Genomic DNA, 52,091 nt, shown 5'->3' on the forward strand with positions numbered 1-52,091 from the left:
TAGTAAGCTAACGATTGATAAGACGATGTCAGAGTAATTGGTGCGCAAATTATCATCACTCACCAATCAGTGCTGTCGCTCTCCATACACAGTTTGCACGATTGCAAAGTGAAAGCAAAAAACAAGCGCAAATTCAAACGCGATTTCAATATGTCACATATTGACAGTGGCTCACTGATGCCAATGACATAATTACCCAGCTACATTTCCGAAAGAATGCAAAAGCATTGACATATGTTTTTCCTTCCTACAATAGCCCGAAGGGCAGGGCAGAGATAGATTTTGGTAGCCCGACTGGAAAAATCGCTAGCCCCGGGACGTCGGGCTAGCGATTTTGCAAGCCCTGTATCTGATTGAGGAATCACTCATCTTTGGAAAAGAGAGTTTATTACAGAGAAATGTCTCTTTCCAAAATAAAAGCTATACTATACGCTTCTTCTGGGCTATATTCTCAGCAGCATATTGTAGCGGGTCAGGGCTGTTCCGGGTTCTGTTTGTACAGTTATGTTTTGTTTATGTTGCCATAGTGACGGGTGACGCCCTCTCGCTGCAACGGTGTGTCCTTCCGGGGTCAGAGGGCGCCCTGTGTGTTGTTGTTGTTGTTGCTGTGCGGTTGCTGCGCTGAGCAGTTAGCTAGCGGCAGTGTTCTTCTGCAGATGTCAATAAACGGCTGTGCTCCCTGGCTAGCTCACGGGAAGCAAGACCAAACGACACCTCTGTCTCCTCGTTGTCTGAGCTCGCCACATTGGTGTCAGAAGTGGGATGATGGTGGCACCCCATGTTCTGACCCGAGTGACTTTTCCCCCGCTGGTCGTGATCGGCCGGTGCGCCAAAAGAAGGCACCTGGACATTTGCAAAGTGAAAGCAAAAAACAAGCGCAAATTCAAACGCGATTTCAATATGTCACATATTGACAGTGGCTCACCGATGCCAATGACATAATTACCCAGCTACATTTCCGAAAGAATGCAAAAGCATTGACATATATTTTTCCTTCCTACAATAGCCCGACGGGCAGGGCAGAGATAGATTTTGGTAGTACGACTGGAAAAATCGCTAGCCCCGGGATGTCGGGCTAGCGATTTTGCAAGCCCTGTGTTACAGGCATGGCCCTTTAAGGATGAAGCCTGATGGGAAATGTATTCGGGATGTGTGTAGCGGGACTGCCTGGTGTGTGTGTGAAGAGAGAGAGCGGAGAAGGGGAAAAAGTAACGGTTAGCTACAGAAGAGACGAAAAGAAAATAAATAAAAGGAATATAATAACTCCATCGACAGCCAGAGTTGTGTCGGCGATGCTCGCTGTGAGTAAACTGTTTCAGCCCACTGTACGCGGTGTTCGTGCCTTAGAGAAGAAATAAAGTTCGGTGAAGCAGTTTCCTACGCCTCCTTCGATCTTTTTGCTAGCGGAGTTGACCTGTATAGTAAGCTGTTGCCGGCTACGAGTCAGTTACGGAACCTTCAAGTAACTGCCAGAGGTTTCCTTACTACGGTTCGGGGCCGCGGATCTGGCGCGGTAACACCTGTATCTGATTGAGGAATCACTCATCTTTGGAAAAGAGAGTTTATTACAGAGAAATGGCTCTTTCCAAAATAAAAGCTATACTATACGCTTCTTCTGGGCTATATTCTCAGCAGCATATTGTAGCGGGTCAGGGCTGTTCGGGGTTCTGTTTGTACAGTTATGTTTTGTTTATGTTGCCATAGTGACGGGTGACGCCCTCTCGCTGCGACGGTGTGTCCTTCCGGGGTCAGAGGGCGCCTTGTGTGTTGTTGTTGTTGCCACGCTGAGCAGTTAGCTAGCGGCAGTGTTCTTCTGCAGATGTCAATAAACGGCTGTGCTCCCTGGCTAGCTCACGGGAAGCAAGACCAAACGACACCTCCGTCTCCTCGTTGTCTGAGCTCGCCACATTGGTGTCAGAAGTGGGATGATGGTGGCACCCCATGTTCTGACCCGAGTGACTTTTCCCCCGCTGGTCGTGACCGGCCGGTGCGCCAAAAGAAGGCACCTGGACATTTGCAGGACTTTGTGTGGGGTAATGGGGTCGTCGGGGACGACTGACCCCTTAGGTGGGGGCTATGTAGCGGGTCAGGGCTGTTCGGGGTTCTGTTTGTACAGTTATGTTTTGTTTATGTTGCCATAGTGACGGGTGACGCCTTCTCGCTGCGACGGTGTGTCCTTCCGGGGTCAGAGGGCGCTCTGTGTGTTGTTGTCGCTGTGCGGTTGCCGCGCTGAGCAGTTAGCTAGCCGCAGTGTTCTTCTGCTGATGTCAATAAATGGCTGTGCTCCCTGGCTAGCTCACGGGAAGCAAGACCAAACGATACCTCCGTCTCCTCCCTGTCTGAGCTCGCCACAATATTAAACATATCAGGTCCCCATAAGGAGAATCATGTGCTAACGGCTGTCTAAATGACTCGGGTAAAGTTTGTAGCATGCATGCTTGTTGTTTTTGTCTGCTTCCACTTGTCTTTGCACTAGGATGATGTCAACGTAAATGTGCAGTCATATTCGTTGTGTTCCCACTAGTGCTGTCAACGTTAATCTCGTTGAAATGACGTTAACGCCACAACACGGCAAATCTCCGTTAACGAGCTACCCCTGTGTGGGGCTAGACGGCCAACACGTTAACGAGCTAACTGCGCTAACACACTAGTTCCCACCCATGTAATTGAGCATTGCATGGCACATCCAACATACTGTTTTACTTTAGTCCATGACGCGCTTACCTTCAGGGTCATACCTCACATGAAAACCAAAATAATTCCAAACGCCAGATCTGAATGAGGGTGGGGGAGGTTCAATTTGCCATGCTGCAAGGAGAGCTTAACTTCTGTCTCGCTAGCTTGCCCTGCACTCTTCCTTCTGATGATGCTGTCTGTGTTGAACGCTCAGTGGATCTGCACTCGACAGTGCAGCCTAGGCGGAGTAGTCGAACGCAGATTCACTGAGCGCTCAACACAGACAGCATCGTCAGAAGGAAAGTTGATAAAATAAATTACAAATTTTGTATTGTTCGATACATATGCGTACCGAACCGAAAGCACTGTATCGAACGGTTCAATATCGATACGAGTATCGTTGCACCCCTAATATCTATCTATCTATCTATCTACACTGAGTGCACCTTCACTGATCTAATAAGTACTTCAAGGCTGGTAGCTGCTATAATGTAGGTAAATATTTGTGTAGAACCTAAGCCGGAGTAATTTCTATGATTTATACACTGTCATTCCACTTTCAGTAATATTGTGTTGAATTACCACTCCAAAAGAACTTCTGTCATCTTATAACTGAACTCCTGTCACCATCTAGATCTCAGATTTACCATAAACATAACCTACAGGCTAAAAAAAAAAGCCCTCTTGCATAAGTTTTTCTTTTTTATGTAATTACAAGAAGGAAATGATGTATGAGTTTGTCACAGACTAGGGAGTTTCCGGCTCTCTCTCATACACTGCCGCAAATATGACAGCTTATCAGCCAAAGCTGACACTCCACGGTAACAGAAATGTAAATGATCATAACTTTCACTCACACAGTCGGCTTTACTTTAGGAGAGGAAATGGGTCTGCCCCATTTCATTAGCAGCAGTCCTTTAATTCATAAATATAAATTATCCCGGATGTGGCTGTTTTAAAAAGATAAAAAGGTGAAAGCTCCAATTTCTCCACTTATTTTAAAATGCAGAGATCGTGTGAACATGCAATAAATACACAGCGCCTTCAAAAACTGCCACTAGTTCCCAGAAAAACCTTTTTAACAGGTGACACTGTTTACTGTTTAGAACTTCATTGCCAGTTTGCATAATTTTAACTCTAATGTCTGTAAAGACAATGTAAAGACAAAACAATCAGTGTTCCATGGAGGTAGACGAGTATGCACATGCATCTTATTATGGATTAGGCTAAATATTATTCCATAATTAATCTGTAACAGCTGCCCCAGGCTGTGACCCAGTTGTTTTTAGAACTCTGACATTATGATCCCCAGCATCTGCAGCCCAATATGCACTACTGTTCTCTCCAGGAGAATCATTCACTCATTGGTGAAGTGCTGAAAATAAACTAACCAATAGGCTGCTCAACATTTAAAAAAGAGTATCATGGTAAACCATTCCTTAACAAATAATCCTTATGGTTTAATTAAACAATTAGTTTAAAGACATGAGTGTGCAGTTGTAGTTTTTAATTTACTGTAATATGTTAAAAACTAAAAAGTTAAAAACTATGACCACATTAACCAATTCGCTTTACATAATATAAATATATTATTAAAAAAAGATTTGATTTAGGTTAAAGTTTTAAAAGTATAACAAAAACGTTTCACTCTTGCTATGGCAATTTGTATCTTTCTCATTTCTTCTGACACAAGAAAATCAATTATATTGGGTTCACTTTTTTCCTATAAAATATTTAGTTGTAAATGTTTTAAATTTGTGGCTGTATAATAAAATTATACGTTAGCTACTTTCCATTGTGATTTATATCCTAAGTCTAGTTTCTTCAGGAACTACATTTCCCAGAAACGCTCGCAAGCATATCGAAGGCCTACGTCACGTGTGTTTCCAGTTTCCGGTTGAAGTGTAAATGGATACATGACACAGTTGTTTGGGGGGAAAAGCTATCTTCAGGAAAACCGTTAACGTCCACAAATTCGTCAGCGGGATTTTGACATCGCACCGACTGAGAGCTCCGTGTAGATTCGGCCGCGATGGAGGCGGTCCCCCGGATGCCGATGATCTGGCTGGATCTGAAAGAGGCTGGGGAGTTCCAGTTCAGCCCGTCCGTGAGGCAGGTGAGCTGGGTGGGGAGTGGAGCAACAGGGCTGAGGTCGAAAGTCAATTAAACAGGATTATGAACGAAGGGATAACCTTGTCAAGTGGATACCGCTAGCCATAACTCAAAGCAACAGTTGTCGCTACCTGTCGAGGGTAAAAGATTTTTCCAGAACGGGTAGCTGACGTGCTAGCAAAGGTCTGTGTCAGGCAAACCCCTCCTGCTCACTGCCTTTGTTTGCTAACGTTAGCAAGCTGCTTGCTAGCTGGTAATAAGCTAAAAACTCAAGTTGATATTTAGCTTTCAGCTAAGTGGCTAGCTTTGTAGGAATCGATCAAAAATACTGCCAACGCGAAAGGCATATGTGAGTATTTCTAGGACTCCTACGCCTCGAGTCAGCCTTCCGACATGAGAATAATAAACAATGATCTCATTGTCACATGCACCTGAGCGAGCGGAGCAGTTTGTACTATTCAAACTATCAGCCTGCTTAATATTAAACACGGGTTTACATAAGCTTCTATAACGAAATACACAGGGAAAGTTGTCACTACACCTGTGACGCTACTTCTTACCTTAACCGTAAGAAAGGTGGGCTATCCTGTTATGTAGCGCATGTTAAAAACAAATAAAGGCATTTAAAAACAGAAACAAACAAAATTGTAGAGGACAAATATGGAAGATAATAACTCTTTAAAAAATGGGAAAAAAGAAAGAGTTTCGGGCCCTTTTTTTGGTGCTTTCAAATCCATTCTGAGAGAAAACCTTGTTTATGTGAGCGTCCAAGTCCAAGCTTTGTTTTTCCTATTGGGCGTTAGAAGAGCCTATTCCTGTATGGTGTCAAAAAGGGATTTCGCTCTTAACTTGAAAAAAAGAAAATTAAATATTAACGGATTTTTTTTTTTAGGCCTGCTGCTTCCAAAACTCATCTCGGATATTTAAACTCCAGATCATTTGACTGCCTATTAAAGCTGGTATCATCTTTATCTGGTGACTCATTTGTCTTCCCAAACTTCTTCCTCATGCACGTAAAAGGACTTTGTCCTCATGACTAAATACAATAATCAGAGGGGTTATGTGGTTGGTTTGGTTTGTTTGTTAGCAAATGGTTATGGCACAGAGAACAAAATTGCACTTGTGGGATCATAGTTTCACAAATGTATTTCAGATTTATCTAAGCAAATTCGAGATGTTTCCACAAAAATGTCACAAACTGATCTGGATCCAGACATCCTTTTAGGTCCAAGGATTCAGTTCATACATGGTGTGGAGTATATTTTTAGCCACTGTGGAGGTGGAGATGCAGTTTCAGACTTTCTTATTAGTAATTCTTTTTGGTAATAGGAAGATTTATTTTGATTTAATTTAACGACAGAGTGTTTTCTTAAAAAATACTAAGAATGATTATTTTATTATTTTTATTGGCCTTAAAAGTGTAGCCTTTAAATAAGGGGTAGTCGATCAGAACAACATTATTTAAAAATGTATCTAAAATACCAACATTTTCTCTGTTTACCCCAAACTAATGCACAACAGCACATATTTGGCCTGAAGGAGTAACAACGTGACTGTGCCCGTCTTCTTGCTTTGTCATTGTGACCTTTCCATGATTGAATTAAAAATGAAACAAAAGCACTAGTAGAAGAATGAGTATCTGCAGGGCTGTTTACCTCCTGACCTGACAATTACGGTAGTAGCTTAAAGCTTATTGTAGTGCTTATGGGGGACAAGTGTGAGTCCTGGCAAAGCATGATGGGAAGTCTTGAAGCTCCAAGAGTCTAAATGCTTGGCTTATGCTCAAGACTAAAGATTAACATAATGAGTTATGAGCCCCAGTTCAAAGACATTTGAATTTTTTTTCTAAACAATTTAACCCTCAGTATTAGAGATGATATTTTTATTTCTTTATTAGGATTTAACCCTTCATTTAATTTTGTTTTTACCTGAGTTTCAGCAGCACATTCACCTACTTCTTTCTTCTGCTTCTTTTTCTCTAGTTCATCTTGAAGAACTATGGAGAGAATCCGGACAACTACAACGAACAGCTGAAGAAACTGGAGACGCTGCGGCAGGTGAGCACTGTGTCAAAGTATTCTCAGTCAGATTTCTGTGACTCGGACTTGTCCATCGTTATGTGGGTTGCTATTGAATATAGTGGAATTCACTTTTAGGCATCTCCTTGTACCTGAAATTAAGTGTTCCCAGCTTCCAGGCATAGTTCACATACAGCTATGAGTCCTTACTGGGATATTGCCGGGGTTATAGTGTTTGTTGCAGGACGCCGTGTTCTGTTGACAGTTCTTCTTTCCCACCATTGCTAAGTGCTTCTTCACAGGGGATCTTTTGATTATTTGGATTCTCTCTCTAACACTGCAAGGTGTATACTTTTCACTATAAAGCACCTTGAAAGGACTGTGTAAATAAAATTGTGATGAATAAACTTGGTTATCACGTAAAGTCATTAATATTTAACCTTAACACTCACAATCCCAACCAGATAGTAAAAGAAACCTCCATCCAGTGCATCACAACTACAAACTGTCTGTTTTGTGATGAGGTTAAGATCATCATGTATAGTCATATGTGTGCAGTTTTACATTAATAGTAGTATTTCCATGTGGACAGGGATTTTCAATACAAAACATTCTGATACAAGTTATCAATCATATCATAATGAGGCCTTTTGAAGTGTTGCCAAGGAAAATGATAAATTCTGAGCATTAAGCACTGAAACCCATTGTTACATAATTCATCGCTGGGCTGGGTCAGAGCGTCTTTGCAAGAGTAATGATTTTTGTAGCTGATTAAACACAACAGAAACACAATGTTTGTGTCTGCTTCGCAGAGCGCAGTGAATGTGACGAGGGATTTCGAGGGATGCAGCACACTGAGGAAGTACTTTGGCCAGCTGCATTATCTGCAGAGCCGGGTGCCCATGGGAACCGGCCAGGAGGCTGCAGTACCCATCTCATGGTAATAACACACAGGAATCCACAGAAACTGTATGGAGTGTTTACACATACCCATCCAACTGCAGTCTGTACTGCTGAACACCAGAGAAGCTTATTTTAGAGACACACTCACTGCAGCTTGCTCGTAGAGAGCAGTGTCAGCACACTGGCTTAGTTGCTGAATGTTGGGATGTGGATAGAATGAATGAACTGACATTAGGCGTGCGAACCTGTACTGCTAAATTCTAATTTAGACTTAATTCAACTGCATTTAATTAATGCAGTCCTTCAGTGTTTTTTCTGTAGTGTCTATGAATACAGTGTCATTATAATACTATGGTTTAGAAATCAATAATATATGATATTGTTCAGGCATTTTATTCTCTTTAAAAATACTTTTCTATTTTCTTTGGAAAACAGGACTGAAATTTTCTCTGGAAAAACAGTCACCCATGATGACATCAGCTATGAGCAAGCCTGCATCCTGTACAATCTGGGTGAGTCACTTAGAGTCAATAATAGTAATAAACTGTAACAGTTAAACACATCTGAACATGTCAGTTTAAAAAAACAAAACAAAAAATGAAAAACATGAAAGCAGTTGATTGGAACTTCCGATGCTGTCTTGCTCAGTACTGTAGTATTTGTTAAATGATATTTTAATCAGATGGAGCTTCATCCATGAGGGTATTTGTTATTAAGGGAAAAGAAATCCAAAGCTACATGGCCCTGTGGGAAAAAGTGATTACCCCCAATACATAATAACTTAGCACCAACAACTACAATCTAGCGTTTGCAATAACTCACAATGAGTCTTTTACAACACTGTAGAGGCATCTTTGGAGAATTGTTGTAATTCAGACACATTGGAGGGTTTTCAAGCATGAAGCGCTTTTTCAATGTCGTGCCACAACATCACAGTCAGATTCAGGTCAGGACTTTGACTAGGCCACTCCAAAGTCTTCATTTTGTTTTTTCTTTCAAGTCATTCAGAGACAAACTTGCTGATATGCTTTGGATCATTGTCCTGCTGCAAAAGCCAAGTGCGCTTCAGCTTGAGGTCACAAACAGATGGCTTGACATTCTCCTTCAGGATTTTTTGGTAGACAGCAGAATTCATTATATTTTTTGTCTGCTCCACTTTGTCAGGCAGGGCCTACTTAAGTGATTTCTTGACTGAGAACAGGTGTGGCAGGCGAAACTCAGCTTTCCAAAGAGTTGGGAGTTCGCCTTGTAATCGGAAGGTTGCCGGTTGTGTTTACTTGTGTTAGCTTTGACTTGTGTTATTTCAGAATTCTATGGTTGACACAAACAATCGCTTTTTCTTCATGGTGTTGGAGATTTTCAGAAGTTAATGTTAAATATGTACATGAAACCCCTCAGTACCATATTGTATATGCTGTAGGGGCATGCCACTGTTGAGCATGTCACACAAATCACTTCCTTTAAAGAACAATGTGGAGAAATTCAGATAATTTTCAGCTTATATGCCAATTATTTATTGAATGTGAACAACAAAACCTACAAATTCCACCAAACTTATCTGTGGATTTCCTGCAGGGGCCTTGCACTCCATGTTGGGAGCCATGGACAACAGGGTATCTGAGGAGGTAAGAGAGACACATACATGGGCGCAGAGTAATTCTGGCCATTTTGTGTGCTCACACAGTCCCACTGACTCTTTCTGTTTCATTTTTAGGGGATGAAGGTGTCCTGCACTCATTTCCAGTGCTCAGCAGGAGCCTTCTCCTACCTGAGAGACCATTTCAGCCACAACTTCAGTGTGGATATGAGCCACCAGATTCTGAACCTCAACATCAACCTTATGCTGGTAGATTACACACCTACATGCACATGCATGGATTAAAATACACACACACACACACACACACACACACACACACACACAAAACAAATGAGTGTCCTTAACCTTGGTCCCTCTCGCAGGGCCAGGCTCAGGAATGTCTTCTGGAGAAGTCCATGTTGGACAACAGGAAGAGTTTCCTGGTTGCTCGCATCAGTGCTCAGGTTGACTTCTTACCATTAAATATGAATCATATAGTCATCATTAATTTTAATATTAAATGCTAATAACTGCGGCCCTGTTGCTACAGGTGGTGGATTACTACAAAGAAGCGTGCAGGGCTCTGGAGAACTCTGAGACGGCTTCCATGCTGGGAAAGATCCAGAAAGACTGGAAGAAACTGGTTCAGATGAAGATTTATTACTTTGCTTCTATCGCGCATGTGAGTGTTTATGGGGGAAATTAGTTCCCTACATGTATGCACTTGTTTGTGTGTGCTGAGTTTGGTCTCAGTAATTGCTTTCGCTTCTCTCAACAGCTTCATATGGGAAAACAGGCAGAGGAGCAGCAGAAGTATGGAGAACGGGTAGGACCAACACACAGATGCATTATTTATTTTCCACTGTCAGGGTGCTGTGGTTTATATTTGTGCAGTCATATTTTGCTGCATTGCTACTAATATGATTAAAAATCCCACCAGAGGATTTAGTGCTGATATAATTTTAAAATTTTCCCATTTTCTAATGTTATTAATACATTTAATTGTATAACAGTTCAACTAAAATAAAGACAAACAAGTATTTTTTCTTTAACTAGATTAGAAAGGGTATTTTTGTCTTATAATCTCTACTAATGCACATGTATTGCTCAAATTGAGGGTTTCCAGCTGATCATTTTCCTTACAGCCACATCAACATAGCGAGTCCGCTGTGGTCTGATCTTTGGCCTAAGTTGGTTTTTCCTGGTTAGCACATGTATGGAAGCCCACCTGGTGCTGCAGATCTTTGAGTGGCGAGCTGGTTCAGTGGTTAGCAATGTTGCCTGAACGCAGGAAGGTCCTGGGTTCAAATCAAACGGGGCTTTTTTGTGTGGTGTTTTCATGTTCACCATATGCCTGTATGAATTTCTTCTGAACACTGTGGCTTCCTCCCACATTCGACGAACTCTTATTTGGTTGTTGGTGATTTTAAAGTGGTTAAAGTGCACACAGCGCATAGTGCTTTGAGTGGCAAGCACTCTAAAAATGCCAGCTCGCCATCGCTTAAAAAACTATTGTTTTGCATTTCTTGAAATACACTCTTTGACCTTTTTTTTTTTTAACATGTCTGTATGCTGCGTATAAAGCTGGGTTAAGCTAGTATGCAGTTGAGCTAGCCTAACTGTAAAGACAGTGACGTGACATTTTTTCCACTGTTCTCAGGAGGTAATAGGATATTCTTTATCTTAATCTTAGTAAGAATGTGAAAATGAGAAAATATCACACTATTAACAAACCAATACCTATGACTAACATTTGGTTTGTGGGGGTTGGTGGCGGCACATTAGAGCACAGTGGTTATGTTACCTCATAGATTTATTTATGTTTAAAAACAAATATGTAAGAATGAAAACTCTTCCTGTCTTACTGGCATCCTGCCACCAGGAACTAGTGACATTAGTGACATGTACCCTTTCCTGACATCCAGGGAAACTGGAAAGAAACTCTTTCCTTCTTGGTACTAATAAGGGAATAGTTTCTTTTAATCTGAATTAAACATGACGTTTGAGTGTCACAATGGTTAATTTTATTTTAAATTTTAGAGGTAAAACTGTTTCAGTTAGTTTGACCAGTTTCTTAGTTAGTTTTGTTGAGTCATGTTTATTTTTCTGTCGGTTAAATGGCTTAAATGCTCATTTTCCCCCCACAGTTGGCTTACCTGCAGAGCTCCTTGGACAAACTCAATGAAGCCGTCAAACTAGCAAAGGTACTACTTCTCTCTACCTTCCCGGCAATCCATGCTTAGGTCGTTTTAGTGTAACTTGAACTTTCCTTGAACTGTTTTCACACTTGAACTTCAAATGTTTTTGGGAGAATCAAATTTTCTGAAGTTGTCTTTGCAGACATGCATCATACAGATGCATAGACTTCCTATTACTGGAAACACACTCTGTGATTTAGAAAAAAGATGTTCAATCACTCGTTCTGAATTCTCCTTTTATCCTACTACAACCAGGGACAACCTGACAGCGTGCAAGAGGCCCTGAAGTTCACCATGGATGTTATCGGTGGAAAGTGAGCAAAAACTCTTAGTTAACAGTTACGGCCACTTCATGATCATCAGCGGTTTTTGAGCTTTTTTTTTTCTTTGACCTTGCAGGTTTAACTCTGCCAAAAAGGACAATGATTTCATTTATCATGAGACTGTTCCGTCTCTGGAGACTCTAGCATCTGTAAAAGGTAACAGGAAACATCAGTATGTTTCGCTCAGTCAGTACATGCAAAGCTGGTTTTGCATATAGGGTGTTGCAAATATGTATACACTGTGTATGAATATGTTTTTGTATATCTTCCTTCATTTTTATCCTGGTGTCGTGCCTTTGTTTTCTGTTTTCCTTGGATATAATTATTTTAATCATCAAGTTTCACTAAGTAAAATTCATGGATTTTAATGTATATGTAGTTTCTAAAGTAGTTTTGCATGTCATGTTATGCTTGGCCAACAGTAATGCACAGTCAAAGCTAATATTAGCCAGTTTTTATATTTAAATGCAAAAGTTGACAACCATTTATTCTAGATTAGGCCCTTTTTGAGAAATAAGCCGAGGACAGAACATGATTCTCTGTTTTGAAACAGACCAGTGGCCAAGCAGTTTTTTCAAATTACGTTGGGGTATCAGTCTACTTTATTGACTGATTAAACTACTTTTTCTTGGTTGGTTAATTTTCCCATAACCAAAGTAAGTGATTTACTCTGTCATAATACTGCAGACATTCTTAAATATTCAGATTTGAGATGTTACCAAAGATTTTTTTTTTTGTGAATATTTTTATTTCATTAAGACAAACTTATGTTTGTTGAATCAAGTTGCCCGACGTTTGGGATGTAAGAGTAAAATTAGGTACAAGTGATGCTAAAAAGTAAAATGACAGTAGTCTCTTCTTTTGAATGCATTTGGTTACATGCTCTCCTTTTATGCTCATCTGCGCTTTTACATAAATGTTTTTTGTCTTTCTAGGTGCTCCTCTGGTGAAAGCTCTGCCGGTCAATCCCACCGACCCGACTGTCACTGGACCAGACCTTTTTGCCAAACTGGTGCCCATGGCTGCCCACGAAGCCTCTTCTTTGTACAGGTAGGCTCCCTCTGTGGATGTCAAGTTCATCCTAGAAATGGGAAAATATCCGCAATCATATTTTAGTACGTTATTCATCTTCATTTTTACATCTTATGTATTTTTTTTTTTTTTCAGTGAAGAAAAGGCCAAGCTGTTGAGGGATGTGATGGCTAAGATTGAAAGCAAGAATGAAACACTAGAGTGAGTATGATGTGTCATTAATTTTGCATTCAAGTGGTAAGCGAACTAAGGCTTACTCAATATCTCTCTTTCCCCCAGTTGAATTTTAAATAAGAACCAATCTTGGTACAGCAAAACTTTTAATCTATACCCACATTAAATACTAAAGTACTTAAAATACTAGGGTTTTGTTTTAAAGATTCTGTTGCAGTATTAGGTAACTGTTATTGCCTCCTCCTTCTACAGGCAGTTCATGGACTCTCTAGGCTTGGAGCCAGAGTCTGTAGACAACCTCGATATGTACAACCACCTTCCTCCAGTCCTGATGGAGAAGTGCGCTGCCCTCAGCGTCCGTCCTGACACCGTCAAGAGCCTCATTCAGTCCATGCAAGGTGAGTGCCACAGGCAAGCACAGCAGACCTAACAATTGCAGTTGCTATCTTTTATTATGAGAGTGCACAGAGGTTACACAGTGAAGAAGCGAAACCCTCGAATTTCAACAGCTGGAATTGTTTTTCCCAGCTACAGCAGCTGGTGCTCAATAATTTAATCAAACACTTTGATTTAGAAAAGCTACATTCTTATGAAACAGTTGTCTCCTAATTGAAGCAATTGAGTGAGTAGGTCATCTGATGACAAACAGCGAAATTGTGGGTCATTATTAATAATTTGCTGTCCCTACAGCAAATTATTTAAGTGAAAGCTCTTCATTAAATCCAAAGCTGAATTGAAGATTATTTCATGTCACAACATTAAAATATTGCTGACCTTTAACTGTCCTAGCGAGTGGTGTGTGTCCATAATAGTTTGCACAAATATGCATGTACAAAATTAAGCATGCATGATCTCTTGATAACTAAAAGCCACATTTTTCCCCCCAAATTTTTGCAATATTTTCATGACTATTCATGTCCTCTCCTGCACAGTGCTCTCTGGTGTCTTTACTGATGTGGAGTCTTCACTGAAAGAGATCAGAGATGTGCTAGAGGTGGATGAAGCAGGTGAGCGAGCCCTCCAGGAAGTTGGTGGCCCTGCTGTGGGTGAGTTGCACCCAGCTGCCCAGGGCCAGGCTCTGGCTGAAATCCGCAGAGACCTTGAGAAGTATATGGAGGCTCACGAGAAGGCCAGTTTTACCAACACGGAGCTCCACCGGGCCATGAACCTGCACATCAGCAATCTGCGTCTGTTGGGGGGGCCACTGGATAGTCTGAGAGAAGCCCTGCCACGGCCACAGCTGAGTGAAGGTGACGGCTTTTTGATAATGAGAAGTTACTGTAATTTTGCAAGGTTTAGTAGAGCAGATAAAGTCATTAGGGTCATTTAAAGTCACCCAAGATTTTCTGCTCTTCAAAGTTAAAAAGTTTAGATAATTACTATAAATATGAAACCTATTTGTAAATGTCCTTTCTTGTAGCATTGCAGTCAGGGCTGCGCATTAATGAATAATGGAAAGTCTTAAGATTTAGGTCAAATGACAAAATCCAGTATATGTTTTAATATGTTTTAGTAGCTAATTTTTTTTTTATTAGTTTAAATCAGTAAGCCAGCTGACTGTCCAGTGACTAAGGAATTATTTTCTCTTAAAAAAAAATGCTGGAAAATAGTGAGCAATGTCTTATTTGATACCCTACAGCTTAATTGTTTATTTTTTAACTGGTCAAACTGTGAATATGATTTTGTTTGAGTTGTAAATATAAACACATACATGCATCTGTGTCTGTGCAGAGGAAGTAGCAGGTCTGCAGTGCATGAAGCGGATCCTGGGAAAGGTGCAGGAGATGAGGGAACAGAGAAGCTCTTTGGAAAAACAGCTCCGTGACCTCATCCAGCAGGATGACATCACATCCACCCTCGTCACTACGGAGCGAGCAGACATGAAGGTGTTTGGCAAAACACATTTGCAACCACGTTACACTGTTATTTGTTTAAGTTGCTAAATAAATGCTGTCGTGAGAGACTTATTAACTTGTGTCTCTCCAGCACATATTTGAGGAGCAGCTGAAGAAGTACGAACAAGTAAAGGTATACATCGACCAGAACCTCGCAGCGCAGGAAAACATCTTGAAGGCTTTAACCGAAGCCAATGTTCAATACGCTTCTGTTCGGAAAAGCCTGACCCAGACTGAGCAGCAGTGGAACACAACTATCCAGGGACTGGTGGGCTCATATGAAGCCTACGAGGACCTGATGAAGAAATCACAGGAGGGAAAAGAGTTCTACGATGACCTGGAAGCTAAAGCATCACGTCTACTGGAGAGGGCAAAGGCCCTGTGTCAGACCAGGGCAGAGGAAAGGAAACCCATACTCGAAAAGTAAGGAAGACATTAGAATAATATTTTAAAGCTTTTTGAGTACTTTAATTATAGTCAACAAATCACTAGTACTTCATGTAGTAGTAACTTATAACTACTTGTAAAAGACAAATGCTATCCACATTTGTGATTTTTCATGCTGTCCTCTTTGTGTTGGCCGTTCCTCAGAGAGACCCAGAAAAAGCCACCAGCGAGGCCGACGGCAGCTAAGCCGTCCCTTAAGGCAAAGGATGTTGACTCCACCTCTTCTGGCCTAGAGGATCCAGAACTGGCCCAGATCAATGCGGCCATCTTGGCCTTGGGAGGTGACCTGCCTGAGGATCTCCGCAGCCTGCCTCCTGATATTCCTTCCCTCCCTCGCACTGCAGCACATCTGCCGGGTCCTGATGCCTACATGCAACCTGGTGCTAACTTGGGTGGCACCTCTCTGCCTTGGCCGGCTGCTTCAGCTGCTGGTCTTCCATGCTTCCCTGCTAACCTGCCACCTCCAGAACTCCTGGCACGGATTGCTCAGTTTCCTACTGCAGGGACTCATGCAGCACAGGGACCCCTGCCACGTGGGCCCCTACCACAGATGACTCCACAGAGGCCTCCACAAATGCCACCCCAGGCAGGGCTCCCTAGCTATCGGCCTCCCCCTCCTCAAGCTCCCCAACCTGGCCATGTTGCCCCTGTCCCTGTTCGACCTTCAACCACCACGGTGGACAGCATCCAGGCACCTATACCCAGCTACACCCCCACACAACACCACCCTGTCCCACCTGCAGCCTCAGCTGGTTACACTGTGCCTCCACAGATAGGGGCATACCCCCAGTTTGTTCCCCAACCGACAGGTCCCATTCCGGGTGTAGGCCAGACTCCCCAGTCCCAACAGCAGAAGCATCCACAGCAGTACCCCCAGCCAATTGGACAACCACTCCCTCAGGGGTACCAGCCTGGACCAAGGGCTGTTCCTGGCTCTCATCCTCTTCAAAACCAACAAGCCTACCCACATCCATATATGCCCCAACAGCCTGGTGTTCCTCCCCAGTACCAGCAGGCATTTCCAGGTCAGCTACAGTCACAACAAAATGGCTTTCAGGTGAAGCCTCCAAGAGGCCAAGGCTACCAGACTCCACAGGGCTATATTCAACACCCTCAAATGATGCCAGGCTCCATGCCAAGGCCACCTCAGATTACACACCCACCAGGACCCCCATCTTCTCAAGCAGCACCCCCTGTATCTCAACCCTACCCACCTCATTCCAACCAGCAGATGCCCCAAGCACTCCCTCATCAACACATGCTACCACAGCACCAACAGGTCTCCATGCCCCCCGGTGCCCAGCAGATACCGCCTCACCCACAGATGCAAATACCAGGTGGTCCCAGAGCACCAGCGCCCCCCACAAGTCAGCCGATGCCTCCAGTTTCACAAAACTACATGCCCTCAACGAGCCAACCCATTCACTCTACAATGCACCCACAGATGCCTCCTGTTTCACAACCCCATATGGTTCCTGGTCCTCAGGGCCACTTGCCAAGGGGGCCTATGCCTCAAATGCCCTCCAATACACTACCCCCACAGCACCACCATCACCCTGGACAGCCTCCCATGCCAAATATGCCGCAGCAGCCCATGCGGATGCCCAACCAACCCCAATCTCAGCTGCCTCATCCTGGGGGCGTATGCTACCCTGGAGCAGCGCCAATGATGCCTCAGCAGCCTCTGGCACCACAGCCTGCTGCTCCGCAACAACCTCAGGCTCCTCTTCCTATGACACATCCACAGCCTTCAGCTATGTATTCTCCAGCTCCAGGACCTAATGTACCTTCAAGTGCCCCACAGCCACCCACTGCCATAGGCCCACATGGTATACATGCCCCACCTACTCAGCACATGATTCAGCCCACTCCTGGAGGCCCTACAGTATCACAGCCACCCAACAGTATCCCACCTTCCCCTTCACCTTCTCCCTCCCCTGCACCCTCTCCAGGTCCGTCTTCTCTAGGTCTGAACCCTCAGCAGAGGCCCGCTCCAACCCCGACTCCTGGAGGCACAGCCCAATCGACTCTTCCCTCTCCCTCTGCTGTTTCTCCCTCCACTTCACTGTTTGAACGACAGAACTCAAGCACAGATGACCTCCTGTCCTCAAGTCCAGAGAGCCAACCAGGAGGCACCAAGGCCCCCACTAATGTTCTCCAACCCACCAAAGCTGACCCTCAGGATGGGGAGCGTAGAAAGAAAAGCTCCCAGGGAGTTCTCTTGATCCAGGGTGACCCATACCAAGCCCCAGAGCGTGTCGCCCGCCTTCACAGTGAACTAGAACGTTACAGAGCCCAAGTAGATTCCCTGGAGAACCCCTCAGAGAATGAGGGAGGGCTTTCTGTGCTGGATGCCCGCTGGAAAGAGCTACAGGACCAGCAGGAGAAAGATGCTCGCCAGCTTTCCATTGCTATTGCCCGCTGCTACACCATGAAGAACCGTCATCAGGACGTAATGCCCTATGACATAAACCGTGTGGTGCTACAGTCAGGGAAAGATGACTACATTAACGCTAGCTATGTGGAAGACCTGTCACCATACTGCCCACGCCTTATTGCCACGCAGGCTCCGCTCACCGGCACAGCAGCAGATTTCTGGCTGATGGTGTATGAGCAGAAAGTTTCACTGATTGTTATGCTGGTTTCGGAGCAGGAGCTGGAAAAGGTACAGAGTTTAGTTTGCACAGTGGAAGTATATAATCTGTACATTACTATTTTTCAGTAGTGTGTAAAAATGTTTTTTTACAAGAGAACTTCAAGTTTTTTGTGTTTTTTTTTTTTTTTTGTTTTTTTTTTTTTCTCAAATAAATTAAGCTACACATCATTAAATTAATTTACTTTGTTGTTTGTGTGTTTAACATCTTTCCATATCCTCACAGGGAAAGGTTTGGCGTTACTTCCCAACGGAGCGTGGCCAGCAACTCTCTCAGGGACCAATAACACTCAGCCTAACAACACAGAAGATGACACCAACACACGTGGAGCGCATGATCAGTCTGCAGTACCGTGACCAAAGCCTGAAGCGGACTGTTGTCCATCTCCAGTTTACTTCCTGGCCAGAGCTGTAAGTCATCTCTTTATATTAAAAACTGTAGATAAAGACTTTTCTTAGTCAGCCTGGCAGTGCAACGTAAGTACATCAAATATTATTTCTTCATATCCCATTAGGGGCCTTCCTGATAGCAAGAGCAATCTGCTGCGGTTCATCCAAGAGGTTCACGGACACTACTTTCACCAGAGACCCTTACATACACCTGTTGTTGTGCACTGCAGGTGAGTGTATTTTTGTGGTTGTCCATTCCATTTATATACAGGGAGTTTCTTCAATGCATGTAAATGCTCCTGGCCCTCCGGGTCATAGCCTTCAAGTGTAGACAACACATAACACACGTGTACTGTTTTTGCTTCCTGCTGATAAAAGACCAACTAAGTTTTGATCCTTGTTATTCATTTTAGCATCTCAGTTGTTGTTAATCAGTCTGTACACTTTTTGTCTCAGCTCGGGTGTTGGACGCACTGGCGCCTTCTGTCTGCTGTATGCAGCTGTTCAGGAGCTGGAGGCAGGAAATGGGATCCCAGACCTTCCACTGCTGGTGAAGAAGATGAGACAACAGAGGAAGAACATGCTACAGGAGAAGGTAAGAAAGAGATGGGACTCTGATGTTGTGTTTAGGATTGATCTTTGTTGTCGTAGGTTTAAAGCTGCAATACGCAAAAATGTACATATAGACAACAGAAAAAGCTGATTGTACATTTCAAGGAGTTTAAAACCTAAATTTTAATTAAGCATTATGAGATAAATGAACAGTCGCACAGAACACTTTGCAAAGTGCTGCTCAAAAATCCAAAATGTAGAAATATGTGACTATGCTGACAAAGTACATCATGAATCAGGCACTGCTGATGAATAGCTCTTCATATAGTACACACTTTATATCATCTTTCGGTCTGCCTCCAGCTCCACCTGAAGTTTTGCTATGAGGCTGTTTTGAAGCACGCCGAGCAGGTTCTTCAGCGCCACGGCATCACGACCGCCACCTGCAGCAAGAACACCAACTCTGCAGCCACAAAGGTTTGTCACTCTTCTTATACTGTCCTTTCAAATAAGTTCAACTGGTTAGTGGCTCACAAAGCACCATAAAGGGAAAGATATGTTGCTCCTGATTAATAATCCTTTGAAAAACCATAGCCACGCAGCTTGTAGGTGACAGAATGTCACATACATATATTTACTGGAGCCAATTTTGTTCAGTGCTGTGAGCTATGCAGTCAAAACTTTACTCACCTCTATTGTAGATTTCTAGACATGGACTTCTGAAATGGTTCTTAAAACAAATCCTTAGCATCTCACATCTAATTGCACAACTTTAATCTGACTGTAACCCTCTAATTGTTTACAGTTTTGCACTTGTTCCCAATGAATTGTGAGTTCTGGTTAGTTGAGGTACTGAAGGTATTTGTTTTTTTTTTTCTCTGCATCACTTCTTTCATTTGTATTTCTTAAACACCTCTCTCTGTTTTTCTGAAGCCTTACCCGAGACAGGAATCTCAGCAGGATATTGTCCTCGGCGGTGACATGCCCATCAGCTCCATTCAAGCCACCATCGCTAAACTAAGCATCCGGCCTCCAAGTACCACAGATGCAGGCATGGAGGCTGAGGAGCAGGTCGGCCCTCTCTTACCTGCTCTTGACTCACTGGGGGACATCCAGCAGCTCCAGGATCTCTGTCCTGCCACAGATCCACAGCCCCCATCCTCCTTAAGCCCGCCTCTCACTTCGCCCACTGCCTCTCCTCCACCACCCAACGGGCTTGATGCCGTTTCCCCTTCTCCTCTGCCAGCACCCAACCATCAGCCAGTCCCAGAGGCTCCGCCCAGTGTTCCTCCTGCTTCCTCCGCACCGGCTCCTTCATCTCTGGAGCTCCTGGCCTCGCTGACGCCTGAAGCCTTCTCCATGGACGGGGTGGGTCGAGGGAAACAGCGGGTGACTAAACAAAGCTTTCTGCAGCCGGCAGAAGGCCAGGGTCTCCACGGAACTCGAGGGGACGAAGGAGACGACCCGCTCAGTAGCCTGGATCCCCTCTGGAGCCTCAGCAAGCGTTGAGATGAAACTATAGATTTCTGCCTTTCACCCACTTTACCACCAGGTGTCAGTGATGGCCTGTAGCGCTTTCTAATCCTGCTTTAAAAAGAAGGAAAACAAAACAAATTGGCTTGGAGATATTTTAGTGGTTGATTACCAAGATGTGCCTAGTGGCAGATTGTAAGGGTTCAGTTTTGAAGATTGAAATGTGTACTTTGCACTGCTTTAGGGGTGTGAGGCTTGAAACTAAAAACACTTGCTTCTCCTTCAATCACTGATGGCTTCTGGGACCAGAACACTATGCACTCGTTGGTATTATCTTCATTCTTTGCTGCTTTTCTTTTTACGTGTGTGGTGGATGGAAGCATGTCTGCTCTTCCAGCACCAAACCTGCGCTCATCAAAAAAAAAAAAAAAAAATCCCAGCATGCACTCCACTTCACAGGCGCCTCACTGTTGGTCATCAAAGCATCGCCAAGGGTGTGACATCGCTTGGCCGCTCTGTGATTATTTAATGGCTGGAATAAAAGATGAAGTTGCAGGCATGTGGAGGCACTCCCAACTCAATCAGTGCGTACAGTTCAGTTTTTATGTTAACAGAGGAGCATACAAATCAGCACGTCTTAACAAGTTGATTATTTTTCTTTGTAACACTGTAAATATCTTAAACCTAGAATATTACAAAAATTGTCCTTCTGGAATTAAAAAAAGATCACTAATCATTCATTATTGTAAAATCTGAAATAAATCCAGTAGACAGTCAACCTTTGTGGTATCAAAGCCTCTTTATTTGAAAATTAGTACAAAGTTTTGCGCTGTTACAAAATAGTAAACAAGTTACTACAGCCTGCGTAGATTGTAGCCAGCCAATGAGGGGAGAAGGCTGGAGTGGGTGGGGGGGAGAAGGAAAACACCTGGGGATTACATTTGTTTATGTGCTGCGATGCTTTTTACAGCAATCTAAACAAAAAATATTAAGTAAGAAATGTTACACTGATTTGTATTTGCAGCTGGAGGAGGATCAAACAAGACCCACAACATCTCTGCCATTCATTGTGAGGATGCAGCTAAAGATTTATTATTTTAACCTAAATGATTAAAAAGGTCGCTGCTGCATCCACAAATTCTTGATATGGTGCCGTGACGGCTGAAACGAGACGGAAAGGTATGAAGCGATCTAAAATTAAAGGCATAGTTCATCTTTATAAACAGAAACATTCAGAAAAAGCAGTGACTCAACTCAATCGCCACACCAACCCACCTTCCCATCCTTCAGCTTTAAAAGAATAGTTTGACATTTTGGAAAATGTGTGTATGCGCTTACTAGCAGAGGAAACTGATGCTGCCACAAAGTTTTCGTTTGAGTAACACGGCACAAGTTCTCGACCTTTTGACTTTGATATTTAGTAAACACTGTTAATGTGCAGATAAACTAAAGCATGAGAGAATCAGGGTCACATTTCTGAGGAACTGTGCCTGCAACACTACACTTGGCGATTTCTCACCGTTTTAGAAATGTAAGATTTCTGTTTTACAACACTATAAAATATCCTCAGCATAGAGCCCTTGTGATCACCGAATAGCACAACGATAAAACGGCTGTTTTAGCTCTGACAATTTCTTTGAATATAGAGTGTAATTCCTTGACATCTCAGTGCTGCAGTTTTCAGACCAACTTCTCAGCAAGCAGAGTTAACTGGAGTTGCTAACCCAGTCACTGTGTACATTCGGCAGTATTTAACTCTGCAAGAAAGCAAATACAGGTTCCCAAAATATCAAACTTGAGCTTTAATTCACATTTCTAGAAAACACATGTGAAACTGAAATCTAAAAAAACAAAACAAAACATTCCCCGTTTCTAAAGCTTTCAACTAAACAAAAACCACAAAGCTAATAAATCAACAGCCACAGCAGCAAGATCACATTACTGGCCTCTGTGATGGAGGTGCCATTCGTCTCAGAAGTTGAAATGTGAATACTGATGCTACAGTTGGAAAAATAAAAAAATAAAAAATAAATCATACGATAATCATCAGCTTGTTTCTGGAAAAGAAACTCTGGTCGCTGCATCCGAGAGGAACAAGCGCTGCAGTCTATATGTCACGTGCGTGTTTAACAGCGCTGCAGGTGTGAACTTTAAGTCCAGTTACATCCGACTCTCCTGCATACAAGCTGAAATTGCAAAAACAAAGTGCCTAAAAATGTGTGTGAGCTTGTACATCAGAGAGGGTTAGAGATGAAAGGAGTTAGTGTTGTGACCGCAGGGATCAGGTGCAGGTCTTTTAACGGATTTTCTGAGACAACATTCAGGAGATACAGATAGAAACAACAGATGACGACTGGGAGAAAATACATTCTGGACATTGTGGATGTTGTTGGCATCAGAGAAAAATCTTTAACCTGCAGGATTGCATTCTTTCTACCCAGAGTAAAAAAGTGAAGTTCAGGCACAGACTCAAAAACGAGGGGGTTAAATGTTGAAAAATGCATTGCTTTCATAAATACTTGGCTTGTTGAGTTTAAGAATTTAACAGTTTCAGTATTGACAGGATTTTCACCCTGTGTGCAGAATAAGTACAAAAGGCTCTTTACTCGATGTTCAGACAGAAGCTTCATATTATACATGCTACAAAACAATGATTGACATGCATTGCTTTTGTCTGGTTTCTTAAGGCGTCTAGCAAGTGTTTGAAAACATTCATACCTGACAGAGAGCAACCGTATGACTAATAGTGGAAAAACTGACTGAAAATACTATTGACATTTCCTGTTTAGTCCAATTAAAAAATGTGTGATATAATACTGCGTGTGTTTCAGGAAAAGATTATCTGAACAGTGTCACATGTGTCAGGTCCAAATTTTGAAAAGGTTATATCTCAAACCCATTCCTGATGTGAAAAATCCAACATCAATACTGCAAACTGTTTAAAAATGTACTAGTATTATGCAAAATTAGGGACAGGATGCATTCACTGTTACCTTCCTTCACATTTTTACCAACTGGTCGCTGAAAAAAAAAAAAAAGGAACAGGTTTCAGGACAAACTCTGCTTAAGCGTGCATCAACAACATACCAAAAACTAAAAATATACACACAGTATATCTAACGTGATCCAAGTAGTCGACAAGGTTTTGTCACCCTTTTGTGGCTTGAATTAAAGATTGTGGATTAAAAATGATATCAGGTGACCAAGTTATGGCTAAATGGTGATTTAAAAAAAAGAAAAAAAAAAAAAATCTCTAAAGCACAGAATGTATTAAAAAAAAAAAAATCTCTAAAGCACAGAATGTATTTAAAAAAAAATAAAAAATAATAAAAAAAATTGCAACATCAGTCATCCAAAATTCAAGCTATTTGAAAATTGGAGGTAGCCTGATGAAGGTGTAACACACTGGGGAAAAGCAGCCCCTCGTACAGCATCAGTAACCCCAGAGTCAGAGGCCGAGGTTGGGGTAAAGGAGGAACCCTTTCTGCCTCCCTGCGGCCTCCAAATCTACAAACACACGTGTTTCCACCTCAGTGTTACAAACAACCAAAAGCCCAGTGCTGCCAAACAAATAAACACCTTCTTACATTTAAGTCACCTTTTCCACATTATTATGGTCTTATTTAAAAGCTGTGATTAGTCATTCATATACAAACTGTTACTCAAAAAGGGGAAAAAAAAAAAAAAAAAAAAAAAAAAAAGTATCGCTAATAAATAATAAATGTAGACATAAAAACAGCCCCCTCTGGAGGTTTACTTTATACAGTAATCATTGGTTCTCCCTCACACAAACGCACACATAACCAATCAACTTTTGTTCTCAGCAGTTTTACTATAAAAAGGGTCTAAACTCATTCAATCAATCTCTCTCTCACACACACACACACACACACACACACACACACGCTCAATTCATCCCCGCAGGCGATGGACCTGTCGAGCTCTCTGTGGCTGCACTTCGCTGTTGAGCGCACGGCACAGCAGGAATATTAAAAAGAAAGAAAACAAAACAAAAAAGGAGCTCTATGGTCCTCTTCTCTGGGTGGGTGGGGTCACAAGCCTCCCCCCGCCCTGTGTGAGCAGCATAGAGGGCAGATCTGCAAAAACAAATGTGCGTGCACAAAAAGCACAAACTCAGAACTGGCGGGCTCCCTTCAAGTGAGAAAAATCCGACCTTAACCAAACTCGTGACCTTCCGTAACGTCAGCAAGATGGCTCTGATAAAACGCAGTAGGCTCAACGGCCAGTTTTTCCTCATGATATTCAGACTTTAAAACACCTCCCTGTTAAAACAGATAGTCTTGTATCTAATGATCGCACATCATCCAAACGCCAGAAGCAACGAAACAAAGCAAAAACTGGATGCTTTGACTGTTCCCACTGATAGCTGCCAGCCCTTCTCAGTCCAGTTTCTCCAACACGGAGGGAACGTAGACCAAGCTGAGCTCGCTGCCAAAGTCGCAAACGATGGCGGCGTTGTCCAGCACCAGCAGCTGCCGGACACCCTGACCGTCGCTACTCTGACCCAGGTACACCGTCTGCAGCAGGTCGCCGAAATTCAGGTCCCAGAAGGAGACGCAGCCCTGCCCCCCCGTCACCAGCAGAGACTCTGAGATCACACCCAGACTGGCCCCGCAACCCACCTCCTGGTGGGAAGAAAAGAGAAGCTGATAACAGACTGCTGTGTAATGCATTTTAAGGGCTCCAACTACTGTTTGTATTCTTGAGAAATTAAGCTTATCATGTAAAGGATTAGAAATCAGGACATTTTTGGAAAGCTTTTTGTGATGACTAAGGAGCGTTTCTTTAGTCTCTGTCAGATATAGAGACACAGCCGAGTACTATCACACTGAATATGGCCAGTTGGGTATGCAAACAGGAGACCGTTAAAGGGAGCTAAACCGTTGGAATTTTGGAGTTACAGGGAATTACACTGTTGAAAGAAATAATAATTGCAAAACACCTGTCTGATGCCAGGTTAGGCTTTAGAGGGTTAAAGAAATAAAGACGTGAAGGAGACAGATTAAAATGCAAAGCACAGTACCTGCTGTATTGAGTACAGCTTGATTCCAGTGCTGCGGTCCCAGATACAGATGAGGTCATCCAGTCCTGAGCTGATGACACAAGAGGTTGTACACACCAGCGAGGTGACATCACCACAGTGACCCGTAAACATGGCTGACTCTGCTCCCTGTCAGGACATCCCACAAGCAGATGGCGCCGTCCTGCCCACCGCTTGCTAGAACCATCGTCTGAGAGGAAAAAGTTTGTAATTGAGAGTCTAATTTACTGTTTCATGAAACAACTTCGTGGTTTTACTTTGGTAATTCCTCTATTTTGACCCACGGTTTTTAGAGAAAATATTCACCAATGCCTCGGTTATCACAATATGAAATGTTACGAGACGCGGGGATATTGCTGACCTGGTCTAAGTAGATGGCTGTAATCCCTCCAGAGTGACCTTGCAGGGTAAAGAGGCAGCAAGAGTCCTCCAGTCGATAAACCTAAACAGCACACGCAGATAAGGATGATCTATTAAAAGCACTATCACAAAGACTGCTTTTGGAGTTTGCTCATATTTTTTATTTTTTATTTTTTTTACTGCCAGTAAGATCCATTCTATAGAGTTTAATGAGAAATCAAAACAATATTTGTTGTACTTGAAATAAAAAGGACAGAGTGCAGGTCTGTTACCCGGACTGTGTGGTCTTGGCTGCCAGTGACGACTCTGCCGGCAGCTGCACGAAGCACCGTGATCGGCTTTTGGTGAGCACACTGTACGGAGCGTGTGAGCTGGCAGCTGATCACATCCTCACTGCTGTAACAGGGAGACTGAGGCATGCTGCTTCGCCCAGGGGGACCTGGAGGGAAAAATTATTTACGTGAGGGAGAGGGGGAGAGAAAAACAAACAAAAAAACAAACAAAAAAAAACCTCATACTGTACATTTTTCCCCCAATTAAAAATCAAACTCATACAACACTGATGCAGAAACATTTCAAGCCTCACCTCTGTACTGCAGCAGACCCAGAGGTTTGTTCATCTCAACAGTGAAGAAATCTAAGGACCCGTTCAGCCTAGCTGCCACAATTCTGGGAAGGAAGAGACACTCCGAATAAAGAACAGCAGCGCATAGTAGCCACAAGTAGGATGACACACTTTTGAATCTCTGTCAGTGCGCCCAAGGGCAGCTGTGGCTACAATGTAGCTGTGGCTACAATGTAGCTTGCCATCACCAGTGTGTGAATGTGTGTGTGAGAATGGGTGGATGACTGAATGTAGTGTAAAGCGCTTTGGGGTCCATAGGGACTAAGTAAAGCGCTATACAAATACAGGCCATTTACAATTTACAGCATACATCTGATGTGTTACAATCTAATGTTATAGAAGCAAGTAACATCTTTTAAGAGGTTGGAAAATTACATAAAATAAAATAAATAATTAGTGTCCCATTAAAATGACCGAAAAATATTTTTTGCCGATTTAGAGCACGTGTGTGTTTAACCTGTTGTTGAGAAAGGCCAGAGCTGTGATCCCAGAAACACCGTCTTCATTGCTGCAGCGTAGCCACCCTTCCACTGCATCCCACAGCTGTAACCAGATGCAATTGTACAGTGATTCTAAACACCAGCGGATCAAGAGTATGACTTTTTTCAGAGTGACATGTGAAATTTTTTACAAACCTCCAGTTTGCCGCTGCTCCTCCCGGCAGCTATCAGATTCCCTCTGAGCTCCATGGCCCAGACAGAACTTTCCCAGTCTCCTGCCGCTTGCGCCCCAGCCATCGGGGATCTTTCTTGGATTACAGGTGTAGCTGCTTCCCCTAAGCTCGGAGTCCTCTGGAGTTGAGCGCCTGATGGGGGCGAGGAGGAGGCTGAGGACGGAGAGGCGTAGGTAGATGGTGATGGGGGCTCGTGCTCCATGTAGGCACGCTCCACCAGTCCTCCAAAATCAAAGCCTGCTCTGGGTGCGGTGGACAGGTGGGAAGGGGGCTGGGAGGTGAAGTTGGTGTCAATGAGCGGGGTGAGATCGGGCTGGTCAATGAAAAGAGTGGGACGACTGGGCGTGGTGCGGCGTCTTACTGGGTAGAGCTCGTCCTCTGTCAGCCCGTCTCCATTAAACGAGATGTCTCGTTCAGGACTCAAACACTCTGATTCTTGAGCCCCGGTCATGCTGTCCCAGCCATTCCGGTGGTCCCAGCAGCCACTGCTGCTGCTCCGCCTCAGCCTGAGAAGGAGGGAAAAAAAAAAAAAAAAAAAAAAAAAAAAAAAAAAAACATTAGCATGACTTGAAGAGATAAACTGACTTTGCGTTTGCAGATTTACTGGCAAACATTAACACACAAAAGGTCTGATAGGCAAAAATAAATTGATAATCTAAAAACCACCCATGAATACCAGATTGTCCCTGCTCACTGCATATTCCACATCATGACTACTTTCAGTTGTTTCCTTTAGTGGTCAGCACAGATGATCACCAGCCTCCATCTCACCCTATCCCAGCATCCTCTGTCATAGCAACCCTCTGAGTGTCCTTTCTCACTACATCCATGAACCTCTGTAGACTTCCTCTTCTGCCTGACATCTCCAACATATTCACTTTAATACAATCAATTTTCAGCCTCAAATTTCCTAAACTGACAGATTGTTTTTAAACTAAATTTTACTTAATGGAAAAAAAACAAAAACAAACAATTCCTAACAATGTAAAAGCAAATCTGGAAACATCTCAGAGATCAATATGACATTGAAATGTTTTTAAAACAAGATATTAAGAGCGTCTCACCCATGATTTGGAATGACAGTCAAGCAGTCCCCAGTCTGTGCGTCCCAAACTCGGATCTGTCCAGCCAGGCAGCAGCTAGCTAACAGCATCCCATCGCTAGCCAAACACTCGATATCCTACAGGACGGAAACATGGAGCAGGAAGCCGGTTTAAATAAGACTAAAGCGATCAGCCAAAAAAGAAATTAATACACATTTATTAAATTCAGCATTTTGGTTTTAAATGGCCCACCCTGTACTGTAGTATAGTACTATGAGCAAGTGTGAGTGTACTCTTGGCTTAAACCTCAACACAGCACAAACACATTTCTGTATCTTTTAAAATCGCTATAAAGCATAGGAATCAGCTGTTTGTTTTACCCTTTTTTCAAATTGACATTTAATCTATATTTGCTAAGCAGATTTTATATAATTACAGCATCTGAGTCATTGCAACTGAACTCATTAACACTGGATTTATCTGCACCACATAGATGAGATCTGGTCTTAAAATACATCTGAAATACAAATTAACTAACATTGTTAAAAAAAAATAAAAAAAGACAAGGGAAAGAGGGAGTGTGCAAATAAATCTGACTAAATAAACAACACATGCTATTTTTTCTTTATATATGCACAGTGTTGCCTTTCTTATGAGCTTGTTTGGTGGACAAACAAAGACTGCGGCGTCTCCATTTTAGTCTCACCATACTGTGGCCCCTCAGCAGCAGTGGTGAGATCTCGCTGACAGGTGGTGAATAGCCGTAATCGTCACAGGGCAGGTCCCCTCGCCGCCGCCGCCCGTGAGGGACACCATTCTGACCGTAGTTTCGTGGGCAGAGAACGCGATACAGACAGAAGAGCAGCAGAACCAGCAGGACACCCGCAGCCAGGCCCAGAGCTGCCACCCTGGATCCAAAGACAACACAAAAGAGTCAGGAGTGCAGTGCCACCACACTACAACACATTTACCACAAACAATGACACAGAAGCTGAACTTCTGTATATGCTCGTCAACTCCTTCACAAAATCTTTCGATGTACTGCACATTTGTTGAAGCTCTGGATCTCTAACAGACTTTTTATCTATCACAAAATACTGTGGAGATGCTGAGTTTCCTAAAATATTATCTGCCCAACTCGTGTATAAAGATCAAGCAGCAAAGTGAGAAACTGTTCATAACTGACAACAGATCTCGATGTTTACCTAAAACATTGTTCTGCAGCTGCACACTCACATGTTTATATAGTTTGTGTGTTGAACAAGTACAACTGTACAAATCTAACTCACAATATGTGGAACTGACCGCTTGGAAAAGAAAAACCATGAAAGAGCGCATGTGCCAGCTCTTCTGTGGAATGTGGAGCTAATGTGATGATAACCTGGCAGAGGAGTGTTGACTTTCTCTGCTTTAAAAAAAAAAAAAAAAAAAAAAAGGTAGAGCTTTAACCCTTTCCCCCCATGAAGGGAACATTTTGACGGCCAGGATTTTTGAAATGCAGCTGTATGGGGAGACAAACATCGCACAAACATCTGATGCACAGTCAGTAATCTTGTTCTACAAACAGGCCAATATGGGACAAACTCCTCAGTTCAGAAAAAGAGCTTTAAGGGTTACTCCTAGTAGGCTTTCAAGGGGTAAAGGTGTACTACTACTACTACTACTACTACTACTACTACTACCTGTGCTTATCTTTATTTTGCTAATGGCTACTTTTTTGGCCATTTGTTTTCCAATGAGTAAAATCCATCTAAAGTCCCTGACATCATTTAAACTCATACAGAAACAAATAAAAACAAGGCAGTCTGTGTACTTCTGTTAGCTTTTAAAAACACTTTAACTGCAATAACAGGAGAATTACTGCCAGCAGAAACGAGTTGGGGAACCAACATTGACACACAGTTGCTTATTTACACATCCAGCACCTCTGCAAATAAATGGCAACGTTGCCCCAGTTTTACTCATGTTCACAATATAAACGGCAAAATATTCACTTTCTTTTAGCTCCGTTTTGGACTGTAGCCACTTGTGAGGGAGATGTGTAGCTCATTGGTTTCTGGTGATGATGTAGTGGGATTTTTGAACTTGTTCAATACAAACAGATGAACAGCAGTGAGAATGAACAGGAGAAAACTTGAGTTTGCATTTCAGTCCTTGCCATGTAGTTTTATTTATAAACTCATTTTAGATGTTACTCTAAAAAAAGAAGAAACAGCACAAATGATGATGAACTCTAATCCTGTGTTCAGACCTATTACACACTACGGTTACTTCACACAAACATCCAGCGGTTTTCGAAGGTAAAATCAGAAACAGATGAGATGGAGTCAGTATTAACTGGTTCAAACTGTGTCATTAACTTTAACCACTGATTGCACAATTTTTTATTTTAGCTGTCTTTTTTCCTGTTTAAAGTTGCTTTTGATCAAGATGGTTTTAAAAGGAAATATAATTTCCCCATGTCTTTCAAAAAAAAGAAAAACTTGTGTTAAGAGGAACACTGGAAAGCTCTTCTTGTGTTAGTCTATGAAATTGCTCGTGTATGATCACACAAAAGTAGGATGAGAGACTTTATCCAGTTCAAAACTTCTCTTAAACAAGACAAGGCCACGCTGACTCGTTTGTTACATGTAAAGATCTTTGCTCCAGATTAAAAGTACAGAGAATTCCCTTGTAACACCTTTATCAGTCTGGCCTTCCATCTATCAAAACCAGTGTTGATGTCAGTTGCCAATTCCCAACTGTGAAGGTCACGACCCTGACCAAACTGCTGATAGCAATCATATCTGCAGTCCAAAGATGACCAAAAACATCACACTTATGTCAAGGTGACAGACTGGTTTACACAACACGGTACAGTGTTGTTGCGGCAGATAGATGAGGCTGTTATAAGCTGATAAAGCTGGAAAGGACAGTGAATCTGTGTCTCTGAACCTCCCTCTAAGATAAAGAACATTATCTTCCCATTTTAGCAGCTTTATTGGACCGATATTGTACACACACACACACACATCGATCGCTCATCATTGTTGTGTAAAAGAACACTTCTAGTCTTAAGACTGAACTACAGAAACTACAGAATTCACAAATTTTAACCAAAGTTAAACTTTAATTTCCATAAAATAACAATCTAACAACATTTCTAATGGTGTTGTACCTTAAGTACTATGGTAGACTGGGGGTGAGCTTAAATGTGCTCGCCAATGTGCCATGCCACTGACAGCTAGTCTAGTTGTAGTGAGTTTCTGCAATTATGTCTAAAATTGTATTTTTCACTGTGACTTTGACCTCTGACCAAAGTCATCACTGAAGTCTATGCTAACACTGAAGAAATTCCTAAGATATACTTGTACAGTAAATACTTCCCACACAGGATTAGCCCATTGTCCCTGAATGTGTCACCTGCTAAGGTAAGGAAAAAAAGCCCCACAAAAAACACTGACAAAGCCTGTAAAGTAAACAAGTCAGCCAGGCTTGGCCAGTTAGAGAATATGAATACTTGCTAAAGACGGAGATAACCCCTGGCATTATTAGAATACACACAAAGAAACTGCATTTTCACCTCACATAAAAGAAGATTACCATCAGCCCAGCAACACAGTGAGCACTAAGTCAAACATGAAACGTAGGTGCTCTTTTACGCCCTTCTGTGTTATGTCAACTTAAATACTGTAATAGAAAATACATCTACAGCACTGACCAGTTTAAAAGTAACTTAAAAAAATGTTTTTGATTTTGAGAGAAGTGTCATGATTTCTCTTTGCAAGACCTCCAAGAGCAGTTTCGCAGACAGACTAAGACTGCAGCTGAAAAAAAGAGATTTTAGTCCAAAATTATGTTATTTCATGTCTGGAAAACTAAACCTGAATGGCTCAAATGCCCTAAATGCTATTGTACTTCACTGCTCCAACTTCAGCAAAACTGCAGAAGGAACTTAAAGGCTTCAGTGTCCAAGGTGCAATCTGTTCAATGACACACTGGTACAAAGTGTGAAGGTCAAGGTCCTTTACCTGCTGTGGCCCCTATTTACACTCAGCTGTGTGACGTCAAGGTTTTTGTTTTTTTCTAACCATGTGCAAAAACAGTGATCGCCAAACTGAACTGAAACTAAGAAAAGCCGGGGGCCTGAAAAAGATATCACTCATTCAATTAGGCTAAGAAGATTGTGTTTCTTTGTAAATTGGTCTAAAACAAAAATTATATGAACTCATAAAAACAATCAGAGCCGGTTCATCTGTACCTTCTTTCATAAGATACTAATTAAGGCAGCTAATTTAGCATTCAGAGGATTCTGAGATTTCAGCATTTTCCCCTTGTTTCTTTAAGCATGTGTCTACATATTACACATAAATAATTTCCTCATGAACTTATAATAACAGCAGGAAAGTACCCAAAACAACAAGAACCCAAACAAGCGGGGATTAACATGACCCAACAGGTGGTAAGCTGCCCTGCCTGTAGATCCTACATGCATATATTTGGTCAGATCAACATTTTCACAGAAATCCTTTCATTTCTTGTTTGGAGAGCTGTAGGAGGCTTATGTTGCTTTGAGAAACATCCTTTTCAATGCGAGTCTCTAGAATAGTAGGGGCAAACAACTCAAGTAGCCACACTGATGGAAAATCTGCTGGATTTAAATAATCAAAAGTTACCCTTTTAACACCTTAAGGCATGCAGGTTTATCAAAGAGTTTGTGAGGCAGTTCAAACTTAAAGCGGGAAGATGTCTGTGTCTTTCTGAGTACTAACTTGTAGAGGGTGAGGTCTGTCTGCAAGTCAGCAGAAACCTTGAGAATGGGTGGTTGAGGGTGTCTCGTGTCCTGAGGGTGACGTGCGTCAATGGCCTCCTGGGGTGTCAGATGAACAGTGATTGGGATGACAGGTAAGATGCTAATGTACCTGTAAAAGGACAATAACATAGTGGACATAATGAAGCTGAAAGAAAAATCGAAGCAGAATTAAAGACTTAAGAAAAAAAAAGAAACAAAAAAAAATTGTTCCTGGCTTTTCCACCTTTAAAGTGGGAAAGTGTTTGTTGGACAACGCATAAGCACATAACTGAAGTAGGTTACTTGTTTGTAGCTGCATTTTCCATGTGGAGAATGGCTGACAGAAATTAGTTGTTCTTTTTGTCCATCTTTTATTTGGAGTTGATATAAACTTCATAATGCAACATTTTGCAGAAACATCACATACACGCCAGGAATGAATCAACACATTATGCTGCACCAGTATCATAACGAGGCAAGAAAATCTAAACTGCTTCACTTGCTTTCATGGAAGATTTGGGATCTCCACTACAGTGTAATATACCGTTTCCCAATTAAGAAAATAACAGACTGACGAACAACAACAAAAAACTCCCCAGCAGCACTCGCCTTTTTGCTAAAGTGATGTTGTAGTAACTGAAGAGTGATGGCCAGTGCCTGAAGGACAGTCTCCTCCATCCCTCCTCATCCTCCTCCCCCCAGGTGATCTGAGGTACAGCGGGTGGGGACTGTGGAATGGGCTCTGCCCTTGGAGGGCCATGATGTCCCTGCGATTGGTTCTCAGGTAAAGGAGTTGGATCTGGTGCACGATGGATGCTCAAGGTGCTGGTAGGATCCCCACCTCGAAAAACCGGGGCCACTCCCAGGTGTGGGGGCAGACCGCCTCCCCCGGGGTCGCCTAAGGGGCTTTGTTCAGACACCTGTGCAGCCAGGTAGGTGCGGATTCCAGCTGGGTCGGTATACACAAGGATACCAATCCAGATCACTGTGCCAGCCTAAAAATGAAAAAATAAAAAGGTCATGTTGATCAGTTAGCTGGAATATGTGGCCAGCTTCATTTTACATTGAGCTGATATTTACTTAATTTAGACCACTTTAACCTAATGCATGTATATGCTTGTATTAAACGAATCCACCTTACAGTATAGGCATCTTTACATAAATTGTTGGCTTTATGTAGGCACAGCAATAAGCTTGCAGACTGTAAAAGCTATTCTGTTAGTTTTAAAGCTGAAACAGACATTCACCCCCCCGCCAAAAAAAAAGATCTTGTCAGTCTTTGCCATTGTATGAAAGAATTAGAAGCTGACAGCTGAAGACAAATGGCAGCAAAAAACACAAAAACATTTACAGTCAGTTCTGAATTTGTCTTCTCACCATGATGATGCGCTGAGCCAGGCGCGTGCGAGCCAGGAAGTACACCACACGCAGCCTCTTGGGGAGCCTCAAGTTTCTAAAGGCTGGGGTCTGCAGAGTGATTGTATGCGGAGAGGGTCGCGGTGGAGGGGGTACCTCACGTGTACGCAGGGGGCCTGGCTTGGGTGGAGGCATACCTGCTTCAGCTGGCAGGCGGCGGTTCAGGTCAGCCAGCTAAAGGGAAATAATGAGGTTCACACATTTTTTTTTTTTTTTTAACATCGTTTTTCATATTTTAAGTCAACTTCACAATACATGCTGAAAATATCAAGAGTGATTATGTGTCTCAGTGCTGGTTATGTTTTTTTTTTTTTTAACTTTTAAACTCAGTTCTTGCCTGGTGCACAAAGGTTTACATCACATAAAACTCTTGTTACTTAAATCTAATGTTGAGTCCAGCATATTAACTGTGGGGGGAGAGAGAGATTTGAAAGTATGCATATGCGTTTCTCACCTCCATGCGGCGAATGTCTATAGATAGTACAGTGGTGAAGAAAAACATCTGCAGGAAGAAGTCAGACACCAGCCCCACAACAGCAAATAAACAGAATTCCTAAAATAAACAAACCAGAAGAGACATTAACCACATAGAAGCATTTCCCACCTGGCTTGATTTAGCATTATGCTTTGCTTATTTAATAACAATAACTTTAACTACAGTTTTCTCCTGGTGCACTTCCTTCAACAGTTCCAGCATTTGTCCTCTTACCTGGATAGCTGGCACAAGAGTGAAATATCCAATGAGGATAATACACAGCTCAGTGGCCATATTCTTCATGATAGACCAGCTCTCATTACTAAGGCCTGAAAAAACAGAACAACAATCAGGGAAAAAATAAAGAAATGCACAATATTTAATAAGCCGTGACTAAACTACATTCTCCAAACTTACCTTGAGCTATGCGCAGTTTGACCTCGAGGTCGACAGGGGTGGAAACCACAGACTTGGTGAGCACCAAGACGTTCTCCAGCCCGATTACCACCACCAGATAAGGGAAGATCTCACTGCAGGGAGAAAAATAAAATAAAATACCCTCAACTTTGAGTACAGTTATCTTTGGTAATATACACTTTCACCACATTACCACTGTGTGGAATTCTGTTTAAATTACAAACACAAATGTACTTTAATAATGCAGCCGCCAAGGCACCGAGAAAATGTATGTGGTCCACTCCTATGTTTTGTTTGTTTTTTTTAGTTATAAAAATCAGTCATTTAGGGTTCAATTTTTTTTTTTTTTTTTTTTTTTTTTTTAAATTCTTGGCCCACATAGCTGGGAATTTCCCTGAGATTAGTATGTGTGACAGATTAGTTTGACAGGATAGATAAGCTTTAGATGAGGCAAGTGTATAACTGGGTCACACACACTCAGTAACACTGTACATAATAAAACACACACACACACACACACACACACACACACACACACACACCCACCCAACACTATCTGTATCTCACCAGCTTTGTGTGTGAAGTCGATTATGACTCTGCAGATTTGCATGTTGCAGTCATAGTTTTGGTACGTTGGCCTTGATGTGTGTTTATGCAAGCACATGGCCTGGGCATGCACAGCCCATGGAGGACTTGCATGGATCTTAGTGGCTGGTTAACAGTACCACTGTCACGCCATGAGGTCTGCTTCCTAATAAACAGCTCACGATTGGACAGCCATTAAACGTCAGTATCTGAATACATCTGCCCCATATTTCAGTCCATCCCACTTCCACACAGTGTTCTTCCTTTTCCATACACACTAACACGCTGTTTGCCCACATGAAGTGATCATTAACAGAACTCCATGTACGATCAATACAGAAGAAGAGGAAAGTCAAAAGTCAGGTACGTGCACGTGAGTTGGTAAAAATAAGGATACAACTGACAGCCAGCTAGAGGTGTTAACATTAACAGGATATATTTGAATGTCAGTAAGAGCAGGAGAACAATGAAATTACTGCAGACATAATTTCAGTGGTGATTCACAAGTTAAACTCATCCTTCAACCTCTTAAAAATATTAGCTAGTAAGTGTTTTCAGGCTGCCGCAAAGAGTTGACTCTGTTCATTTGGACATAGTGTTTTCAGAGAGTTTCCTGAAAACGCTACATCCAGACGAACAGAATGAATTTTTTAGGACTTCCTTACCTGGATGATTGAGCATGCATGAAGACAGCTTTTAGGCTGGTTTAAACAGCATTCATAATAAAGAAAATGTACTGTAAAAATAGTTCATGCACTTAAAAGTGTAAGGAGCATTCAAGTGCTAATCACTACAGTCTGAAGTTAAAGCTACTGTGGAAGGTAAGTGCAATAGCACTGGAAGCTACTTCAGTTAACTAACATACAACGATGCCATATGCATTAGTTTCTACATGCAAATACGAGAAGAAAACAAAACAAAACAATGTTTTACTTTAAAAAGAATGGCACTGACTGGAATGAAACTGATTCCTTGCTTTGGTGTAATCAAGGGAAACAATGAGTATAAGTCATGAAAGTACAAGTACCAAGTTGCTCTCAGTGATGCAAACATACATTTTTGCTGCGTCTTGATTAAACTGTTTTCTTGGCTGCCTGATTTTTGAAACAGTCTCTGCATTCCTTGGCTTAAATTTTAGGCTGAAATCTAATAAGCGTCTGCTGCCAAAATGGCATGTGCGTTACTGTTCCTGGCAGATGAACAAGAGCAGAGACCAGACCCCTTTAGTAATCTTCAGACACTCAAGTATGTAGAAAATGGTTTTTACCCTCCATTAAGTGTGGGTGTCAGTCCAAACAGTGTACACAGACCCACAGACATGAGCAGAGAGCTGAGCACTGTGACCACAGCAGCCAGAGCAAGGCCCCACTTAGATTTCACCATGTCGATCTTACCTGCAAGGAAGAAAAAGATGATATGTTGACGACTTCACACTAACCAGCTGTACAACTATTCAAATCCTCAGCCAGACCTTGTCTTAAATCAAATGATGGTGATCATGTGGAGAAGGCGTTTAAGCATTTCCAAAATTACATTTCTAGATGGCAGGTGATGACACTGAACACTAGGCTTGCTGATAAAATATGCAGGAGTTATGAAATGAAACTGTACAGGCTATCCATTTCTCAAACTTGCAGGTTTTCTTTGAAATGACAATTCTGAAAATGACTACGCTGTAAAATAAAACAGCAGCTGCATATTGTTGTAACAGATGTTTGTTCAATTACAGTTTTCCAAGGCAGCCTCAAATGTACACTCTGATTTTCCAGACTGGAAGGAGAGGTCTTTCTCAGAAGGGAACAGATAGCAAAACAATGATGAGACAAATAACTGAACTTTCTGACCTCGATGTATCAAAAATAAGAATGAAACTTAAACAGACTCAACATAAGAAAGAAAGCTCCGTTTTATTATCAGAGCAAAAAAACATCGTGGACCCTTCTGACCTCTCAGCTTTCCTCGAACCTCAGGAGAACAGAAATAAAGACTGTGCGCTTCATCTTTCTCACACATTCTTTCCACTGTCTAATGCTGCACAGACCCCGTTTCATATCACACGTCCTAAATAAAATTCCCTTCTTTTTACTGTTTAATGTGAATTTCATGAAGAACGGTTATACAACTGCAGTGGCTGCCAAGTTCTGCCGAATGCTTTTTTCCTTTATTTACATATTTTAATGTTTAAAAAGAAATACAATTTTTCCTTAAACTGTATTTTGCGCAGCACCACTTTTCACTGTCTGAGACACTAGCAGCCCAGTCTGCTCTGACGTGTAATCAAAGTTTCTTCACTTTTCAGTTGGCATAAAAGTCAGGCAATGTTGGTTAAACATGTAACACTGAAAGTCAAAGAGCTGTTGATGCTAAAAATCTGAATCATAAAAAAGCGACATGCTAAATATTTCTCTGGTGGTCAAAATTACAGCACAGCCATTTCTTCAGCATCTCTGAATGGTTACATTTTCAGAGGATATCAGGATTTTAGTAGCAAAGCGAAAAGTTGTGTTTGCATTGATTGCAATGGTGTGCGTGTGTGATTTCTTGCTTGTTTCACTGTTTAACAACAAATATTGTGTTACTGAGAATTTAAAACAGCATGAACGTGCAAAGAGCAGGAAAGATGTGCTAACAACAAACATCAAGGTATTTCTCTGAAGCTTTGGAGATACTGACATCAAAATAAAACCTTACACTTGTGTTTACCTCATATTTTCTGTGATCACAAGGTGTTCCGGTATTATTATAGAATATTATGGCTCTCTTTTGGGTTCATTAAGAAACATTAGTCTCATTGAATAATTATCTAAATTATTATACTGCAATTACAAGTGCATATCAGGAGCCAATTGTGAGTAATTTAACCACCTTGCAGGTGAAAATTCATTTGAGTACTTGGACGGCGTGTGTGTCTGTGTGCACGAGTGTGTGTGTTTGTTCCCTGAGCTAATGTTTGTGCTGGCAAGCTGCCGATGGTTTGGTGGCTGCATTCTTACAGCGGTGTGCAATGTTCCCATGTGAGGATTATCCCTGCAGCAGACAGGGACAACCTTGGCACCCAAACACTTGTGCACACAAAAGGGCACAGCACGTTTTGCCCTCATTCTCTGGCACTTTTCTGTTTTAACTGTGGTGAGGTGTGCAAACAAGTGGTAGTGGTGGGGGGAGTCGAGATGTTTGAACACTGCACAGAGTACAAAGCAGATTTAAAGGGAGTCGGACTAACGTGTAGAGAAGTAGATGTAGGCAAAAAGAATGATGTATGTGGTGACGAGGGGGATGAGTTCAGCAATGCCGATCTCCTCCTTGAAGTGGACGTGAACCATGTGGTCATCTCTGAGGGTGCAGTTGGCGGATGGGTGAAGCTGCTTCAGGCGGGCCCGTAGGCTGCCTAGGAACCTGGACACACAAATAACAATTAATCATCGTCACATGGAGTAACAAACTTCATCACTCCATTTTTAATTTTGAGAAACAGACACTTTGCCTCGAGGGACAGATGTCATTAATCCAAGGAGAAGACAGTTCTGACTATTTATGCCGTTCTATTGAAAAAGTGAAATACAATAAATTGCAAAACCTAAGTCACAGACTCCTACTCTGTTCAGGCTCCAGAGTTAGTTTGTAGATCTCAGTTTCAGTTAGTTTCCAGAGTTGGTTTGTTCTTTTAGTTTTTAATGTATAGAAACATAGTTTGACTGTGGGCAAGCCCAGAACAGACAGACGATACAACAGAAAACACTTTCCAAAAGACACTTGACTCAAAGTCATGGAAACATCCCAGTCTCACGCTCCTCAAGCTTCTTCTCTGAAAATTTTAGTAAACTACAAAAGATTGAAATTTTTCCAATTTAGTTCCATTAGTAAAATATATATTTCTTAAGTGTAGTTTGTAATTATCTTTTTTTATTTCTGTTTACCGATTTTAACTCTATTAGTTTAAAGTTTAAGTGTGTATTTTGTGTCTTAAGCTTTTTCTAAAGCAGCATTACCGTCCAAGAGTCACAGAGTTAGAGATGACAAAAATATGAAACGAGAAAAAAAAACAAAAAACTAAATTTTCCAGTGACATCCCTTAAAACTAAATTTAAATAGAACTGGCTTTTAGTTTACTGTTCTATTGCCTTTGTAACTCACCTTGCATCATAACTGGATAGAACTACAGTGATTGTGTAGGTCACCACCCTCTTCCTGTTGTAGTGACTGACCCCCGAGTACTTCACAGGAACCCCGAACAGCAAGTCTAAAACACACACAGTAAACCTCTTCATGTAAATAGACTCTTCATATTCTAGTAACAGACCATCTTTTTACAGATCACTTTAGGTTGACCACTAGTTATTTATTAGTCACCAGCCAAACATTCTCAAAGCCCTTAGGTCTGTGTCAGAACAGATACAGTTACCACTTCTTTATAAGAATAAAAAGAAAAGAGACGTTTTAGAGCAGTTTTAGGCTCAGAAAGCTTTGTGGGAATCTGCTGTTGTCACCAAGTTCTTTTGATCTTAGTCACAACACAAGGAAACATCTTAGTGATCAGGAGCACACGTGAAAGCAGAAAAGAAAAAAAAAAAAAAAAAAAAAAAAAAAAAAAAAGCAAAACAAAAAAATCCCCCAAAACCCTAAGTGACAACATCCTGGTTTCAATAATGAAGTTAAACGGCAACTTGAAGCTCACTCGAAAAGCAAATCAATCCATCAGCTCTGGTCTCAGACATGAGGGTGAAGTTATAAAGGAGTAAATAAGTTCAGGAACCAAAATGGCAACTGCTATAAAACTAAAAACTAAGCCATTAGAATGCAAGCCTGGAACACAATCACTAAACTCAGATCCATCCATACGTTCACAAAATGACCTCAAAATACATTCATCCTCACTGACTGCCATCTCTCATAGTTATATATTTTACACTGGGTACCTGGTGGAGTTTGGGGCTCCCCTGCCCTGCAAGAGCAGCTGAAATATAATCCCCAATGTAACCAGGCTGACAAGCCTCGAGTCAGCTCAGTGTGAACAAGCACATCAGTCTAACTTTATCTGACAGCCAAGCTGTCCCTGACTATATCTTTAATATCTCTTGAAGTGGCAGATGTGGCAAAATGCTGAAGGGGAAACTTGGTTCACTATGTCAGTGGGTAGCATTTTAAAAGAATTCAATAAGTTCCCAAGGAATGAAACTGCTTGTTCTCTGTCAATACGAAAGCCTCTTAGTTGGCTGATACAACTAATCCCCTGCTCACTACTACCGACAATTACTCATGCTGAATGATGGCAGACTACTTTCAACAAGGCAGTCAGAGTATAACACATTCTTTTCCCCTGCACTTTAACAGACTATACAACAGGCACGAGGTACTCAATATGGTGACCACCAATGGCAGTTTCTGACAGACTCGATTTAAAAATGCCTGTAGTTCAGAATGAATTAGTCATCTCATGGATCATTGCATGGCAAAGAGCAATAAGAACACAGGCCGGACTGGAGCTTTCAGATTTTGTCAAAATAAAAAAAAATAAAAAAAATGCTCCCACACCTACTGACAGGCGTGAGAACATTTCGGACACAATGACAATGTCCTATTGTATTACGATTTGTTAATTACTTAATACATCGATTTTCACAAGGACCAGTTAAGGAAGCACTGAAGCTCTAATCTTGGGCACGCTTCAGGATGACACCACATGCTCTGTGGACTGTGACAGAGACTTTGTCTGAACACATTCACTTAACCACTCCTTGGCAGGGTACGCAGTGATCACACAAGTCACACAGTTGGTTACAGTAACAATTATTAGAATGTGAGTAGAACCTCAAAAAGAAAAACGTCCAAGGGCTTTTTCTGAGTAGAATATGGTAGCAGACCAAACTGAGTTATATTTATGTACTCGCCTGTTGATCAAAGGTCTGTCAAGGGGATGGTTTGTTAGCAATACTGTACACAGAACCTACTGCACACACACGAGGGGAGGCCACTACTGAATCAGAGCTTTCCCAATTACTACCTCGCAATGTCGCTGAGGTGTGCAAGCCTTTCGGTTCATGTTTCTGGATGGTCTTGAGGGGGTCGGGGTCCGAGTCAAACAGCTCCCGTTGGTTCTGCCAGTAGTTGCCAGGAGAAACAAGAAGGCAGCCATGCTCTGGCAGCACCGACTGCATCCGCCGTAACCCTGGAAACAGGTCTGTCACCTGGAGACACAAAGACTCCAGACTGCGAATGCCGGAGCTGACAAGACAAGAACGAGACAGCGGTAAAGACAAGAGAAGAGGAGGTGTGACAGAAGACGAGGAAATCAATGCAGTACAGCTCACGGATACCGAATGCTCCTGGAATAAATGAGATTTAAATAAACTAATAAAGTATTGAACAGCAATAAATCGTTAATGTAAAAATAGTTAAACAAGTATTTAATTGAAACCAGAAGCACAAAAGTAAAGCAAACTGTTCTGGGAACTATCATTGATACAGTAGATTAGTCAAACAGAACAAACCATAAACTTTGTAGTTTACAACAGATCAATAACTCAAGGTCATTGATGTTTATCTCCCCCCCCTTGGACTAAATTCAAAGAAGCTTTTGGTTCACAGCTTTCCTTCCACAGCCCTCTGCTCTATGAAGTGTAGTCTAAGTATAAGGAAAGACTAATGTAGTATTTTTTCCCCCATTGTGTTACTGCAAATTTACCACAGTCACATATCAGTGCACCCAAGCTTACCTGTCGGAGTGAACATGGTTGCGGATCTCTTCCAGCAGATTGAAGACTCGACCAAGAGGCGACCGAAAGACATCCACCGGCACCAGGCTGTTGTCCCATGGAGACACTGCTGCCTTCACCAACACCTGCTGGATGTAGGCGACCGGAGGACCCCGGTACTAGGGCAAACATGTAGGCAACTTATTAAGAAACAGATTGTGATTAAGTACAATGAACCAGCTACTACTGCCGACTGATTTTAATATTAGTATTTAATATTAACTAAAAACGTATTCTTTGTTTCTTATTCCCCTTGTTACAGCAAATTAAAACTAGTGTTGACAAATCGTGTGAGCCACTGTTTTACTATTTATGAGCCTCCAGCTTTGCCCAGCCATCATTTTTGAATATTCAAGCCTAAGATTAAAATGTATTTCAGGTTTGAATGCCATAGCTTAAACACATCCTAAGGAAATAAAACAAAAGTGATAGTCAGAAACAGTACAGAAATACAGAATCTTATAGATTTCATGTTTTTTCTCCTACCCAGTCAGGGCGCTCTCCAAAGTCACCCTGAGGCTCATGGAAAGGAACGCTGTAGTCTCGCAGCCCTGTGGTGAACTCCACAGGACCCGTCCCAGGCAGGGGGAGCCTCAATAACGGATAGCTAGCAGGAAGAGAATGTGGGGGGGGGGTTCACATGTCAAACAATAGGAACAAAGGAATTGAGTTCAACTTATATTTATGCATCTACATCCTTTTGTTCATTCATTAATAAATGGAAAAGACATTCTCACTGTAACGCAAACCCACATGCATGCTTTCAAAGAAAGCAGCAGACAGCTATACACTACGGACCAATGAAGCCACCACGATAACGGTGAGCGCTTCCCTGTGATGCATGTTGCAACACTTCTGAGTAGATGAAACCAGCACCTCTGGCTTTTCCTGCCAGATTAAGTTTCATGCGCAACCCAGAGAGACCCGCTCCCTAGTTCTCCTGGAAAAGGGCAGGTCTTCAAGAAAACAAACTTCATCTGAGAACCAAACCACTCCCTTCTTTCCTTCCTTCTCTGCATGAGTCTATATGTAGAGGAAGCACGTTCAGTTTGAAATGATAGTGTTGAGCAACCCTGAAAAATACCTGAAAGACTGAGCTGGTGGTGGCAACAGAGGTGGATGGAATAAAGCTTTTAAAAGACTCTCTGAAGTGTTTTGGATGTATGCCCACTGTCTTGGTGCTTACTTAAAATGGAAAAAAAGTCATCACAAAATTATCAAAGGAAGTCAATTCCTTCTTTTTAAAAAAAAAAAAAAAAAAAAAAAAAAAAAAAAAAACCCCAAAAAACAAACAAACCACAAACCACATTTTTATTTTTTTCTTATGCCTAAATTATGTCAAATTCAGCCAAAAGTAATCAAATGTGCCTTCATCAGCTTTATAATAGGGATTTTAGCAGAGCACCTCAAGCTTCCCACTCAGGCTACAACTAACAACTAATTTTATTCTCAATTAACGCAATGCTGACTTTCTGAATTCGTTGATTTTGTCAAAAACAAGAAAAACACTGATACACCTCTATTTGTTTGCATAACCTTAATCTAAGGTCGTGTTGTAGTTGATAAATAGTCCAAAAGTCAAAATAGTTTTAATGTCAAAGAAATGCATCAAATTCTCACATGAGAGAATGTAAAAGAAATTAAATATTTATATTAAAAATAAATCATGATTTAATTATCAAAAGCAGTTGCTGACAAATTGTTCACTTTTAATTAAACTAAGCTGTAGCTGTGCTGCCCACATGGCTGTCGTAAAGGCCGCTGAGGATAAAACAAAGTAAGAATTCATCTAATAAAAATGGGCTCTCTCCTAATGAGGTCAAGCCTGGAGAAAATTAAGTGCTCCCCAAACATCACCATCACACACTTTTTTTTTTCTTTTTTCTATAAAAATGACACAATACAGCCTTCAGCAGTTGAGCTGTACCCCAGTTTAGCAGTATAAATAAAGTTATGTTTTAATTTTTGATGATGTACATCTTTAGCTGGAAAAGGAAAAGTGGCCTGACAGAGGTTCAGAAATCTCAGCAGCTGATGAAGGATCAATTGGGTCACTGGTACCTTTGTATCCAGCTTATATGAACATATTGTACTCTAATACAAATATCAATTCTTGTCTTTTCGATGGAAACCTCTGCCTGCTTTTCGCTGTGCCTCACCTCCCTCTCCCTCATGCCTCCTCCACTCTCCTAGGTCACTGTACCTCCACAAAGGCCTCTTTTGTGCCGAGCCAGCCCCCCTCCTGACAAGCAGATGGAGGGACAGGCATCCCATTCTCACAGGGCCACTTTCTCACAGCCCTCTGCTCTAGCCCTGCCTTAACATCCCCGTTGTCCAGCTCTTTTCTTTCATTTTACCCCGGGTGGTAGTTAGTCGCCCATTTGGTCAGCACCCCTGCTGTAAGTTGCAGCAAGGACAGCACGCTGCAGGTGCATGTGCGCGTTTCTGATTGTTTTACAATGCCTTTACTTACAAAGCCTGTCAAACTCTGACCCATGTCCTCTCTTTTGACCAGTGATTTAGCAAGAGGAGATATGTGCGTGAGTTCAGTGAATGTTTGTGTCATCGTGTCAGCAGGAGGCTGTTGTGTGTGTACAGATGGCCAGTTAAACTGAGCTGAACTGGCCAACTGAGTTTTCCCCTCTGAAGTCACTTTCTCCATCTGTCTGTTTCTGTAAAGTGGATGACAAGATTTCCTCTCATCTTTTAACAGAATTGGTACTAAAAGGAGGTCATCATGTCCACAGGTTCTTGCAAAACAGTCTGCTGTACTGTTTAGTAGATTTTGACTGGACTAGGGCTGCCACAAACGATTATTTTGATAGTCGACTAGTCACCGATTATTTTTGCGATAAGTCAACTAATCAGATCGCGCATCCATTGGACGTAAAACGTACAGCTTATTGCACCAGCATGCATCTGCTCTTATATAACTATCATTAGCTTACAGCTTTAAGTGTTTAAGGTATGTGCTAACTAAAAATAAAGATGCAGATTGCAGTGTTTCGGTGGAGTTTAATAAACTCAGCCGTCTGCTCCTTGCTATCTAAAATATAACAGGACACCGGAGTATATTCTCGAGCATCTTACACTTCTGATAATCAGTTGTCTGCTTGACGTTTATTAAGCTGTGTAAAAACTATAACTTTAATCTCAGCCAAACTGATTTACTCAGGAACAAATAAAATACTTAAAATAAAAAATAAAAAATAAAAAAAATCACATTTTAAGTTATCTAAGTGACTTTTATATCATGTTTAACCTGAGTAGCGAAAGACGGCGGTGGGTTTGAAAACGATTTGCCGGGAGTCCGGTGTTCTCACCAGCTCTAGTGAGCCTTGCCCCGTTCAGTCCGTTATTACGCTCTTAAATCCTACTACTTATTCCCGCATCTTTTGGGATCTTACAAAGCTTCAAACGATGCGTCAACTATTAAATTAGTCGTCGACGTAATCGTGACTAGTCGACTAATCGTGGCAGCCCTGGACAATGTTTCAAAAGCAGTTTTCTGAACCCTGCATAGGTGGTCAACTAGCTGGTCACAGTACAACTGTTCAACACAACCACACTCTCTGGGAAGGTAAAAAGTGAATCTGAGGAGGGGGAAGGTGTATCTTAATAAGGAATAAGAGGGAGCATAATCAGACAGTTTCACCATTAACGTACTTGGTTGTATACAAGAACAAGAACAGGAGTAGATGCTCCACAATGAACTCATCAGTATAACACGTAGGTGTAAATGCCAGCTTGTCAGTTTTTCAAAGTTAAAAAGAAATCCATATTACTGAAACTGTTCCCTGTATGCTCAAATTACTTATATTACACTCAATACCTACCAGCAGGTGAGGATGCTGGCCGAGGTGAAGAGGATGATGGGTACTGGATAGGAGGCACACAGCAGCCCGTGGCGGTAGAAGGCCGCTGAAATCTTCTCTCTCAGCTGCTCGCGCAGCGTCATCTTGGTGGGCTTGGTCAACTCCCGGCCATTGGGAAGAACTGGGCGGCCGAGGACAGTTCGCCGCGGGGCATCCAGGGACCTACGAGTGCAAGCGAGTCAATAGATTCACCGAATGAATATTTAATTTCACACATTTTAAAGCCAAAACTCATGGGATAATTTTGACTATAAAATTATTCATTTTAAAACTTTTAATCCAGAGGGGAATCTGGTATAATAATTAAGTCATTTAATGATTTTCTAGGGGGAAAAAAAAAAATGTCTTATATACTCCTATGAGATCTGAGAGTTCAGAGAAAGGGGAAGACTTTATATTTAAGACTAAACTTGTTATGGAGATTCATCAGACATAGTGAAACTGAGTGAAATCCTGTTTTATAACTGATAAATAATTATTTGCATACATAAGACATATTTTCCTTTCAGATATATAACATGTGATATCCCAAATTACAATACTTTTTTTTTTACTTCAATATTTTAATCTAAGAAAAGCATAAATTCCTTCCAGAGAAAATAGATTGTACTTTTTTTAAATACTGAAATTGCTGACACTGCATCCAATCAGTCTAAATAATGCAATCTTATAAAGATGTATTACAAAAGCAACAGTTTTCATATTTTTAAATAACTGGCACAGTTATCACTGTTTAGACGTAAGCACATGTGGAACAAAATAGCAGCACAGAGGCAAGTTTTATAAATATTGTCATCCCTCTCTTATCAGGCCAAATCGTGTAGTGCATCTCCACAGACTAACACACAGAAACAGAGGTCCGCTCTATTACTGAGAAGCTCTGTCCTGGAAAACTAATTTGTTACACACATCTTGTGGTGCCATTCTTACTGCTAACTAAAGGCACAGTGTGTTTTTTTTTCGTTCAAACCAGCTCATACTGTGGTCACATGCTGCATAGCACTTAAACACACGACTCATTCAGTAGCCCAAAAGGTGTGGACACATTCCCCACGGTGGAAAATATCCAACTGTGGTACAGCAGTGAAACATACATGCTTTACTGGTCACACCTGGGGAAAATTACAACCTCCACGTTCCCTGAAACAACTGTTTCTCAGAAATTTCCTGTAAAGTTACATTTAGATAATAATGCACAGGAGGATATGATGGTGAAAATGGAAGAGGGTAATGTTTAACTATTTAAAGAAATAAAAAAATAAAATAATAATAACAACACAGGTACTGAAAAGCTATTTGTAGAAGACGAATTCATTAAGTCATTAATCATTAGTCACCACCTAAATATCTTTCGACCTTTGGACAGAGAAAGCAATTGGAACACACATCTGACTGCTGGACTTCTTAGCAGTCTTCCAACATGAATCATCCTTTGAGCCAATCCTAATATTTCCATAGCTATAAACAGAACAAAATGCTTTTCATACAACAGGATGCCCCGAAACTCTGAATACAACAGTCCTGTATACTCATTATTGATGCTAATGAATTCTAGTAGCTGAACTTTTAGGTAACTTTGATGATCCCAATTTATCCAGCCATGGTACAGCACACATACTATGTGCAATATGGTATAAAGGAAACAGCTAAAGGAAACCAGCAAACTTGTTTAGCTATTTCCATCGATTGAAATTTAAAAGTTAGATAGTTGTGTAGACCAGATTCTTTCATCCATATTATAGGAACTGAAGAATTGTTCTCTGGCATAAGTGCACATTTTATACACATTATATGAGTATCGACAGAGATATGTACAAGTACACAAAAAAATATTTTTAACTGACACCATGCACTGATAATTTGTCAATCAACCAACCAACAGGTTAACATACTCTTAACTCTGATTGGCATCATAATCTCTGGTTTCCATTCTATACAATAATAATCACAATCATGACAACGTCCGGAAATTGACCATCGTTCAAATAAAGAAATGTTAATGTTAGGATGATAAACTTCGCCTTGGAATGAAGTAAACTGCCAGACTAACTGCTTGAGTTTGATTTGACTTATCTGAATTCAACATTTGATTTCTCCAGCCTGACCCCCCTAACATGACTCTGTGCTTGAACACTGATGTCAACTCTGTTGTTAAGTGAACCACCTTTACGTCAAAGAGTTCAGTTTTTCCACCTAACAACAAACGCAATCACCAAATAGGCCTCCAATCGCAGTTCTCGTTTCCCTGTTTACTCAGTCGGCACGTTCAGAGCTGCCTATCAGTGTAAACACTGCTCTATTAAAATATTTAACTGGGTTTCCTGGCACACATACAGCAGCTGGATTTGTTCAGTATCTTAATCCACCCGCTCTCACCTCAGCTTCTAAAATCATGTCAATAAGCAGCATGAAACTGTTAACCAAACAGTGTTGTTAGACAAGTTAGGCTGTTCTAAGAGCATACCTGCCAATGGGAGACCAGTTTATCTCTCTGGCTTGCACCCGCTGAAGTCCCCTGAAAGCAGAAACGGTGGGTTTTTTTAGCTTTACGTGCGCTTTGTGGTTAACACAGTGCTCCCTCCTCGACTCAGACAGACTGTGTAATTGCTCCGCTTGTCCCCCCGAGAACAGCGGAAACATTCCCCGGGAGGAATTTGCCTCAGGAGTCTCTTGATCTGCTGTTATAAATACTCCATACAGTAAACACAGCAATGTCCTAGTAACCTTGCACAATAGGTGCAGCAAACGTTAAAGGCAGATTTTGAAGTAATGACTTTCTGCTCTCAACCTGGTCCTGGTTCCAGGGGCCGCCTTGCCAGGGAAAATTTTCAATGAATGCCTCCATCTCTCAGTTGTTTGTCCAGCAGGGTAAGTGGGTGTAGCTGTAAGGCCCGATTTGGCAAAGGGTCAGCACCATCTCCGTCAGTGAACTAATCCCGGATTGAGCTGATCGGAAACTCAGCGAGCAGGGCTCAGGACCTGTAGCCATCCCCCATCATCTCCCTCCTCCTCTGGCCAAAGCCGGCCAGCGTACTATTATGCCAGTTACAGCAAGCCAAGACATTCACCATCTCAAAAGCATGGTGTATTTGAGAGAGGCTTGACAAGTAAAATGTAACAACTAGGGCAGATATATTAACACCAGTCACAGGTCAAGTGCTGGTAAGGAGTAGCCGCTCTTATCTTGAGCCATTTTTGGCAAGTGACCAGCAATTATTCAGAAATCCTATTCTGTATCACAAGATAGTGTTTGTTAGGGAACACCATTGTCTATGGCTGTAGTACATTAAAAACAAAATATATTATATAACACAAATAACATTTCCTGACTAAGTCAGGGAAAAAGTCTCAGCTGAATGAATAACCATGTGCATTTGTGAGTATGTGCTAAACAAATAATCTAACAAAGAACAGCTTGTATGCATCTTACATGAAAACTCAGCACATTTACTCACAAAACACAGCATTTCACATTGCAAGTGCAAATTCAGTTAAGGAGATCATTGTGGACCTCTTTAGTGTACCTTTCCGATTAAGACTAAGGTAAGACTTTGTCAAAAAGCACAAAGCTAAAAGACTGCTGCTATGAGAAAAATGGTGCACGGAGTTCATAGATGCAAATTATCAATAAAATTTAGAAAAGCAAAGCTTACCTCTTTTCAACACATGCCATGAATGTATATTCCTTAAACAATATTTCCTCATAAACTGCTGCAAATCCAAGCACCATACCAATACCCACAAACATTCCAGCAAGCATTAAGCTGTGTCCGTTCTTTGCGGCATAATTGCATCAAAATTCAGTGACATAGTTGCATAATTCTGAGGCATGCGCCTCTGATAACTGAGGACCATTAGTCCTGCTATAATTGCAGAGAGCAGCTCAATATGGATGAGCCGACTTTTACAACCAGCGCTGATGAGAAAAGAGGGTAATGTCCTGTCAATGAGTAACCACATTTGAATAACAGATGGTGCGTAATAGGCGGTCTACTTCCTTACAAGCACCTCTCTCAAAATACAGTTTTTAAAAATGAAATATATCTTGGTTAATTGATGGACATATACTAAATTACTTGCTAAAGTCTTCTTTACGCTCTAAGGTATACTAAAGCAACCAGGGTTGTGACATAGCCATCACAAGACAATGAACAACTGCAAGAAGGATGATGCAACCCTGTTGCAATATCACCTGCTGGTAATCACAGTAATTATCAAACCAACAATCAGAAACCGGCAGGGATTAATGAATAAAATCAGAAAGTGCAGTTTAAATATGTACACGTCTTAATCTCATTTATAAAAACTAACATTAGAAAGTGCCTACCAACAAATGTCAAATTGAGCGAGAAGACACCACTCACCGAGCTGAAGCAATGATAAATTATGTTTACATGCAATTAAAAACCTCAAAGGGAACAGTTAAATCTCACCGTTTGCCCTGACAGGTTTATATTCCATATGAGAGCATCTAGCTTTATTATTAAAATGGCATGTGCAAAAAAGGCTAGCTGACAATATCCACCGCTGCCTCATCATGGTTCATTAAATAACACTTAAAATGCCTTAAACATAAGAGCAGAAAACAAGCGCTGAACAAACAGCTATAATGATGATAGATCAATGTGTTTTATGTATTATGTAAAAACTTACGATGTCATGAAGCTCAGGCTAAACCTGCTAGCAAACAATTAGCTTTGCTAGCTGTAAATAAACCCGGGTCCCAATATGGACCCACGCTTTAAGCTTAAAAAAAGAAACAAATTGTGACAGTTAACATACCTCAATTAACACAGCTGTCGCTTATAAAGTACCACAGATTGATTCCAACAACGGCGCATAATAGAGTAAAACTACAGGTAGCATGCTTGGTGTTAGCACGTCGTTAGAGTGCGCTCTGAGATGCTCCGGGTTCATGTGTAAAGGTACCACACTTAAGTTATGAGCTTATTCGAGCCCGAAGACGGCAGCTTTAATGCTACACTCATAGCAACATTGAGTAACCTACATAATAAATAATTCAACAGTTCCGGTACTTTACACTTACACGAAGCTAAGTTTCACAGCTAATGCTAGCAGTGCGCAGCTCAACTTGCCTGGACAAATTTCAGAGTCCCTCCTAATGATGCTGTTGTTGTTGTTGTTGTTGTTGTTGTTGTCCTCGTGGTTGAACTGGTAAGCAATCGCTCTATTCCTTCGGTTCCAGATTTTACTAAATGCTAACGCATATGCCTCCCATTAAACGCCAACATATAGACGCACCGTCTCAGCAGTTACTGGTTGTCATATCCCAATGAAACCTCTCCCCTTCGACCTCTCAACTTGCACGCTGTTACAGTGGGGACATCTAGTGGATATGATGGCGACTTTTTAGGCATCCTGTGCAAATTTAGGAACCAATTTCCTGTTTGAGTCTACGTGTCTGTGGCTTCTATGCTAGATTATTGTAATTTATTATTATAGTGAAACTTGCTATTATGTATGGGTCAGAGACGGTGGCACTAAAAAGACAGAAAGCAGGGCTGAAGGTGCCGGGAATAAGTACATAAGAGAGACAGATCGGGTTGTAGTCAGAGTTAGAGGGACAAGCTTGAGAAGGAGGGATAGTGGCT

The 52,091-nt window shown here is 41.7% G+C and overlaps 2 protein-coding genes across 3 annotated transcripts; one reads left to right on the top strand and one right to left on the bottom strand.

The window, feature by feature from the left end:
* The first annotated feature begins 4,540 nt into the window (after positions 1 to 4,540).
* ptpn23a (protein tyrosine phosphatase, non-receptor type 23, a) lies at positions 4,541 to 20,862 on the top strand. 2 transcript variants are annotated; one of them, XM_040030644.1, is made up of 24 exons: positions 4,541 to 4,792; positions 6,771 to 6,845; positions 7,619 to 7,746; positions 8,145 to 8,221; positions 9,285 to 9,334; positions 9,424 to 9,555; positions 9,672 to 9,752; positions 9,839 to 9,970; positions 10,067 to 10,114; positions 11,436 to 11,492; positions 11,742 to 11,800; positions 11,886 to 11,965; positions 12,745 to 12,859; positions 12,977 to 13,042; positions 13,268 to 13,413; positions 13,948 to 14,265; positions 14,747 to 14,901; positions 15,002 to 15,333; positions 15,502 to 18,022; positions 18,237 to 18,421; positions 18,526 to 18,630; positions 18,857 to 18,995; positions 19,316 to 19,429; positions 19,886 to 20,862. In XM_040030644.1, the coding sequence occupies exons 1-24, from the start codon at positions 4,709 to 4,711 to the stop codon at positions 20,459 to 20,461; spliced, it is 5,775 nt and encodes a 1,924-aa protein (XP_039886578.1). In that variant the 5' UTR covers positions 4,541 to 4,708; the 3' UTR covers positions 20,462 to 20,862. The 2 variants fall into 2 exon arrangements, with proteins under 2 accessions (XP_039886578.1, XP_039886579.1); XM_040030645.1 differs by having other exon boundaries at positions 4,616 to 4,788.
* A 342-nt stretch (positions 20,863 to 21,204) lies between these two features.
* Positions 21,205 to 51,569, bottom strand: LOC120732810 (SREBF chaperone). The gene is given in 25 exon segments (XM_040030647.1): positions 21,205 to 25,071; positions 25,470 to 25,592; positions 25,594 to 25,677; positions 25,849 to 25,929; positions 26,120 to 26,286; positions 26,434 to 26,516; positions 26,930 to 27,015; positions 27,108 to 27,651; positions 28,210 to 28,325; positions 28,895 to 29,096; positions 32,940 to 33,089; positions 33,569 to 33,954; positions 34,337 to 34,549; positions 34,830 to 34,928; positions 35,085 to 35,179; positions 35,268 to 35,380; positions 37,120 to 37,246; positions 39,076 to 39,248; positions 39,987 to 40,092; positions 41,854 to 42,074; positions 42,566 to 42,723; positions 43,091 to 43,211; positions 46,441 to 46,641; positions 48,944 to 48,994; positions 51,133 to 51,569. Coding segments are annotated over 25 exon segments (3,954 nt in total). The 5' UTR covers positions 51,141 to 51,569; the 3' UTR covers positions 21,205 to 24,825.
* Positions 51,570 to 52,091: the final 522 nt, after the last annotated feature.

The sequence above is a fragment of the Simochromis diagramma genome, unplaced genomic scaffold (assembly GCF_900408965.1).
Source record: "Simochromis diagramma unplaced genomic scaffold, fSimDia1.1 OVJJ01000361.1, whole genome shotgun sequence".
NCBI lineage: Eukaryota > Metazoa > Chordata > Actinopteri > Cichliformes > Cichlidae > Simochromis > Simochromis diagramma.

What these genes read in the sequence shown, in the direction of transcription:
- ptpn23a (XM_040030644.1), top strand. Translation starts at nt 4,709, where the DNA reads ATGGAGGCGGTCCCCCGGATGCCGATGATCTGGCTGGATCTGAAAGAG. An exon ending in ATGGATGTTATCGGTGGAAA is followed by an intron (nt 11,801 to 11,885) that starts GTGAGCAAAAAC and finishes TTGACCTTGCAG; the next exon opens with GTTTAACTCTGCCAAAAAGG. An exon ending in CCTCATTCAGTCCATGCAAG is followed by an intron (nt 13,414 to 13,947) that starts GTGAGTGCCACA and finishes TCTCCTGCACAG; the next exon opens with TGCTCTCTGGTGTCTTTACT.